General features: G+C 34.0%; 2 protein-coding genes and 1 long non-coding RNA gene across 4 annotated transcripts; all 3 read left to right on the top strand.

Annotated features, from left to right (window-relative positions):
- The first annotated feature begins 38481 nt into the window (after positions 1-38481).
- On the top strand, positions 38482-38882 carry LOC114580252. The gene is made up of 2 exons (XR_003701596.1): positions 38482-38550; positions 38643-38882. It is a non-coding gene; the product is annotated as an uncharacterized LOC114580252 (long non-coding RNA).
- A 6793-nt stretch (positions 38883-45675) lies between these two features.
- On the top strand, positions 45676-66173 carry LOC110099560 (hydroxymethylglutaryl-CoA lyase, mitochondrial). Of its 2 annotated transcripts, none has more exons than XM_020826752.2 (9): positions 45676-45872; positions 49877-50048; positions 50237-50417; positions 51006-51185; positions 58797-58877; positions 58961-59124; positions 59738-59874; positions 64792-64907; positions 65658-65906. In XM_020826752.2, exons 2-9 carry the CDS (start codon positions 49882-49884, stop codon positions 65904-65906), a joined length of 1275 nt encoding a protein of 424 aa, XP_020682411.1. In that variant the 5' UTR covers positions 45676-45872; positions 49877-49881. The 2 variants fall into 2 exon arrangements, with proteins under 2 accessions (XP_020682411.1, XP_020682412.1); XM_020826753.2 differs by having other exon boundaries at positions 45678-45872; positions 49874-50048; positions 65658-66173.
- A 2521-nt stretch (positions 66174-68694) lies between these two features.
- LOC110099561 lies at positions 68695-70826 on the top strand. Its single transcript, XM_020826754.1, has 5 exons — positions 68695-69286; positions 69373-69391; positions 69482-69971; positions 70062-70286; positions 70467-70826. Exons 1-5 carry the CDS (start codon positions 68695-68697, stop codon positions 70824-70826), a joined length of 1686 nt encoding a protein of 561 aa, XP_020682413.1.
- The last annotated feature ends 1263 nt before the right edge of the window (positions 70827-72089 follow it).

Here is a 72089-nt window from a genome sequence, read left to right as displayed (position 1 = left end):
ATTAAACTCCCCCTCCACCTGAGAGGTGACAAATTATGAATCAGTGTGGACCACAAAGTTCTGTACCTCATCGTTAATTTTCAGCCTCAATCCAACAATAAAGGCCTCATACTCTACTGTATTTTTTGTTACAAGAAATTTAAGTCAGAGCCCATACTCCAGGATAACTTACTATGGAGGGATCAATAGAATTCCAAACTTGGTACCACAACTTCTAGTAGCTCCATCAACATACAATGCCCAACACGGGAGAGAAGAAGAAGCACTCAGTGACTTGTTAGATATAGGGATAGTGCATTCAACAACAAAATATTCAAGTGCTTGCGATTTTATATCGAGTCTAGGCAGGTAGTGGATGTCAAACTCTCCAAGTTCTACAGACCACTTGATGAGCCTGTTAGACTCTTTTAGATTTTACAAGATACTTCTCAATGTCAAAATTTATGTAAACTCTAATTATATGGGATTGAAAGTAAAGGAGTAGTATCCTATCGGAGTAAATTAATACTAAAGTTATTTTACATGCTAATAGATAATATCCCTCTATTTTAGATAAGATCTTACTTATATAATAAATGGGATGTTATATAATATTCTTTTCTCGGAGCAAGACCAGATTGATTGCTTGGGCAGAAATAACCATGTATAAATACAACTTTTTCTAGGTGTTAGTTTAAAAAGTAGTGACAGAGATGTCAAATACTTTCATATATGTTCAAAGGCTTCTTGGAATTCATTAGTTTATTAAAATCTTGATCTAAAAACACCTATATGTATCTTACATAATGGTATATATTTATCTCTTGAACGGGTCAAAAAAAGAGACAGTTCTATAATCCTTCCATTTAATCTCTAGACTTCCTTGATATTCTTTGGATGCACCATTTCCCTTAGAGCATTAATTTTCTCTGGATTGGTGTCAATTCCCAATGGGTTACCTAAGAACTTTTTAGAGGTAGCTCCAAAAGCACACTTGACAGGGTTGAGTTACATGTTATAGTGTTGTAGAAGGTGGTAGCACCATTCCTAGTCAGATATATATTGAGATATTTTAAAACTTTTCACCATCATATTATCAACATATATCTCTATAGTACACCCAATAAGGTCTTTAAAAACCTTATTCATAAGGAGTTAATATGTTGCCCTACCATTTTTTAGCCCGAATGGCATGACTACATAATAGTATAACCCCTTTATATGTCCAAAAAATTGTTGCCTCCTCATCTGCAGGATCCATCTTTATTTGATTGTAGCCGAAGTAGACATCCATAAAGCTCAACATTTGATGTCAGTAGATGATATCGACAACCTGGTGAATATGATGAAGTGAAAAACTATCCCTTAGGCAGGCTTTATTGAGATTTGTATAGTCTACACAGTTTCCTTATCTTTCATACCATAACAACATTCGCCAACCAAGTGGGGTACTACACTTCCCGTATAAATTCAGCTTCCAAATGCTTATTAACTTCCTACTCGATTGCTTGCTAATAATTTAACACAAAATTATATTTCTTCTAGATTACTGGCTTACATGTTTGGTTAACTTTGAGGGAGTGTCTGATCACTTTTGGGTTGATTTCAGGCATATCTGTCAGACTCCATGAAAAAAATTCCTGATTTATATGTAGAAAATTTATGAATTTTTTATTCTCTTCATCTTAGAGATGAGACATAATTTACATAGTCCTTGAAGGGTGTTCTTCTAATATGGATAAAATAGTGAGGTCTGCAATAAAAGAAGCCCCCTGAGGGATATCCTCACTATGGAAATCAAAATCCTTGATGCTTAGGGTAATTATTCAATGTGGTTGAACCTACCTAAGATAGCAGGTTTGTGCTATTTATTGATCTTTGTGTACTACACTAACTCCCACTGTGGTAAGGAACTTCAATTTAAGATGAAGGATAGAGGCGATAATTCTAAAGATTGATTGAAGTGTCCTTCCAAATATAAAATTATAAGTTAATTTTGACTTTACTATAATGATCTGGATGGAGTGTGTAGTCTGTCGGGAAAATTCTCCAAGTACAACTAGGAGACTAATTTGCCCCTTCTTCTCATACAGGTCAATTATCAAACCCATATAGTGGATGTTGCGGATCTGTTTTCATGATTTATGATTTTGATGATAGCAAACACTCTTATTTCTCTACGACTGCCTTATCTACTGACATTTCAAGTCCACAAGATCAGACTGCAATTTGGAACCAGCTCAAGATTGGGTAGACTAGGTCTGAGTCAGTTTGTACCATTTTTTCCTTTCTTGAGTCTATTATATTTGGTGTGACTCTTGATGTTATGTAACTTTGTACACTTATACCTTGGAAGAATTTCTGACTGCTCCCTAGAGTTTATTATTTTTGGTAACATCATCCGATATGATATTTATATCGGCCTGGACGATCGGCTCAAAAATAGATACCCTGATTAGGGCATCACCTTATTAACATAGTCATAATTAAACACATCGTCCTGGACGATTTTGTATCGGCCAGGATAATAGGTTCAATTCAGAAAGAATTTGCTGCCATATCTATTTAGGAATTACTTATTTTTGGATATCGTTCCGGTGGACTGGCCTGGCCTATCAGGATCCCTGGCCGATCCAGCACAATTTTTCTTAAATAAATCTGGCAATCAAGGAAAGCAATTAATGGTGATTTGCATGATCACATCGTCCGGGCTGATCACAGGATCGTTCAGGCCAATTTGACATCAGCCAGCTTCTTTTCAGGGCGATGTTCAGGATGATTTTCCTCATATTTGAACTAATCGTCCAGGACGATATCCTACCGGCCTGGACGATATAACCAAAAATTGTCTAATATTCCCTAATTGACCAGGCTGATTGAGCATAATTTACACTAATCGGCCAGGCCGATATTTATATCGGCCTGGATGATAAAGTCGGCAAGTTGCATTAATGAGCTCATTTTGAGATCTTCTATTTAAGCTTTTGACTAGGCACTTTTGTAAGTATCTTTGGCAATCATTGTAGCTTTGTTCTTTTGGGGGAACTTGAAGAGAGAGCTTGAAAGGGAGTAAGGAGCAGGTGAAGTCTGAGAGAGGGATAAGATCCTGTGAGGCGGGACTCAAGGGAGTGTGGAGGGGGGTTCCATACAGTTGCTCCGGCAGGCTTGCACCTTAATACCATCAGATTCAAGGCTTATCTTGAGGGAAGTTCACCAAAGAAGAAGATCTCTTTGGTGTCAAGGACCCGGCTACTCCGCCGCACCCAGAAAGGTGGAAGTGATTTTGTAAGGACTTCTCCGTCTAGCTGTGGGGGCTAAAGGAGAGACACTTAGTATAGTGCAATACTTAGAGGGTGCCTCCAAGGAGTGGATGTAGGTCAAGGTTTGACCAAACCACTATAAATCTGGCCGGTGTGTTCTTTTCTTTATTACTTCCACATTTAATTTATGCACTTTGGTTTTCATTGTGGTGAATCTAGGTTTTAGTTTTAAGTTTGTGTTTTTAATCAAATTTATTTTAAATACTGATTCACCTATCTCTTTTAATTAGCCTTGGGCCGGTTCATAGGGCTTAACATCCCTAACGAACTTTCAGTGGACCTACAATAGGCTAAAGTTTTTCTTTGGTGAGACTCATATTAAGAAAAGTAGAGTATAACATGACATCCATGGAACATCCATTATCCACAAAAATTATTTTAACATTGTAACATAGGTCACCTATCCCCACATTAATCACAAGTAGATCTTGATGAGATATTTTTATTCCCTTTAAATCAGAATCATCAAAAATAATAAAATGATTGATATAAGCCTTCTTTGGTGTTAGATTTTCATCTACAACAAATAAAACCTGATCAAATAATAAGAGTCTCCTACAATAGTCTCAATCTCCCTAATTGTTAGACGATTATTCAATGGTTATCTCTATTATTATTGATTTTGTACCCAGTGGAATGAGCTTCTTCTTGAGTAGGTGGATCTCAAATAAAATATTAAAAATAATCTTGGTGGATAAGCCTTTTAATTTCATCCTTGAGCTGCTTATAGGATTCGGTAGTGTGGCCACGACTACGATGAAAATGGTATTATTGATCTTAATTTTCTATATTTAGCTTCAAAGGATTAGGCCACTTCACATTCTCCTAATCTAGGATGGCCATCAAGACATTTATGCGAGATACGTTCAGTGGTGTATACTCCTACTACTGAGGTTCCCATCAAGGAATTGAGGACCTAGGAGGTATATTATTCTTCCCTTATTTCTTTTGTTATGTGAACGAATTATCAATCAAATGTGCGCTTTTATGCTTTCTTTTTGTTTGCTTAAACTACTTTCTATGAGCATTTATGGCTTCATCTATAGAGATTTATGCCTTGACGTGATGGATCTAGTTGGCGTGTAAATCAACCGTGTCTCACATGAGTGCTAAATAAAAGGTGCCATGATAGAGGCCTCCAAGAAAGACTCCTCTCAATAATTTAGGATGTACTCCTGGAATTTGCTGAGCCTCGGTAAAAAATCATTGAAAATACTCATTCAATGATTCTCGTTCATTTTGGTGAATCCCAGAGAGGTGAGAAGAATCCTTAGCAATTCTTCAATTGATAATGAATTATTCGATTTGATGAATGTAGGGATCATTCCGGCTGAAAGTAAATATAACCACATTCGAGCTTGTCCTTTAATGGTAGCATAAAAAACTTGAAAGAGGATCATGTCTGAGGCTCTCTAGATATACATGATAGTTCTATAGTGATCGATATAGTCGTATAGGTCAGATGTCTCATAATAGGAATTGATGCTCTATATTTTAAATCATGCCAGAATGGGGCGTTGAAGAATGACTTTAGTTAGTGGTGATAATTCCTAGAAGTCACATTGACAAAGAGGTTTTCTTACACCTCCCATGGGGAACTCTTCTTCGGCTAATATTAGAAGTTCATGTTGTAGGGCATTGCGAGGGAGTTCAGTAACATGTGGTCGGACTAAGTCTTAGGGATGTCCAAAGGAATGTTAGGTTACCAACCTATACGTGAAGGATAGGTAGAACTTGCATTGTCAGTAAGTTCATTATCATGATGTGCTTGTATATGCCTCCTTGGTAGAGGAAGAGGAATCTCTACGAGAAGATGTTTGAGTTGAAAATATTTGGCTAGCGATAAATCTCGAGGGAGAAGAACCTCACCCTGTGGTGTTAGCACCGGTTGTCGAGTCTCACATAGAATTTGAAGGACCTCATTTTGAGATTCTTCTATCTTTCTAATACGTTCTTCTAGGGAAGGTTCTAAAGATTCTTCTCCAGCAATGTTTTACCTCTATGATAAAAAGAGGTAGATACTTGGAATCCATGATTCATAAATAGATTCATGGATTAGTGGGTGTTGGAGTGGGAGGTTCCCAAGATGCGATTGCTACGCATGTTGGTCATTGAAGAAATACTTAGAATTGTGAGATTATTTCTCATAGACGACGCCAAATTATTGCGGGCTAGATTATACATAGTAATAGAGTTAGAAAATTTTTATCTCAGTGTTGTACGTATATCTATCACACAAACAAAAGAAAAGTATAACACCATAATTTTTATGTGGAAACCATGGAAAAGGGAGAAACAATGGGGCCACGCCTAGTTGAAAGGATTTCATTAGTGTTTGCTTAGATTACAAGTAGCTAACTTGTCCCTGAAATTATGGACGATCAGATTACAATAATCAACTCCTAGGTTGAGATTTAGTTATAAACAAAGATCAAAATTCAGACGATATTTGGTGGTCGAGCGAAAATTTGACTTTAATTGACGGTCGGGCAAAAATCAGGCGTTAGTTAGTTGTTAGGCAGAACTCTGGTATCAGACAGCAGTCGGACAGAACTGCGACATCGATCGGTAATCAGGCAAACTCCGGCGTCTGTCAGCTACCGGGTGGAACTGTTGTGGTGGTCAAGGAGGGTTGTGGTGGAAAGAAAGCTCTCTTCCATTTCTTCTCTTCCTTCTCTTCTCTTCTTCATTCTTTTATATTCTTGCTTGGCTCCCTCTCATGAAAAATGAGGAATCTATTTATAGTTTTCTTATAGTGGCATGGCCAGTAAATAGGAGGAAGATCAATGCTAAATTGGGAGTAATTTGAATGGATGATCAATGTTAAATCCCTTGATCGTTGACCATTTATTGGGCATTTGAAGGCCCTAATGATATCAAAATTTGACAATATTGGGCTCATTAGATTTGTGTCGTCGAGCCAGTCAATTTGACTATAAGAATGTCACATTTGAAAACCATTTGGTAATCCAAATTATAGTTTGAACCCTCCAAATGAGCTTCAGGTCTTTGATTTGGACTCATTTGGGCTCGGATTGAGTTGAATTTGGTGTCGTTGGATTTGTATTTCTGAGATGTTCAGTTCAACTATATGTTTGCTGAAATTGGAGTTCAGATGGTCTCCGATTTAATGTTTGAAGTTTTCAACTTGATTTTTCCTCGAGATTTATGTTGATCAAGATTTTTTTTATGATATATTAATTATATTTCAAATGGTTGATTTGGGGTCAGGCCAGATCAATTTTGACGTCTATGGGGCATTCATCAATTTCACTATAAATTTACTAAAATGGGATTAAGATGGACCTGAATTTAATTTTAAAAAATTTTAATCTAAGAATGTATCAATATTTGTGATAGTTCAAGTTTACATTTAATGAAGTATCAATATTATATATTTTCTCTCCCTCTTTATAAATAAATACATACTAATCTATAATTTAACTTTGAAAAATAATTATATCAAAATATTTTAATGAATTTCAAATTAGAGTAAGTTTCATAGTTTCTAAATTTACACTAAGATCAATATAGCCAGCCATAGGATATCATAGCTTTCTTCTGATCACAACAAAATTCGTGGCCTAAGATGCTCGTTGGATCCCATAATGGTCATTATTCCGAGTGCCCGATAGAAACAGTTTTCTAATAATTTTATTTTTCAGAATATAGTTATACTGATTTCTTAATAACATTTATTTTGTCATGTATTATATTTTTTTGGGAAAAAATCATACTTGTTTTTTGAAAAAATATATTTAATCTGAGCTTTTCTTTTTTATATTATTGATATATATTAAAAATTTATATTGTATTAATTTTAAAATAGTTTTAATACTTTTTAAAGAAAAAATAAATTAAAAAAAGATTCATCGTGATCTAATATGAATATGATGGATGAAGAGAATTTCAAAATTATTGAGGTACTTGTAAGTTGTAAGAAATTGAAAATAATGGGACTTTTCTTTTTTAATGATGTCTAACCTACTTTGATAACATTCGCTGCCAATCAAAAAATTAAAATAGAGTGGTTCATCTTCAAATAATTGGTCGGACTTCAAGACGAGATTGCCAAAGATGATTAGAAAGGGCCAATAAAAGATCTGATACACCATAAAAAATTGCCTTGATTAAGCGTGAATCTTGATGCATATCAGAATTGAAAACTTTCAAAATTAAATTTATGACCATCCGAATTCCAATTTCACCAAACTTATAGACAAATTGAACATCTCAACGAAATGAACCTGGCGATACAAAAATCGTTCAATCTGATCCAAATGGGCCCAAATCAAGGGGCTGAAGCATATTTAAAAGTTTCAAAACATTAATTGGATGACCAAATGATGCTCAAATATGACATGCTTATAATTAAATAGAGCATCTCGAAAAAACAATTCCAAAGAGCCCAAGATTGTTTAATTCTAACATCATTAAAGCACTTAAATGCTAAGCGAATGCTCCATGATTGAGGGAATCACTATGGATATTCCGAAGAAGCATTCCAATATTGCTAATGATCTTTTCCATATTTACGGAGCATTCTAATTCTATAAATAGATCCCTTCTCCCTATATGAAGGGGACCTTGGAGAAGGCTTATACCTTAAACTAGAGACTCAAGAGAGCTCTTAGGCTTGAAGAATCCTGGAGCTCCACTCAGGTGCAACCATCGGTGAAGCCTTGCCAACCGGTTGCCTCTAGTAGACCTCTGCCCAACCATTATTGTCATTCCTCCATCGGGCCAGAACTGTGGGCCTCTACTTGACCTTCATCGCCCTCGACTATGGTTTTTTCAACATCTATCTCCCATCATCTATTATCCTCAAACCATTATTATCCGATTAAGTCCCTTTGGCCTCCATCGCTCACCAATTACTATCCCTTTAATCTATGTTGCCTATTGATTATAGTTCCTCCGACCTCCAAATTCTGACAACAATTCCTATGACTTGCATCACATACCTACGGCCCCGTTGACCTCTATGGCTCATCAACTATAATAACTCTGACATCTATCACCCAACTACAGTCCCTCAGACCTTTTATAATGTCCAAGAATCTAGTTTGAAAGAATTATTCTTTTAATTTTTAGTAAATAATAATCAGAGTTACGTAATTTATTTTATCAATATAAATACCAATAGCAATAAAATTATCGATAAAAATATCAACATATACATATGTATTCCTTTCTAAAAATCATGTATACGACTCAAGATTTATACAAATAACATATCTATTATGCTATGAGTAAAAAAGTACAACTAAAAAATATGAACCTAAAACTGAAGGATCCTATTCATTTTCACACTCCTACTATGTTGCCCTGAATTAAAATTATTTAACCACATATAATGAGCTCAATAGCCTAATAAGTAATCAAATACTATAACTAGACTCAATACAAGATAAAGGAATAATATGCATGTCAACATTCAAATCATAATAGTAGCATTCAAATAATCATTGAACCAGTACAAAAATAATACAAATCAAATGTAGTAGTAGTAAAGACTGAAAGAAGTAAAATAATATGGTATATAAGCCAATAAACCATTATGAGTGTCGAATCACTAAAGTAGTCATCATATGAGTACTATCAATCAGCAAATAAATTATATAAAGTAATAAAACCAAAGTATGGGTAAAGACTATTGAAATCATATCAATATCGGAGTGTATATGTATTATCCAGGTATTCTATATTAGTATCAAATTACTATCTTACATGCTCAGTATTTCACATGTTTAGTATCAGTATAGTGAATTAGTAGTATTAAACAGTATTAATGTCTATATTAGTAGCAGTAATAGTCCAATGGAAAGAGCAATAAAATAATACATAAATAGTAAATATGTGCAGTAATAACAAATTTGTATAATAATAGGAACCATGCCTAATAACATATATTCAGTAGTCACACAAAATAAGTTAGAAGTTCTTTCTATCACGATATTTTTCATTAATCAGTAATTAGTAGTTTATAACCTTGGCTCAATATGTAGAGTTGTCACTCTTTACCTGTCAGCACAATAATAATTCTTTATAACTCTCATTCAATTCCATATGAATCAGTATAGGATAACACTAAACTAGAATATTTAAAAGAAAGCCCATCGGCACACCATTATTTACTGGTCAATCAATTTCTAGCAAACGGGTCAACTAGTCTTTACTTGTCTTTTATAAAGACACAATATTATCACAATATTATAATAGTAATAGCGACATATCCATATTAATTATTAATGTATTGCAGTATATATAATACAATTAAGCTTAATTCAAAAAATGCAAAAAAAAATCATAACAATAGGCAATATAAAATCCTACTAAGCAAAATTTCATATTTTTAGAAATTAATGAAATTACTAAAGATCATATAAACTAATATTATGAAATTTTAATTGAGCTAAATCACTTTATTTATATGTTAAAATAAATTTTGAATATGCAAAAATTTACTATTTTTTCAAAATTACTCGACAAAAAATCTTAAATAAATATTGAAAATATTCATATTCTTAATCTCTATAACATATAAAAAGTTACACCGTGATAATTTTACTAATACAAAATCTCTTTATAACTCTCTATTTGCCAAAATAAATGAGCAAAATAGTCTTATTTAATAAACATTAAGTGGCTATAGATATTTTAATTAAATAATAATAAAATTATAAAATTATATAATTTAATATATTTTTTAGTATAATTTATATAAATTCTTTTGGGGCTTTAAAAATTATAGAAAGATATCTATAAATCACCCATTTTATTTATAATTTTTTGTTTAAATCTATTTGTAAAATAGATTCCTAGCGCTACCAAAAACCTCACTTATATCCATAGGTATTAATTTCTTAAGGATTTTCACTTGTCCCAAAAATTATGAAAAAAAAATTATTTTAATTAAAACACAATAATATCTATCTTTTGGCTAAGACGACTTTCAAATTTGACTTAATTTTTTTTTTTTTTTGTAAATAGAATTTTAGATAAATAAATAGTAAAATATATTGATGTATATTATTTTAGTTACTTTGTCTAGTTATTAATTATATTGATGATTTATAGATGCTCTGGCATATTCTTAAAATGATAAATAGACAATACTTCCAAATTTAATTCTAGGATATTATAAATTGGTATAAGAGTGGTTGTTAAAAGAATTGGATTGTGACTAGAGATATAAAAATTTATTTATGAGTGGGGTAGTATAGATTTTTCATTTATGTATTTAATTGTTTGAGTTAGGCAAGTTTTGATTCTTGATTTATTTTGATTCAATATGAGTTTTGATTTTACAAATTTTTTTTTGTATTCATTTTTTGCACAAATCCTTAAGGGATATAATGAGGATAATATTTTTCTAAACTGGGTAGATTATAATTATCCATTTTTTTTTAAATAATTTTTTTTAAATAAAAAATATGAATTTCAATGTCATGCCAAACTGAAGAGGAGAGAGGAAAGAGAGAGAATGTTGTTCGATGCTTTTTCATCGATCAATTTTATATGAAGATTTGTTTTATTTATTGTAAGTAACTCAAATATCATTTTTATTTTCAATAAGTTTGATTATTGTATATATTTTCCTATATTGAATAGAATTAATTATTTCCTATTATATTTGATTATGTCATATGTATAAGTAAGAAAGACTAGTTGTTAATACTATAAAATGGGTTGATTATTAAACATATAGCGTGTGCAGGAGGGTGGGCTGACGGGCTTTCCATTAAAGATGGTTTGTGGTGTTATCTCGGTTGAAGCATGTAATAGACGACCGATTACACCGACGGTCATAGAGTAATGACTCTTTATTGATTTAATGAAGCTACTATTAATATTAATTAATTAAATGAATATGATAATTGATTTATTGGATAAGTGATAATTGATAAGGCTGATTACTAATTTAAAATCTGTGGGGTAAAAGATGTTGAAAATACCACATTAAAGATACTCTTATATTGATGCATGCATATCATCATCTGTTTGAAAGATATATTAATATTATTGATAATATTGCATGCATTGATAATACACAAATAGATTATGCAAATAAATATATAAGATAGATTCATTTAAACATTTATAAATGATTTTTACATTGTTATTTTACCAATTTATTGAATTTATACAAATTATTGATTTTTAGATTCATTGTAATGATTTCACTACAGGAAAACCCGGTATTACCGGCGGACAAAATCCTTGCTTTTATTATTAATTATTTTGAGCTTTTTTTGATAAAATTTGATCCTTAATTATATTTACTATTATTAATTATATTAGATTGAGCATATTATATAATTCTTTGTTCCTTATATCGGAAGTTTTAGTGAGATTTGAATTTTTGCTATGTTTTTAAGCTCATTATATGAATTTTTAATAATTTCAAGTTAGGAATGGGTCAGGATATTTGGACTGAGGTTGGTAGAGATCTTTAGATTTGTTTTAGATATTGTTTTACATTTTCTTTTATTCTTTTATTGCTAAGAGCTTGTGATATATTAGTGATTATAGTGATCTTCTAGCTAGTATAAATGGTGTTTTAGGAAAATAAATAGTAAAATATATTGAATTATTTTATTTTCTTTCCCTTATTATTATTTATTTTAATGATTTATAGAAGCTCTAGTAAATTCTTAAAATGATAAATAGTTAATTCTTCTAAATTTGATTATATAACACTATAAATTTGTATCAAAGCAATTATTGGAAGAATTGGATTGTATATTGAGTTAAAAAAAAATATTTATGAGCGGGATAGAAGTTGGGAAGTACAGATTTTTCATTTTTGCATTTAATTGATTGAGTTAAATGGGTTTTGATTCTTGATTTATTTTGATTCAATTTGAGTTTTTATTTTTTGGATATTTTTTGTTTTGATTTATACCCAAATCCTTAGGGAAATGTTGGGGACAATATTTTTTTAAGCTAGGTCCCCAAAATTTCTCTAAGATGTGTAGATTGTAATAATCTTATTTTTTTAAAATGAAAAATCTAAATTTCAGTGTCGTGCCTTCTTGAAGAGGAGAAAGGGAAGAGAGACAGATTGTTGTTCAGTGCTTTTTCATCCTTCAATTTTATTTAGAAATTTGTTTTATTTGTTATAAATAACTCAGATCTCATTTTAATTTTGAATAATTTTGATTGTTATATTTATTTTCTTATATTGAACATAATTGATTAATTCCTACTACATCTTGATTGTGGCATTTACGTAAGCAAGAAAGATTGGATGTTAACACTATAAAATGGGCTGACTTTTAAAAAATATACTATGTATAGGAGTTTGGGCTGATGGGTTAAGCATTAAAGATTGCTTGTGGTGTTATCTTGGTTATAGCCAGTAATAGATGATCGATTACACCAATGGGTAGAGAGTGACAACTCTTTATTGATTTAATGAAACTACATGTAATGTTAATTTTTTAATAGAATATGATAATTGATTAATTTAAAAAATGATACTTTATATGACTAATAACCAACTAGGAATTAGTTAGGATAAAAGATGTTGAAAATACCATATTAAAGATGGATGTCTTGCATTGCTAAATCACATTTTGATGCATGTATATCATCATCTATTTTGAAGATATATTAATATCATTGATAGTATTATATGCATTGATAATACATAAAAAGATGATGCATATGAATAGATAAGATAAATTTCTTTAGTGATTTAAATATGATTTTAGCTTTATTGTTTTACCAATTTTTAAAATTTATATCAATTATTAATTTTTTATATTCATTGTAATGATTCATAGTTTTAATTATTTATCATTTTGAGTTTTATTAATAATATTTAATCATTAACTATATTGACTACTATTGATTATATTAGATAAAGAATATCAAATTCATTTTTAGTCCTTGCATTGAAAGCTTTAGTGAGTTTTGGATTATTGTTGGGTTTTTAAGCTTATTATGTGGATTTTTAATGATTTCAGGTTTGGGAATGGGTTAGGAATAGTTGAACGATGGTTCGTAGAGATCCTCACGGTTGTTTAGATTTTATTTTGAATTTTATTTTATTCTTTTATTGTCAGGTGCTTGTGAGAGAATAGTAATTTTAATGATCTTCTAGCTAGTGTAAATAACATTTGGGTGAATAAATAATAAAATATCTTGATGTATAAGGCTTTAGTTGCTTTCATTGGTAATTATTTATATTGATTATTTGTAAAAGCTCTAGTATATTCTTATAATGATAAATAAATATTTATTCCAAATTTGATTCAATGGTGCTACAAATTGGTATCAGAGCAGTTGTTGGAAGAATTGGATTGTAAATTTAGATATAAAAATTTATTTATGAGTGGGGAAGAAACTGGGTAGAATATATTTGTTATTTTTTTTATTTAATTTATTAAGTTTGATTAGTTTAGATTCTAGATTTACTTTGATTTGAGTTTTGATTTTATAGATTTTTTTATATTGATTTTGTGCCCTAATCCTTAAGGGAAATATCAGGGATAATATTTTTCTAAAATGGCTAAATTATAATAATCCAATTTTTTTAAATAACTTTTTTAAATGAAAAATCAAAATTTCAATGTTGTGTCTTACTAAAGAGTAGAGAGGAAAGAGAGGGAGAGAGGGAGAGAGAGAGAGAGAGAGAGAGAGAGAGAGAGAGAGAGAGAGAGAGAGAGAATGTTGTTCGGTGCTTTTTCTCCATCAATTTTATTCAAAAATTTATTTTTTTTTGTTGCAAGTAACTCAAATCTCATTGCTGGATAGTAGAGAAGAAAGAGAGAGAGAATGTTATTTGGTGCTTTTTCATTGATCAATTTTATTCAGAGATTTATTTTATTTATTGTAAGTAACATATATCTCATTTTAGTTTTCAATCACTTTGATTATTATATAGATTTTCTTATATTGAATTGAATTTATTATTTCCTAGTACATTTTGATTGTGGCATTTATATAAGCAAAAAAGGCTAGTGGTTAACACAATAAAATGGGTTGACTATTAAAACATATACCCTACATAAAAGGGTGGGCCGACGGGCATTCCATTAAAGATAGTTTATGGAGTTATCTCAATTGTAGCCTGTAACAAATGACAGATTACACCAACTAGCAGAGAGTGGTGACTTTATCGATTTAATAATGCCATGTGAAATATCAATTGATTAATTAAATATGATAGCTTATTAATTGGATAAGTAATAATTGATATGATTGATGACTAATTAAAAAGTATTTGGGGTAATAGATGTTGAAAAGACCACATTAAAGTTGGATGTCCTGCCTTGCTAAATCATATATTGATGCATGCATATCATCATTTGTTTTGAAGATATATTAATATCATTGATAGTATTGGATGCATTTAAAATATATAAATAGATGATGCATATGAATAGAAGAGATAAATTCTTTTGGCGATTTATGAATAATTTTTGCATCGTTGTTTTACCAATTTATTGAATTCTATACCAATTATTGATTTTTAGAATTTTAATGATTCTTTTTATTAATAATTTTTAGTATTATTGATAATGTTTGAACTTTAACTATATTGACTACTATTTATTATATTAGAATGAGCATATCATAATGATTCTTTAGTCCTTGCATTTAAAGCTTTAGTGAGTTTTGGATTATTACTAAGCTTTTATACTCATTGTGTGGATTTTTAATGATTTCAAGTTAAGGAATGGGTTAGGACTAGTTGGAGTGAGGTTGGCAGAGATCCTCAGGTTTTTTTTTTTCTTCATTTTCTTTTATTCTTTTATTATCAAGAGCTTGTGAAAGATTAGTGATTGTAGTGATCTCCTAACTAGTGTAAATAACATTTTGGGTGAATAAATGATAAAATATATTGATGTATATATTTTAGTTGCTTTCATTGATTATTATTTATATTGATGATTTATAGAAGCTCTGGTATATTCTTAAAATGATAAATAGCCACTTCTTCCAAATTTGATTTTGGGCGTTAGAAGAACTCTCTCTTGTTCTTCCCTCTAGCTCAGATTTGAAGGTACCTTGATGTCTTTAATATATATTTTATTTTTAGAATCAGATATTCATTTCCATAGAAGTGACACATGGAATACATTATGAATTATAAATATGTAATCTGGCAACTAGAATCTGTAGGCAGATTTCCTACTCCTTTTAATTAGCTCAAGTAGTCCAATGTATATTGGACTCAATTTTCCTTCCTTCTCAAATCTGCTAATGCCTTTCATCGAGTTGATCTTCACATATGTAAAACTTTTACTTGAAATTCTATAACCCCATGCATAGCAAAAAAAATACCATCGCTAATTGTCATGTACAACCTTCAATCTATCTCTAATCAAATAGTTATTTTTAGTAGTATCATCAACTAAGATTGGACCAATTAGATGTCTCCCTCCCACCTCTATCAAAAGACAACGATGTATGACACTTTCTACTGTATATAACTTCATGCACAGCCATACTTTAAATTATCAAATTCAATTTAAAGAATAAGGTCTTCTCAACTTCCACGAAAATAAAAAATACATAGTCGCGGAAGATCTTCCAGTATCTATATAGTCCCTTCAAACTACTCATCAGTTTGAGGATGAAAAGACATATTGAAATGAATTTTTATACACAGTCCTTGCTGAATGTCCCTCCACATTCTAGAGTTAAACCTACCATCCCTATCAGAAATCACAACTTTTAGTATCCCGTGTAATCTAATAATTTTATATACATATACCTGTGACTATATATCTATAGAATCAAACTATCAAATCATAAAGAAATAATTTTTTTTTATTAGATGATCAATTATAAATCAAATAACATCATATCCCTATCTCAACTTAGGAAAACCCATAGTGAAATAAATAGTCAACTCTTTCCATTTCTACTATAGAATGGATAATGACTACAAAAAAGCTCTTGGTTATTGATGCTCTATCTTCTCTAACTAACACACTTCACATTTTGTAACAGAATCTATAACATCCTTCTTTAATCTAGGCCATCAAATTAGACCTTTCAAATCATTGTACACTTTACTGCTTTCTAGATGAACAATGTAGCTAAATAGTGAGCCTCGTGTAAAATCTCCCATCTCAGATATCCAAAAATAGGAACCCATAATCTATGCTTATAGAAGATAATACCATAATCAGATGCTTATAGTAGTTTAGATTGCTTACAAGATCTAATTAGATCAATCAGCTTTTAATACTATGTATTTAACTTCTAAGATTTTTGAATCCTTTATTACAACAAATGTTGAATAATTTTCTTAACTAATATATTAGAATCCCAATTAGTAGAAAAATCACCTTCAACTATAATATCTTCATATTTTATTCAAGGACTCGTTAGAAGTAAGCTCAAGAAACAAAACTCTAGAATTTTTCCTATTCAAAGCGTCTGCCACTACATTAGCCTAACTATGATGATACTAAATAGTCAGGTTATAGTCTTTAATCAACTCAATCCATCTCTTTTTCCTCAAATTCAAACTATTCTAAGTTAATATGTATTTTAGACTCTGATGATTAGTTAAATCTCACACCTGACATGTATAAATAGTGTCTCCAGATCTTCAAAGAAAAAACTATTATAGTAAGTTCCAAATCATATGATGGATAGTTCTTTTCATGTGGCTTCAACTATCTAGAAGCATAAGTTATCACTATATTGTGTTGCATTAATGCACATCTCAAACCTCTCTATAAAGCATCAGTAAATACCTAAAATTCTTTTATATCAAATAGAATAGCTAAAATTGGAGCAAAAGTCAAATAATCCTTCCATCTCTAAAAACTAGCCTCACACTCCAGTGTTAAGATAAAAGCTATTGACTTATGAGTTAGTCTCATATGAGGTGCAAAACTCAAATTTGGAGAGCTTTGAATATAACTGATGCTAACTAAAAGTTTCCAAAATAATCCTTAAATGCCTAACATGATCTTCCTTAGAAGCAAAATATACATGAATATCATCTATAAAAATATTCACAAATTGATCCAAAAAATCTCTGAACACTCGGTTCATTAGATCCTTAAAGATATCTTACGTGTTTGTTACCCCAAATGTCATAACTAACAACTCATAATGTCCGTATTGAGTACCGAAAGCTACCTTCATTACATATGGCTCTCTAATCTTCACATAATAATACCCAGATCACAGATCAATCTTCAAAAACATAAGAAATCCGATAAGCTGATTAAATAAATCATCAATCCATGGTAGATGATACTTATTATTAATAGTGATTTTATTTAAATCCATGTAATTAATGCACTTATACATTGTATCATACTTTATAAATATAAAATGTACTTCCCATGGAGATATACTAGGATGAATAACCCCCCTGTCAACCAACTTCAGAAGGTGAACCTTTAACTTCTGAAGCTCATTAGGTTTCATTCTATATGGAGATTTATATTGGGATTGTACTTAAAAATACGTCATTGCAAAACTCTATATCTCTATTCAAACGTAAATTGATTAATGCAAAACTCTATATTTATTAAAACCACCATTCCATTGCTATTTGATTGAGCAATCAATCGAACACGAGAGAGAAAAAAGAGGTTATGAGAGGGAAAAGTGCATTTTTTGCCACTTCAGACCATTTTTATCCATTGGCTCAGTTGAAGAAGTTGTCCGGATCGAGATATAACAAATTACACCTATCTCAATGCTTTTAAAAATATGAAATTTTTATGTTATTTTTTTATTAAATTTATATTTTTGTTACTAAAAAATGTTAATAACCTTGCATTGGCTACTTAGACAAATTAAACTACTAGCACTCCAACCCTTATCACTTCAACCCTTAGGCCTGCAACTGGATACGCTGTCCTTTCAAATTTCACTGGAATGGCAATAGCAGAAATTGAACTAGATGCCCCTAGGACTAACACTGTATGGTTGGCAGAAGAACTTAGAAAAGAAAAATTAAGTGTTTCACTGGCGTAAGTGAAAGCGATAGTTTTTCTTTCTCCCATTGGAAAAAATATTTACCTCATAACTTTTTATATGTTATAAAGGATGAGATTTTGAACATTATGAATATTTTATATTAAAAAATTTATTAGGTATTTTGAAATTATGCAATTTTTATTAAATAAAAAATCTGACACTGAAAAATTATACTGTAGTATAATTAATGTCTTAATTGATAATTTGGTTATATTTTGAAACTGTAAATTTTACTCAGAAAATATTTATGTACCTACAATAATAGGAAACCATGTAATTCTGAAATGTGCTCAATTATGATTTAACTGCTATAATGTGATAAAATATATGCTTATGTAATTGAATTTTGATTGATGGGAGATATAAGAGGCTATAATACATTGAAATTTTATATGTGCCAAGGAGTTTGGTGACTATAAGGCATGTTTTGGTGTCTATAAGTCATGTTATAGTGCCTACGGGCATGTTCTAGTGCCTATGGGCATGTTCTAGTTCTATAAGAATATAATGAAAATTGATATGTATATATATATATATCATTTTGACCACCTCAATTACTCAATAATGGCCCTTGCAACCTCCGTCATCCTTTAATTACAGTCTTCCAACTTTTGTTGCCCACCAATAAAGATCCTTCTGTCCTTTGTCGCTTGATCATGGTCCCTCCAACCTCCATCGCTAGCCAACTACAATACCTTTGACCTCCGTCGCACAACAACTATAGTCTCTTTGATCTCAGTCACTCGACTATGATCCTACCAACTAAATGAACATGCCAACGTTCTCTTGAGAATTGTTGTCTTGTCATTGGATTCTTCCAACTCTAACCATGTAATGTGCTCTATATAATATATATTTATTATATTAAATCAATACCTTCTCCCCAAGAAAGGGAATCATTGATAATCAATGAAAAACACTAGTGGAATCATTTTAGAGTTTTCATTTGTGCTTCGAGAACTTGATTTTGGCTTATTTGGTCTCATATTGCATCATTTTTGTTTGTGTTCTACATTTGATTGTATATTTATTGGAACGAAACTAGACTATGTATGCTCTTCTATTGAATTTATAAAAGCATTGACGAGATAAAATATTCCTCTCTCCAATCTTTTGATATCATCTACAGAATGTTACTCAACTTTAGATATAATATCCAGTATCAACTACTTCATTTGTTATATATTCACTATTAGATATAATAGTATTTTCTGAGATAGTTCCATCATTTTCTCCATATCGATTTCATACAATTTATTTTAGAAATTTTCTTTTGAGATTAAGGCTTCATTTGGGACGACTTCCCTATTGCTTTGTAAAGCTTCTTTTATTACAAAAATCTCTTGAAACGGAGAAAAAGCAGTAGTCTAAAGTTATCCCAAACAAAACCTAAGTGATCATCAACATCTTTTAATGAATAAATATGATTTATATCGGCACGACTTTTTTTATTATTAATTTTATGCTCTAAGCCACAAACTAAAAAAAAAATCAACTCTTTTTATATGTTCTTGACTTGGTATTGTCTATCCTAGATCAATATTCAAATGCTTTTAACGCAATTGATGTACCTATTTATTAAGTGTCCAAAACCAATTTATTTTTTATTTTTCACTCTTAAACCAAACAATTGTGTGAAGAGCTATAGTTGGTCAATATTAATATTATCATTTCATGCGCCTCTTTAGTAAATAAGTGTATGAGTAATTATTATTCAAATTTAACTTAATTATTCATATTCATGAAAATTATCTCTAAAATAAAATATTAATTATTCTCTTGGAGTTGAGATCTTGTTTAATTAAAACAACTAATCATATTATCTTCTAAAAATATATATATATGAGCATGTGCCTCCATAGTTTCAAATAATTAAATAATCTTATTTTGGCTTAGTTTGGAACAATTTTTTTACTGTTCATGAAGTAACTTTTAGTACAAAAATTTTTTAAATTTGTTTTTTTATACTAAAAAGTTACTTTATAAAGCAATAAAAAAGTTGTCCCATATGAAGCCTTAGTTAATTAAGAGCAAATGTTTTGTTTAAGAATAATGGTAAGAGTAATAAAAGAAAAAGATTACTAAGTGTATATAAAATAAATATCAAAATGAGAATTTTTTTAATCATAAGGAGGCTACGACATAAACTATTGAATTACCTTTCTGAATCACTAAAGCATTTAGAAGAAGAAAAAGAGAATGCCTTGGTACATGTGATTAAAATTACTTTATCTTTATTTTTAATGGATTCTCATTTTAAAAGCATGCAATATCATAGCCGGAAAAATCATTTCTGTACGAGTATCTGTGAGCTTATATAGCATGGAAGATTTACAGAGCATGATAGATATGATTTTTTTTTTTCAACTATTTTTTATAATTGGTTATAATGATGCACTTTCTTATGATTGACAAAGATGTTGATGTAATATAATAGATATAAGCTTTATAGAATAAATTTTATGGTGGAAGTTAGAGAAGCACTATGGCATGAGAGTTTTCTTCAAATGATTGATAGCTATATTTTTATCATTTTACTTTGAGGAAGGAAGGTTGAGGACTAAGAAATCCAACAAGAATATTGGTGTTAATGTTGGGATTCAGAGTTATTATCAATGGTATCGATTGGCCTTATAGGCGATGGAATGCATTGATGCTATTAATGATAGTGGACAACCAAGTAAACATGCAATGGTGTGGATACAGGTGAAAATGGTAAGCAAATTTTAGTGGGATGACTGTGGTCAGGAGTCATATTTAAGCAACAATGGTGAAGAGTTAAAAGTTGGACAATAATGGTAAAAATATAATAGTTGGGAGATGGTGGTTGAGTGATTGTAGTCGAAGGCACTGTTTGGAGGATCATAGTCATGCGATCTTGTTGAAGGATTGTAGTCTGGTTATAGCAGCCAGAGGACCATTGTTAGGAGATAATAATATAAGGATAGTAAAAAGGTGATTGTGCATAAAGGATAAAAGTTGAATCATGATAGTTAGAGGGATGTGTTAAAATAACTATCATTAATTATCCAAATAATGTCTAATAAATTGAACATTTTTCATTTTTATTAAGCTTTGAAAATTGACTATTTTCATGTTTGATTTAGGAATAAAAACCAAGTTTTCTTAGTTTTAATTCAGCTTTTAAAATTGGAATATCAATTTTGTTGTGATAGGTAGCAATTAATTTTGAATTTCTATATATTTTGGGTCCCTAAGCCTTTCTCTCTACCACTTCTAAGAAGAAGAAACATACATCATCATTTTGGAAGAGAATGTTTAGAAGAATTCAAAATTAGTGAAGAATGAGATCAAATTTCAATAGCTAGAGGTATATAAAACTTGTTTATGAATTAGCTTCCGCATCTTTTATTTTATCGATTATATATTTTAGAAATTTATGTCAAATCAAATAAAAGTTGTTGAAATTGAAAAACTTTTCTACCATCGACATTAAGTTTTCCTTCAGGTTGTAGTTGGGTGAAGGTGGTTAGAGGACCGTAGTTAGGCAACAGTGATTGAGAGACCGTAGTCAAATGATGATATATAGGAGAATCAATTCAGAGAGATGTTTAGAGTATTATAGTTTGTTGATGATGATTGGAGGATCATGTTCAACTGACGGTGGTTAGTGGACTATAGACGAGCAATGACAACTGGAGGACAAAAATGGGGTGATGATGTTAGAAGAATGTAGTCGGGCGACGATGGTCCTAGGGTCGTATTCATGCGACAGTAATTGGAGGCTACATTCATTAGTTTTGGTGGTTAGAGGACTGTATCTAGCAATAATGGTCAAACAATTAATGATGTTTCAATGGTGAATAATTGGTGGTATGGTCTAACTACAACTAGCAAAAAGGTCCATCTTGCAACTCAGGCTCCCGAGTTTATGAATTTGATGATAACAAATATTATTTATTATATCTTTATTTATCCTACTATTTTTAGTGCATATATGTTTATGCGTTAACTAACATTTTAGGTATAATTTTTTTTACATGAACATTTATTTGAAGATTTAGGGCTCCAAGATGGGGTAGAATAGGTTATGTAAAAAGATTCCAAGTTTTTCATTTATTTATTTTTTTTATTTCTTGAGTCAAGTATTGTTAGAGTGTATGCTAGCCTGGTGATCCTACACACACACACACAAGGGAAAAAATAATTTTAAATATTTTAATTTTTTTATACATCGATTGTACGATATAGATTAAAGAGAGGGAGAAGATCCTTGTGATCTTCAAAGGAGTGTGAGAGGGGTTTTCACATGGTTACCCCAATGAACTTACACATGAGTTCCTCCAAGAATTAAGGTTTCTTGAGGGAAGGTTTAGGGAAAATATCTCTTTGGTGTCAAAAGACCCGACTACTCTACCGCACCGAGAAAGATGAAAGTGATTCCAGGTTTTCTTCCTCACTAGGAGGGTGAAAAGGAGTCAAAGTTCTCTACCTTACCAAGAGGGTGTAGAGGAGTCCATGTTCTTTGCCTCACTAGGAGGGTGAAAATGAGTCAAAATTCTTTGCTTGTGAAAGGATTACGGTCCTCTGCCACACCGTATTAATGGAAGAGAGTTTGTAAGTGGTTCTTCACCTAGCTATAGGGGATAAAAAAGAGTCACTAAAGAGTTTAGTGCAATACCTGGAGAGGACTCTGATCAGTGAATGCAGGTCATGATTTTACCAAACCACTACAAATCTTGTGTGCTCATTCTAATTTTTACTTTCTGCACTTTATATTTCATGCATTTTATTTCCATTATAACTGCTTGGGAAAAGTAACGATTATTGCTTAGTTTCATAAATTAAGATATCATCATAGTTAAATCAAAATTTTTTATAAGCTCTTTTGCTTCCACAAGTAATTAAAATTAGGTATTTTCAATTTCTAAAAATGTTTCAAAAAAATTATAATTATTAGCTTAAGTTAAGAAAAATATTTAAAATACCAATTTATCCCACCCCCTCTTGGTGGGCCTTAGGATAGTTCCTTTAGGTCTAACAACCTTGATGAACTTTCAGTCTATAATCGATCAACAATAATTTGATCATATGATGGAAGTTGTCTGACAACAATGATCAGATGATGATTAGTCAGTTGCTTAGTGATGATGATCTGGTTGCCACATAATGATGAAGATTGGGTTATAATAATTTGAATTTTTTAAAATAATTGAAAATGAAAAAAAATCTAAATTCTTATTTGAATTGTAATTTAACGAAGAGAAAGGAAGAAAGCTAATTTTTAACAGCCAAATTGCTTTGCCACTTTTTTAGAAAATTTTCAGATCATTGTAAATGATTATAATCTAATCTTTGTTTTTAAATATTTTTATTTTAATTATTTGATTATCCCTAGAACTGATTTTGTTACATTTTCCTCATATTTATAAAACTTTTACAGCACAACCTTTTGCATTTTATCGAATTGATTATCAAGAGCATTTTAATAATAATATTTATTAAATTTCATCAAGAAAAATAGAAGTTATCATTTTTTTGTTGATTCTACTATTGAATAATTGATATTTTTATTGTAAGTAAACTGTTAATATAAGTATTAAAAAAGAAAGTGAGTATGTGATTAAGTGATAGCTGATCACTGTTATTATTATAGTACTATAATAATAATATATGTGAGTGTAAGTAAAAGTGAGTTTCATTAATGTTGGTTAGAGACTGACTTACATGTACAAGATGGTGGGCCTATGAGCTCTTCTTTAGATATTATAATTTGGTGTTATCCTTTATTGATTCATATAATAATAATTAGCAGTTGTAAGGAGTTATTACTGTACTAAGGATAAAGCGTGATTAATTTATTTACTGAGCCAAGAAGATATTGATACGGAATGTTTCTTATTAGAAAAATTTAGCTTAAACAAGGACTTTTTACTTATTTAGTATATCTACTAAAATGCATATTGTTAATTCATTATTATTATTATTATTATTATTATTATTTTATGATTTTAATACTTTATAGTTATTATTTATAGATTTATTATCATTATGCAGATTTACTGTTATTACATTACTTTATTGTTACTACCATCAATTTTATTGATGACACTATACTGATAATGCTACCAATACGAACATGAATATTATTCAACACTACTATTTATTCATTGTATTGATTATTAATATTGATTCACTATACTCATATTGTGCATGTGATATAATTAGTGCATGATTAAGACATAGATTTTATATTGATATGAAATAGCTTGATAGTATGTGTACATCATTAATTATAGGTTTTTACTACATTGATATAATTTTAACTATATTTACACTTGCTTTGGTTTTAGTGCTTTATATAATTTCTCCACTGGTTAATAATACTAATACGACAACTGCCTCGGTGATTTGATACCCATACTAATTTACTTAATTTTTCACCATATTATTTGATCAGCTTTTGTATTGTACTATTTAATTGGCTACAAACTTTACTGCTACTATATGTGCATTTTACTATTTTTTTCATAAATTCATGATCATAATAATTCTGCTGTAATTATTTGATTATTGAGATACATATTGCTTCTTTATCGTACTATAGATTTAGTTATAGGATTGGGTTACTTATTTGGCTCTTAAGCTTATTATACATGTTTAAATGATTTTAGGTCGTGGCAAGGGAGCATGAATGCGAGATTAACAAGAGTCTTTTAGGTTCATGTTCTTGTTATTTAAGTTACTTTTGTACTCATAACTAGAATGTGTGTGTGTGTGTGTGTGTGTGTTTTTAATGGATAGTTTTATTTTTTTAAGTATTTTTATTAATAAAAGAAATTAGACAACTTTGGTTGTTATATACTAAAAGATAAAAGAATAATTCTTCCAAGATATATTATGGGACATCACAAACATGGTATCATAGCATAATTATTGGAAGAATGGATTTTTTTACCAGAGCTATAGGAATTAATTATGTGTTAGGTAGAATGGGTAGTTTATTTTGGGTGTATAGTTGATTGCATATGTGTATTATTTAGGTCATATTTAACCATGCAGGTGAACAGTCAAAATGAATATGTTAGTGCATGATATACCTAATTGGAAATATAGTGTAGCACTAATACCATTAAATAGTGTTAATACACTTGGCCATTATTATAACATAGGTGATGGGTGATACATAGAGTAAGTTAGCTAGGTGCAAATAAGAAGAGAGAGATAAGCATTTATAGATATTTCATAAGCAAAAGCCTTTGTTGTTCAAAGGGGTTGTAGGACCCCAAGCTGTTGAGGATTAGTTATTGAGGATAAAAAAAAATCTTCGATAGCATACAGTGTCCAAAGAATAGAAATGTATCTTTAGTTGTGTTCCTCTTTAAAGGAGAGACTGGGAGATAGTGGTTTGGATAGCATAAAGAGAAATTCCAAGGGAAGATCAATGCTGAGATCACTTGAAATTAGTTCACTACAGTATTTAAGATGTGGTTTGTACCTCTTTCAGCTCGATGATAAATACCATAAGCTTTTATTAAGATGTAGCGGAGACATACGATAATGATACAATATGAGGTTGAGTTTACTGCTCTTGCTAGGTATGCTCCTCATTTGATCCCAACAACTGAAAAAGAGTGCTACATGTTTCTGCAAGGGTTAAACAGGGAGGTGAAACATTCAATAGTGCCTTTATGAATCAAGGAGTTTTTGGGTTAGTGGACTGATAGAGATTGATTTGGTTGCATTAGTATCTAGGTATGAGGTAAGCTCTATGTATGATGTTAGTTGGAGTAGAGATGAGATAAGTAGGTATAAAGATAGAGATAGTGATAACAAAAGAAAATATAGTGATTTGAAGGGATTTGAATTGATTGTATCTATCGATGGCTAAGACAGGAGTATTCATTATGGTTGATAACATTTAGGTCATTGCTACTTATTGACAGGATAATGTTTTCACTATGGATAACAATAACATAAAGTTGCATATTATCCTTAGAGGGGATTTAGAGGAAGGACTAATTCTAGTGTAGGATAGTCTAGATAGACTGAAGGACAAAGGACTGTATGGTTAAGAGTATATAGTGAAAGATCAACTAACTGGGTGGATGACAGAGATGTTAGTGGTAGTGAGAGGGAGACTATTACACATACTTTAGTAATATCTCAAGTGTATAATGTGTGGTATATACAAGACCGACAACAACCTGAAATTTCTATTGGTAAGAAATTTATTTGAATAATTGAATGACTAAGCATATCATATATAATTTATTGACATGTGATAGAATGAACAAAATGATTGTATATTTTTTTGATGAGTTTTGATTTGAAATTTGATCATACGGATTTGGTTTAAATCAATTTTATGCCCAAATCCTTAAGGAAAATATTAAAGATGACAATTTTTTCTAAGATGGGTAAATTGTAACAATCTGAATTTTTAAAAATAATAAATAATGAAAAAAATCTAAAATCCTATTTAAATTGTAATGCTGCGGAGTGAAAGGGCAAAAACCATTTTTTATCAACTGGATCGCTTTGCCACTTTTATAGAAATTACTTAGATCTCTAAAGGTGATTATAATCCTTTCTCTATTTTCAAATATTTGATTTTAACTATTTGATTCTCCCCAAAATTGATTTTATTACAATTTTTCCAAATTTATTAAACTTTTACCATACAACTTTTTATATTTGATCATCATGATTATCAAGGGCATTTTGACTATAATAATTATTGAATTTCATTGGATAAAACAAAAGTTATTATATATTTTTTACTATTTTTACTGATTGAATAACTAATATTTTTATTGTAAGCATATTGTTAATATAAGCATTGGAAATGAATGTGGGTTAGTGGTTGAATAATAGCTAATTGCTATTATTATTATAGTACTATAATAATAATATGTGTGTTGGCAAATAAAAGCTTGTTCACTAATGTTGATTGGAGTTTGACTGACTTGCACCAGATGATGGGTCAATAAGCTTTCCTTTAAATACTATAGTTTAGTGTTATCCATTACTGATTCACATGATATTGATTGTGAGTTATAAGAGTTATTATTATTCCAACATGCAAAAAGTGATGGCTCTACTTACCGAGGAAACAAGATATTGATATAGATTATTGCTTACTAAAAAAATATTTCTTAAACTAAGACTTCTTAATTATTTAGTCTGACTATCAAAATATATGTTATTAATTCATTATTATTATTACTATGTGATTTAACTGCTTTATTGTTCATGTTTACTAATTTATTGTCACTATATAGATTTACTATTATTGCTTTGCTTTATTGTTACTATCGATGATTTTACTAATGACATTATACTAATACTACTACTATGTGTGTGTGTGTGTTTTGAACGATAGTTTTATTTTTGCTGGTATTTTTATTGATAAAAAATAGATATCTTTGGTTGTTGTATATTAAAATATAAAAGAATATTGATTTCAAATTAGATTCTCAGGCATCACATGGGTGAAGGCCTGACATCTGCAGTGAGTGCTGGTTTGGTAGACCTCTAACATTCCTTAAATCTCTAAGCTCTCTTAATTATCAAGCTAAGAGACTTCTTCGTTAGAGAGTAAGAGCGTCTTCATAAATTTTTAGAGTGATTTGCTCTATAAATATGACCAACACATGGAGCCCTCTTTCATATGACTCATATTAATTTCTATGAGTATATATCATTCTTTCAACATTTATGTGCCTTTATGTTATCAATGTAAAAATTTGGTGATTTTGCACTCGTTAGATTTGTCTCGGTGGGACATTCGATTTAACTATAAGCATGCAAGATTTGAAGATCGCTTGGTCATCCAATTAAATATTCTAAAAAATTTTATTATACTTCAAATGATTGATTTGGGCTCATTTGGGGTCAGATCAGATCAATTTTGACATTGATGGATTCATCTTCTCAAAACATTAAGTTTAACTATAAATTTACTAAATTTTGAGTTTAGATGGACCTGTATTTAATTTTAAATTTTTTTAATCTAAGTATTGATTGATGTTCATGATAGTTCAAGTTGATTTTTAATGAAGTATCAATATTTGATGTTTTCTTTCCCTCTTAATAAATGAATACATACTAATCAATAATTTAAATTTAAAAAATATTTATATCAAAATATTTTAATGAATTTCATATTAGAGTAAGTTTCATAATTTTTAAATTTACACTAAGATCAAGGTACTCGCAAGGGTGTAAATAAGTTGAGTCAAGTATCTGCCTAATCGAGTTAAGTTTGTTTAGTTCTTACTGAACTAGAGCCACTAAACTTGTGCTCAAGTTTGTTTACTATGCTTGAGATAGGCTCATTAAAAATTTTACAAGCTAAAGCTCGGCTTGATTGCTCAAGCTTGTTTGGATAGCTCGATCTTGACTCTATTATTGAGCTCGATTTTCTAGTTTTAAATTAAAAAAATTAGATTTTGTTTTTAGATTTTTATTTCTAACCTAGAATTAATTTAAAAATATTAAAATATATTTTATATATAATGCTAATTTAAATTAATTATTAAATATATTTTAATTTAATCGAGCAGAAGTCTAACCCGTCTGAGCTTGAGCTCAAGCTCAAACTCGTTCCTCAATAAACTCGACTCGCTTACACTCCTACTAGTAAGTTATAATAATTGAAAATAATGGGAGAATATTTTTTTTTCTTATGCTATCTAACATATTTGAATAACTTTCGCCACCTATTGAAAATTAAAATTAGAATGGTTCATCTTCAAATAATTGGAGGGGCATCAAGACAACATCTCCGAATCTCCCTAGATAGTTAGAAATGACGAACAAAAGAGCCAAAAGAGAAATCTTCATCCACCATATTTTCAAAAAATAATACATTTCAAATAGGAGGCCAAAGGTGAATAGATATAAATATATCCTTCAAGAACAAACTAAGATCATATTCTATTTAATCTCCCAGAGGAGTTGATATCATAGATTTTGCTCACCAAAATGGTGGGAGAACCATTCGGATTCTATGAGGGTACATAGCAAATACATAATTTTATTTTTTGTTGTGTATTTATGTGTACCCTCACAGAATCACTACGGTTCTCTCATCCAGACACTACACGTAATAATTTCTCCGAAAGTGGTGTGTCATGTCTAGTTTCAAGCTAAATTGGTTTTTATTAGTTTCTATGTATTTGTATATAACATCTTCTAAGAAACTATTTCGTTGAACTATCAATTCTTTGCGGCATTTTGTCGTAAATATTCAATAACTTGATTGAGCTTTTCCTATTATCCTCCATATAGCATAAGAAAATTGATATGATTCATCTTTAGAAAATATTGCTAAAAAATATAAGCATAAGGAAGGCCACTATTTGGATTGAACAAGATTCAACCAGCAAGAAAAATACATTCAAACATGTTATAAACATTATTTGAACCGTGTTTGGACATGGTTTGAACCTTAGTCGAGCCTTAGTCAAAATATACCTGATAATGATTCAAATATATGTTCAAACCTTACCCAAATATCATTCAAAACTACACTATTCAGACATACATTCAAAAAATATTCAAACATTTGATACAACAAACCATTCAAATATTATACGATTCGCAAAAGTGCTATGCCTCCAACAAACCCTAATTCAGTATGAAGAATATCGTTCAAACTTTACACAATTATTAGGACCATAGACTATAATATCATATAATACAAATATTAAATGAAAAATGAATTTATGATTGTCAAAATTCTTAATCTATTTTTTTCTATTCAACTCCATTGGCACAATTTTATGGCACTGCTAAATGAAAATATCCGGAAAAAAAGTTGATGAAATTAACAATGAAGAATGACTAAAATGATGGAGCATCACCACACATTATATTTTGATTGGAAATTCTTGAAGATGGTACATAGGCATAGAAAGGCATTTAATTTCAAATAAATAAAAAAAATGCATATATTTCGCTAAATAAAGAAATAATAAGAATATTTTTCAATACCACAAGCACGTGGAACATAAAATCAAATTTCCTCTAAAATTGTCTTTTTGGGGGAAAATTTTAGCGTAGAGCCAATTAAATTACTATGAGAATAAAAACAACAAAATAAAATAAGCTACAATGAGCAAAATACGTGAGAAAGGGTTGGTACAAAGACTTTCAATGCCTAAAGGAATTGCAAATAGAAAAAAATGAAAAGCTAAACAAAAATCAAATGCCTAAAACAGGACTCAGGGAATACAACAGCTTCAGAAGTATACTCAAGGAGAACATGAAATAAGGAGAGCTCTATGGGTGGCCACATATGACCATCAAGTTGTGGTTGCCAAAAATAAAAAAAAAATGAAGAATAGACATACTAGTAGCTATTACAAAATAAAAAAATGAAAAATTAAACAAAAATAAAATGCCCAAAATAGGACGCAGTGATTACAACAGCTTCAAAAACATACTCGAGGGGATCACAAAATAAGTACAGCTTTCTGGGTGGCCACATATAACCATCAAGAGTGGTTACCAAACATCAAAACACGAAGAATAGACAGACCAACATCTTAAATGTGAATGACCATCCAACAGAATTTCCAAGAATGTGTGTGTGTGTGTGTGTGTGTGTGAGAGAGAGAGAGAGAGAGAGAGAGAGAGAGAGAGAGAGAGAGAAGAGTTGGGTGAGGCGCTCTACTAGGGTTTCTTCCCCCTTCCCCTCCCCTACTCCCCGTGACACTTAACATAAAAGATGACTTCTCACTCCTTCGTCGCTCCGCTTTGTTGGGCCCTCCCACCATCCCTGTTGCCCAAAACTAGAAGTCTCACCTAACCTCTCAAGATCCCTATGTGAATGATTTTCCCATCTCATTTTTTCCTCCTTAGGCCAAAATTCTCTTTTCGACAGATGATCTTTCCAAAGGCTCGTTGAAATGGGGATTGATGCTTGTCAGCTACTCTATAGGCTGAAGTCCTTTCTATGAAAACTTCCTCTCAACAATTAATAAGTTTTTGAAGCTTAAAGGTTCATTGTCTCTCCTTGCTTTGAGTGTTGGTTTTTTCTTCTAAAGTTTACTTCCCCAAAAAACTTTGACATGGCCTTGTTCGGCGGACCTTAGTTTTTCTTAGAGAACCCCTTTATTCTCCAAAAATGGTCTCACATGTCAAGCCAAAACATGATGAATTTTCCTCAATTCCCTTGTGGATAAAAATCCTTGATCTCTCCCTTTCTATTTGGTCCCTGACTGGTATCTCCAAAATTGCCAATTACATTAGTTGTCCCTTGGTTGTAGACTCTCTTACAAACAAGAAAAGTCAGCTAACATTCACTAAGGTTTGTGTTCAAATCACCAACACCTCCCCTTTAATTGTTGAAATTCCTATTTTGATAGATGGAAAAGATCGAATTGGCCCTAAAAGTTGTTTACAATTGGAAACTAAGTCTTTACGATGGTTGTAACTATAACGCACTAGAATCTAATTTGAAAGGATTATTCTTTTATTTATAATTTATACAATCAAATCTACCTTATTATATATATATATATATATATATATATAACATATATAAAGCTATCGATAAGGATATAAATATATACATTTGTATCAATATCCCCCAAAGTACTTAGCATAGGAGATAACTTCGCCCTCATTCCTCGCTCCTCTTTGTTGGGCCCTCCCCTCATCCCTGTTGCCCGAAATTGGAAGTCTCACCTAACCTCTCGAAATCCCTCTGTGAATGATTTTCCCATCTCATTTGATCCTCCTTAGGCATAAATTCCCTTATCAGTTAATGATCTTTGCAAAGGCTTGTTGAAATGGGGATTGAAATTTGTTGGCTACTTCTCATATGAAAACCTCCTCTCTGCAATTAACAAAGTTTGGAAGCTTAATGGTTTACCCTCCTTGCTCCGAGTGATGGTTTTTTTCTTCTAAAGTTTACTTCCCCGAAAAACTTTGACATTACTTGGTCCGGGGGACCTTAGTTTTTCTTAGGGAAACCTTTCATTCTCCAAAAAATGGTCTTCTAAGTTCTAGCCAAAACTTGATGACTTTTCCTCCATTCCCTTATGGATAAAAAACCTTGATCTCCCCCTTTCGATTTAGACCATGACTAGTATCTCCAAAATAGTCAGTTATATTGGTTATCCCCTGGCTGTAGACTCTCTTACAGCCAAGAAAAGTCAGTTTACCTTCGCTAAGGTTTACGTTCAAATCACCAGCATGTCTCCTTTACTTGATGAAATTCCTATTTTGATAGATGGAGAAGAATTGGCTCTAAAAGTAGTTTACGACTGGAACCTAAGTCCTTATGAGGGTTGAAACTATAACGCCCTAAAATCTAATTTTGAATAATTATTCTTTAATCTTTAATTTATACAATCAGAGCTAACTAATTTTTTTATCAGTATAAATACCAGCGGACATAAAACTATCGATATATATATATTCATTTCTCAAAAAATCAAATACACTACTCAAGATCTATACAATCATAATATATCTACTATTCGCTGAGTACAAAAGAATAACTAAATAATAAGAACATGAACCTAAAAGACCCTAGTCAATCTTACACTCATGCTCCATTACCCTAATCTAAAATTAATTAACCATATATAACAAGCTCAAGAGCCTAGAAAGAAATCAAATCCTACAGCTGAACTCAAAGCACGATAAATGAGCAATATGCATGTCAGTAGTCAAATCATAACAGTAAATATATAATTATGAATCTTTGTATAAATAGTAAAGCTCATAAGCAATAGTAGTAAAATCTATAAATAGTATAATTGTATGGTGTACAGTGAAGAAATCTATAACCATTACAAGTGTCGAATTGATAAAATAATTATCGTATCAATACTATCAATTAGTAAGGAAATCATATGGAGTAAAAAAATTAAAGCATCAATGAAGACTATCATAATCTATTAATACAGTAAAACTCTATAATGATGTACACATGTTATCCAATTATTCTATATCAGTATCAAATTAGTATCTTAATCACATGCTTAATATATCACATACTTAGTGTATCACATGCTAAATATTATTATGGTGAATTAATAACAGTAACAATAATAGTAACCATGAATCAATAATAGTATAAAACATTATCAATATTCATATCAATAATAATATCAGTAAAGTGTCATTTATAAAATGGGTGGCAGCAAAAATAAAATAATGCAGTAACATTAAAATATGTATAGTGACTATAAATCAATATAGTATCAATAACGTCGTAGAATAATAATAAATCTGAAACATACATTTCAGTGGCCACACTTCAATAACACTATACAATAATAATATTAATCCAATCTTTTTTGGTAGTCAGTAATCAATAATTAGTAATAATTGGCTCAGTAAACAATCTTTCCTCTATGCACATCGCCATAGTAATAACTCCTTATAACTCTTAATTGTTGTATCATTGTATCACATGAATCAGTAGAGGATAACACTTAATCATAATATTTAAAGGAAAACTTATCGGCCCACCATTCTATATAGGTGAATCAATCTTAAATTAATGAATCAACAAGTCTTTATTTCTTTTACACATATTATAATAAAAGCAATAGCGGTTAGCTATTACCCAATCATATATACATTTTCATTCTCAATGGTTATATTAATACTATGCTTAATTTAAAATATCCAATTTCTATACACTACAAATCATACAAAATTCAATAACTTCTATTTTACTTGGTGAAATTTAAAAATATTACAGTTAAAATCTTTAAAATAAGCAATATGATCATATAAAAAGTTGTCCAAAAAGTTTAATAAAGCTAAAAAAACATAGTAAAATCAATTTTGAGGAGAAGTCATGGGTCAAAATCAAAATATTTAAAATATATATAGGATTAAAATCACCTACTTTGAACTGAATAACTTTTTAAAACACCGTAAAGCAATCCAAAGACCAAAAATCAATAATGCGCTTTAGGCCTAATGTCGTAGCACTCTAATTAAAATAGATATTCATTTTTTTTCAATTTTAATTATTTTCAGAAATTTGAATTATTACAACGACACTCTCGTGCATCCCTCAAACTTATGTCCCATTAATCCTATATTTAAAGAACAAACCACTTCTCTTTTTAGAGGGAGAACTGTTAATTAGCCATAACTTTTGAACCAAAACCTCTATTCTAAACCCCAAAATTAATCCTCCTCCCCCAACCAAATCTAACCCCTTCCCCTTTTAGCCAGTGATTCTGCTTAAAGATGATGTTAGGTCCACCACTTTCTTACCTCCTCCTCCCCCTCCTAGTCTGGGTAAAGCTATTATCCTTAACCTCAATTTCCTAACTAAGGAAGTATTTTCCTTAAAATAAGCTATATCTTCCTCCCACTTCTCATTTCCAATATTCCTTTAGACAACAAATTTGCAGCATGTGGACCTCCAAACCAAGCACCGCGCAGATGGGCCAATTGGGAGGGACAAATTGGATCGTGCATACGACTAACCATTGAGGATAGCGGCTCTCGCCAGCGCACCCCGATGGGTAGTAATATACAAGACCTGATCACAATCATGGTTTCCCCCATCCGATACAACAGTTTGAATGTGGTTTAGTAGATGTGGGGTCAAGTTTGCCACGGGCGCAAGCCTCCGTGGTTAATTACATCTCAGGTTGGAACTTGGGAAAACTCTTTATTAAAGATCATACATTATCCTTCCTGAAAATGGGATTGGCACGAGGGTATAGACTAAGAAGTCCTACTCAAAGGGAAGAAATGGACGAAGGGCTGAATCAACATACATGGTTCATACCAGCATTCGGAGGCTCTAGGGTACTAAAGAGAAACTAGATAAAAGAAAGTCAGACAATCAATCACATGTATGAGAGAAGGATGGAGGTGTTGTCATCCTGTGACATAGATAAGTAGAATTTACAGTCCTCAAAAGGAAGGGACCTACCTATTATTTAAGGCATACTATAAGACCGTATGTAGTAGCCTCAAATCCTATATCTGGATTGGGTATAGTGTTCTACGCAATACTAAGACCCGTGTCCTAGCTAATGCAGTGCAAAATTTGGGCTTACCCCAGCCTGGATTGGGGAGCCAGCTAACCACCTAATCACTTTAAAATCATGCTATCACGTCAATTATGAAATATGGGTGGGTGATACATTTATTGGAAATAGGACCGACATCTAGAGAGTTTTCTAATTGGTCATGGACTTATGTATGGTGAATGCCCCTAACTAATATAATTAAATTTTAATTAAATCAATTTTTAATGCAATATATGCTGGTTGAAAGGTCTAAATCAAATATGCATTGGATTTTAAAAAAAAATAGATTTATATAAAAATAATTTTTAGAAATGATTGGGTCTCCCTAGGTCCGGCACTTCATCCTCATAGGTCAGATTATCCAGACTCTACCCACTGGCAGGGAGATGTCTTATAAGAAGGAGAAGAAGAAATGCAATAATATGCATGCGACCCCGGACGATTCTGATAGTTCCCTAGATTCGTTAAGTTTTTATATTATTTAAACCTTAAAATTTTGTAAATTAGTTATGAGTAGAAAACATTTTATAATCCTTAAAAGAGCCTAACGCAATCCAGGCTAAAATAAAACCGGCATGTAAGAAAGAAACCTAAAAAAAGTAGGTAATTTTTACTGCGCAAACAGGTAAGCACATCAATATAAATTCAACAAATCAAATAAATGTCCATAGGCAAACTGCCCTTATTACAACCCAAATATGCAAAAAGTAAAGTGGCTAGGCACCACTGCCAATAACCCGAATTTCTAAACCTATGACAGACGCAAGACTTTGAGTGGGATATTGGTCTTCGATTCTTCAATCTTCTGGGTGTCCTCTTCTTCCTGGACACCTTAGAACTCTCCTCCTTGGACTCCTTGGATTTCTCTTCCTTGGACTACTTGGATTTCTTCTCCTTGGACTCCTTCGATTCGTCGTGACTTGAATATCCAAACAAAGAGATAATTCCCCCTGGTAGGGGGTATTGCCTTTTCTCTTTGGATATCTAAAGCCATCCAACTCGATCTACCAAATGGAATAAGACTCTCTCCTATGAGGATGCCTTCCTCTTTTGGAATTCGAGTTGGATAAGTATATCCCAACTCAAAGTTGCATTTTCACAACTCTTAACAAATGTTACAAATATTACATCAATTTAAAAATAGAAAATTCTAGACTCCCTACAAGGTTATCCTAATAAACATCCCAAGCAATTATAATATCTCAAGCAGTTATATAAAATAAAAATAACCCATTGAAGCTGTGCCAAGCCATGCTCTTAATTATGAGGACTAAGCAGTCCATCTGTAGCACCTGTAGTAGTTATAATTATTTTTATTTAGCCCTCATTTATTTAGGGGGGGCCCCCCCCTTTTAGCGTAGCATGAGCATGGTCACGTGCAAGAAGAATAATATATATATATATCATTCCTAACCTAGGGGTAGATCTAGCGCTCATTACATCATATCCAGAGCGCAGGAAAAATAAACAAACACACCAATCATTTTCAAACAGCATGCAATGAAATCATCGAAAAGCTCCGATACACAGCAGAAAAAGTAAACACTGGCCTAGCCTAGGTCTAGAAGTGGTGCCCTAGCAAACAATTCTATTTTTGTGTATGGTTTGTGTGGCTTGGATAGATCCTAATTTGGGTAGTTAATTAAAATTGCCTATAATTCAAGTTTGTTATAAGCTAGAAAAGAAAATTTTTATTAAAGTCAAAGTTTTAATGGATTGGGGTCCATTTCAATTAATTTAGTTTGTTGATCAGTTTCAAAAGCTTAGGATAATGATATTTGAAGTTAAAATTGCATTAGCCAATTTTGAAAAGTCCCTCGTCCTTCTAGGTGCTAGGCTAAGGGTTCCAAAAAGTTATTATGAAAAATAAGGTAGGTTTGGGACTCCTAACATTTTAGGAAAATATTAGACCTTAAGATGAGTAGTTATCCATATAGTACACTAAATTTGGAGTTTTCTAGGCAAAGTTATGAATTTTCTAAGTTTCGGGCCCTAGACTATAGGCTGGGGTTGACCATAAAGTTGACTTTCTAATTTAAGTGAGTTTCTAGAATCTTAATATTTTAAATAAATACTAGACCCTAATAGAAGTCTAATTCAAGTGAGTTTGCCTAATTTGGAATTTTCTATAATTCTTTATGAATTTTCTAAGTTCAGGGTATTTATGAAATTATCTAAAATATCTAATAAAGGGCTCATTTTATAGTTTTGATTAAAATCAGCTCCACATAGATTGGAATCACCCCCACAGATCAGAAATGACATAAAGAGATGTTCCCAAGTGTTTGGGGATAATTTAGGATTTTTAATAAATTTTAATGATTTATTAGGGGCAAAAAGGTAATTTCTACCTAAAGCCAAATTAATGGTGAACCTAAAGTCAAACTAAGGAGCCCTATTTATCTAAGGTTAAGGATCATATTTTGAACAATTCAAACTATGGTAGGTAATTTTCTGACTTGAAATGGATTTATTGTAATTTTCAGAAGGTCTCAGGGCCCTATTTAACAGATAAATTAGGGTTTGTTAATTAAGGGGTATAAAAGCTCCTAAAAATTCCTAGAAAATTTTGGAATATTTAAGATGTATCTAAGTTTAAGTGTTGTAGTTTTCTTGTCAATCTAGGATCTATCCTAACTTCTAAAACTTTTCTAAATTTGCTAGACGGGTCTTTAATTATTGTCCTTAGGGTGTCACTATGTTGCATAGGTTTAAAGTTAGGTTTGGAGCTAACCCTTGAAGGTAACAAATGCATGGAACACATAAAAATAGTAAACACACCATGTCCTTAGATCTAGGAGAGCATAAACTAAGTGCTCGTGGTGCATCCTACACATGCAAGCTACGACAAAGGAAAAGTAAGTACAACTAATGAAGGAATTAGTGGATGATTGGGACTCAATCATCCACTAATTCATTCCCCCATGATTGCTCTTCATGTGCAAAACCTATGCTTAAAATTTCATGGATAGTAGATCTCCCAAAAAAAATTAGTATTTAGTATATAAGTAATTTGAAAATAATTTAAAATACTTATGTAAATATATAGATTATGGAAAATAAAATAATTTTAAAATAAATCAGTTTATAGTAGATAAACATATGGGAGACACACTGACCACCAAATCGAGGTTTTGAAAAGGGTTTGAAAATAGTTTTTAATTTCAAAATAATTATGATAATAGAAGATTCAAATAATAGAAAAATATTCCAATAATAGTATTAGAAATAAGAGAGCTACCTCTTGCTTTCATTGAGAAGACAAAACAGACGTCTGACTGCATTATTTTCTACAGGTTTGTTATGTACTTATGTGATAATTTTTTAAGCTTCATACTATGTTTAAGGATGCACCATTAATAAATCAAGTTGCGATTATTAAATGCAGGGATGGTGTTAGCGAAGGCCAACTCAATGATGTTGTTTTGACAGAAATTGATGCTATTTGAAAGGTTATTTTCTCATTATGTAGTTCTCTGTGACGAAAATAAGTTTAGTGCACAGATTCACCAATACTTATGTTACACGTAGGTGTTTTCTATCTGCTATTGAGTTATTTTTTCGTCTAAACTTATTGCAATATTTTAGTTTTTTGAATAAATATGCTCGATGCACGCGCTCGGTATCATTAGGTAATTGTCGAAAGTTTATCTATATATATATATATATATATAATTTTTTATTTAAAATAATTTTAAATTAATGGGGCCGCGAATACGAGTTAAACGAGGTATTGTGCGTCAAAAATGGGTCTAAATGGATTTATGGATATTTTTTGGGTGAAAATCCACTTAAAATCTATTTAAAACAAATTTAAATTCCAAATTATGACCGGGTGACACGTGGCGGCCCGGGATTGGATCCCGGGACCGCGGCCAATGATTGCGCATCACCGCAATCATTGGTGCGTGATTACAGCGACAGTCACTCCTTAACCACGTCGGCATCCGCTGTCCACCGTCGGATCCGCGCGGTTCTGGATGGACGGACCAGATCGGATTCGGTGGCTGCCTTGACCGCGCGGTCAGACTCAAGTTGAGCGGTCCCCGTGGAACGAAGGATCAGGATCGCTGATCGTAGATCCAACGGCCCAGATTCGTTCTAGGCTTGCAGGGGCTCCATCCGATACCTAAAATGATGAATCGTCTCGTTCACAAGATTTACCCAACCAAATCGAATGAAACTTTAGGCATATGATCTACACATGAAGAGCATCATTGGGGGACAAATCTTGCTTCCTAAAACACGATATATGGGAAGTTATTTAGATCTAAGTGTGCTAAATTAGGGTTTAAGTTTTATCCTAATCCACACGGTGGATTCGGGAGATCTTGGGCTGGTTGCACTTGTAGACTGTCCATGAATCCTTCTCTAGTTGAGCTCGAGCTCCGATTTGTCCTGGATCTACCGGAATTTGCTCTAGAAGGGAGGTGGGGCTTGGTCTCACCGGGATCTCGTCGCCGGCGGCTCGAGGAGGTCGAGATTGAGTAGGAAAACGTGAAGGGAGGCTGTGGGAGTCTTCTCATAAAATCTCAGAGGATGGGGAAGTCTATCTAGAAAGCAAGAGCAAAAAAAGCCCTTTTTGAAACCTAATTTCACCTATTTAAATGTCTAAGCTCAAGATCAACGGTCTAGATCTAATCTAGGTTGAATTGGGAGGGAAATTAGAGGGAATTAGCCGTGGTTTTGATTTGAAATTCAAAGAGAATCAATAGGCATTGATTGGAGCAATGAATGGGCTCTAATTGGGCTTTAAATAGGTTAAATTAACCTATTAAAGGCTAGATTTGACCAAGTCAAAGTTTGACTTGGTCAAACCAGTCAATTAGGTCAGAGGAGTCAAGGGATTGGGCCATGAATGGGCTTGGATTTGATTTAGATTTAACCAGATTGACCCAAAGCCTAGTCCTGGGCTCAACCGACTCAGATTGACTCAATGAACCCATTGGAGAGGGTCTTGGGGTCTGACTTGGTCAATTTGACCAAGTCAACCTCTTTGACCAGGAGTCTGGGCAAAATCAAGGTCAGCACAGCATTCTAAATTGAGGATTAGCCCCTTGATTTTGCTCTTTAGGGCTTCCCTGCCACCTCCAAAGACCCTCCTCCAAAATAAGACCAACACCCCCTCCCCCTAAGAACATCAGAGCCATATTTGTTGAGAAGGCAACTCCCTCCATCTCAAAAACCCAATGACCCTCCCTCCCATTGCCAATTGGAATGTTAATAGCCCTAAGAAAGTCACCACTTGTGAAGATCTTATCAAGTTGCAATAAATCAAAATGTTATACATCCTTAAGGCCAAAATTCTAAATTCTTTGGTGTTGGATCCTTAGTTTTGTGAGTCTCACAAAGTTTTTGAGAATTAATCTAGTTATCATAATTTTTCCTCTTCTTCCCCTGGAAGAATATTGCTAAAATGGGATCCCTCCAACATCTCTTTTCCCCCTCCCTCTGCTCTCCTTAAATCATCCATAGGACCCCCTCTTCTGGTGTTTCTCCTCTTATTTTTCTATATATGATTTATGCTGCTAGATCTCCCAACGAGAGGAGAACTCTTTGGTAGCAGATTCAAACTCTAACTTTCACCTTTTCCTATCTCTGGCTAATTATTAGATACTTCAATTATTATAGATATGCTTCTAAGAAACCTAGTGGATATGTTTTACATTTTAGCAGGTTTGGTGAGCTTAACAACCTTATTTTCAATATTGGCATCCATGATGTTGCCTCTATTGGTCAATTTTACACATGGTTCAACCAAAGGGTCGACAACCCTACGCACATCAAGCTGGATAGAATTATGGTTAACTCTACCTAGCTTTACTATGTCTCAACTTTGTATTATATAATTGAACACCTCATTACTCTGACCACTCCCGTCTGTACTCTTTTCTTATACCAACATAACTAAAAGTTGCAAGTTTATGTATAAGAACTATTGGGTTTACATGAATGGTTTTTGTGAGACTATTATTTTAACTTTTTCTTCCTCTATTTACGGTATCCCGATTGCCACCTTATTTGCTAGGCTTCACAAGTTAAAATATTTGCTAAAAGGTCCTTATTGAATTATATCGATGAGTTAAGAAACAATCAACTTGGCTGCTTATTGGAGTTATAGAATAATCACCTTGAACACACCCTTAATTCCAACTTAAAGAATTGAATTGCCTTCTAGTCTCCTATCAATCTTCCTGGAACTCTTGGATGACCACATGTGCTGAGTCTAAATGGTTGTCAAATAGTGAAGATGATCTTGGCTTTTTGTATGCTAAATCAATTCCAGGCATAATGTCCACTCCATTAATAGGCTTACTACCTCTCTCAGGCACTTCACTACCCCTTAAGGGATTCCATTCAACACTTTAAGACCCTCTTTAATTCACCCAAACTATTTCACTCTAGCACTTTCAACATATATGATGGGAAAACTATTCCTCCTCAACTCTTAAACTCCTTGATCTCCCCTGTGAACAATAATGAAATTAAAGCAGTGGTATTTTTTCCCCTTCTTCCTTTGCTCCGAGTCTGGATGGCTTTAATTTTAAATTTTACAAAAGCACCAAGGATATTATTGGTTTTCAAGTTTATATTGTTGTTAAGAACTTTTTTCAGTCTAGACATCTTTCAAAAGGTGTCAAACAACCATCACTTTAATTTTTAAGTGTGTACATGCTACCAATATTATAGAGTACAAACCTATATCTCTATGTAATGTGTTCTACAATATCCTGGCTAAGCTTCTTGCTAACAGAATGAAACCCACTTTATCTTTGATTGTCCATGAAAGCCAAGATAGGTTCATTTATAAGAGATGTTCCTTTAATAATATTATGTTAGCTTTAAAACTTTTGGGAGAATTCAAGGCTGCTAACATAGATTATTTCTATGCAAAACTAGATATTAAAAAGGCATTTGATTTTATTTCTTAGGAATTCTTACTATCTATAATGGTGCATAAGGGCATCCCCGCCTAATTTATTAAATGGATTAAAGGTTGTATCAATAGGGTTCGCTTCTCTATTTGTAAAAATAGGGCTCTTGAGGGATACTTTAACACCTCCTCTGGGTTAAGACAAGGTTGTCCCCTCTCCCCCTACTCTTCAGTATTATTATGGATGCTTTTTCCTGCTTGATTGAAGCTCCCAAACCTTCCCTTCACTTTAATGGTATTGTGTCTTACATCCAAAATTATAACTACCTTCTCTACGCAGACGATTTACTTATTTTTGGCTCTACAACTACACAAAATGCTCATTCCTTTAACAGTACCAAGCTTTCTTTTGTCGCTACTTCTAAGATTTATATCAATCAAGCTAAACACTCTATTTTCTTCTCCCCTCACTGCTCTTCTACTTTTGATATATGCTCTAATCTTGGCTTTGCCCTTTCTAGTTTGACTTTAAGGTATTTGGGATTGCCTATTTCTTATACAAGGCTTTCCTCTACTAACGTTTAACCACAACTGAGTAAAATTTACACCCTACTTGATGGTTGAAAAGTTAATTTTTTGTCATTTGTGGGTAGAGTTCAGTTTTTAAAATTCACTATTTTCAATACTTTGTCTTATTTAATAAGAGGTGCTATCATTCCTAAGAATTGCTACAAAATTATTGATAGGATGTGCTATGTATTTATATTTCATGGTAATGTCAATTAAAGAAAGTTCACCTAATTGCTTGGATTAATACTTACCATCCCATGAAGTTTTGTGGTCCCTACTATTCAATCTTTATATCACAATTTTGGTTGTTCTCTTATTTAGAGGCTATTCTTTTATGAGTGGTTTAGAACAAAATATAATTCCCTATGAAAACATCCTCGATCCCATGCATAAAAAATTTGGAAATTTATCTCTAGTATTGCCTTGAAGATTAAAGATTTGATTTCCCTTATTGTTTCTTCTACTGATTGTAATATGCCCATGTTTTGAAACCCTTGGTGCAATCACAAAGCTCTAGCTGAGCTATTTGAGCCACCTAGAAGTTCACATTCCCATGTATAACCTTCATATTTAATGATTGTTGGGTCCTTTCAGACCTTTTCCCTGATACAGTCAAGCAACATATTTTATCTATCCCAATCCTAGATTATCCCTCCTACCCCATTTCTTGGGCAAGCTCTGAATCCCCCAAATTCACAAAAAAAAAAAAATGCATATGATTTTTCTAATTTGCAACATGTTTCTTGGGCTTACTACATCTAACATAAAACTATATTCTTAGATACTCCTCTTATGCTTGGATGGTTTCTCTTAATGGGTTAAAAACTATGGATGTGCTTATTAAAAGATCTATTGATATCTCTTCCACATGCTAACATTGCTTCAAATCAAATGAGTACATCTCCATCTATTTTTTGAATGTAACTTTTCTTTCTCTGTGATTTCTACCTTGCTGTTGTTTTTGGATAGTAGTTTACTTGGACCTTCTATGCATCAATTGTTTTATCATTATGCTAGCTTGCCTCAATTTAATAGGAAGGATAAGAATTTCTACTACTTCACTATTTGTTGTTCTTTCTATTTATTATGGAGAGAAAGGAACAATAGGCGCCTTGCTAGTAATTGGAGCTACTCTTCTTATGTTTGCAACAATATTAGAAAAGCCATCTCTTTTAAAGTGGCTAATTGGAAGTATTTTGCAAGACTAAAAGATGCTTTTCCCAATTACTTCTAAGTTCAACTTATGGGTTACTATTTTGGTTTTCTATGCTTCTTCCGGTCTAGTTTATTTCCCATGGATGATGATGAGTGGCGACCTACTCCAGGTAGTTGTCCCTTTGGAAGACCCTTGTGTTAAACCTCTTCCTGGAAGGCCCATGTGGCATCCTGGGGTGTTGCGTTTGCACTATTCTGATGGTTGGATGATCTGAATTTTCCTATTTTATGTTTGCTTACATGATTGATGGTAGTTGGCTTTTCACTCCCCTGAGTCCATGGTTCCTCTTTATGGTCTTCCTCTCTGATTTTATATCATTTTTATTATCTTTTGGTTTCCCTTACTATAGGTTTTTCTTATTAGTTTAGGCTTTTTTGGCTCTTGGTTGAGCTTTCATTTTGGCACAGCTCAGTTCACAGATGTTTCATCCTATAAGTTGTTTTTTTTTTAATTTTCATGGCATTGTAATTTTTTTTTTCATTAATAATATGAGCAATGACCTAAAGTTCCCCACATGCCAAAATTATAACCATAGAGAATGGCCCAAGAGAAGCATTCATCATAGTGTTGTAATTAGGGAAAAGATTGAATGGAAATCAGTATAAGAGAAAAGTAGCAGCTACATATTTCCAAAATTAAAAAAAAATGTTTGCTGAAATGGTGAAAGTTCTCAAAATAGCAAAAAGAAGATCTTGCAAATGCGAAAATTCCAAAAGGAACCAAAATGTGTGCATGAAAATTTAGCCACAGAACTAATCAATTAGCACAAGAGAGGTAGAGTATCTTCCATATGTTTTCAATTTTTAATCTTACAGTGGATAACATTTCTATTTTTAAAGCAGATAGAAGCATAACTAAGATCATCTCCAACCCAAACTCATTTTCCACTCCAAAATACACTAACAATTCAAAATACAGTAATTCAACTCTAATTGAGCTCTACTTTTTAATATCAAAAAATAATATTATGTATATATTATTTCTCAATCGAACTTCACGCGCTAGCCTTTCTCCACTTCCACTTCCATTGTTTCAGCAAAATAATGCGTGCGTGAACAGTTTGACGCTATATTGACATCCCACTGTTCACAAACGCAAAGAAGGGAAAGTGTTTTGCCATTGGATTGGGAGCTTTTATTTGGTCCAGGAACATACGTAGAGCTACGTTCGGTCAACACTAAGATCGCAGGCACAAAACGAGAAATATCGAGCAAATACCGAGCAATACCAACAATAACGAGAAATGCCATTATGTGAAGACAAAATACCGAGTAATACCTAGCAATACCAAGTAATCCCAGAAAATACCGAGTTTTTTCTATTTTTTTGGATTACTCGGTATTGCTCGATATTACTCGGTATTGATCTTCACAGAGCGGTATTCCTCATTATTACCAAACAATACATAGCAATACCGACCAAATACCGAGCAAAAACCGAGTAACAATCCTCTGATCGAACGTAGAGCTACGTCCGGTCAGAGGAGGTAATAAAAGTTCTTGGATTGGAGCATTTCGCAGACTCCAAATATGAATATGAAGCTCGGTTAAACATGACCTAAGCAAGGAATTGTCTACCAAATTAAACGTTGGAAGGCAGCCATCACGTGCATGCTAGGCGACCGACCAATCCATCATTCTATGCAGATCGGCTGATCGGACGGTGCAGGGGCTGCAGCTATTTGGCGCGAGCGCCACCAACGGATGCTCTCTCTCTCTCTCTCTCTCGCTCTCTCTCTCTCTCTCTCTCGCGCGCTCTCTCTCTCTTTAAATTTGACGTTCTTAGAAAGGCACCGCTGAGCTACTTCGCTTCACCCGTCACCTTCCTTTCTCCCACCTAATTCTATCGGTGAATAATATCCTCAAAAGAGGCGAACGGTTCCTCTCCTATTTCGCGGTCCAGATCTCACAGTTATTGGGCAAAAGGGGGACGAAAAAACCCTAACCGGGCTTCTTTTGGTATCCAATCGATAGCTTTTTTTTTTTTTTTCAGCTGATCGAACCTCTCTGGTCTGTTCGTTTCTATTTCTCAGCTATTACGGTTTCATCTTTCACTTTTATGCTTGTTGGCTTCCGTTTGGAGCTTGATATTTGCTGATTACGTTTGAGCGGATTTTTTATGTGAATCTTGGGTTTATGATTTGCTTTTTGAACTGACTGTTGTCCGTGGAGTTCTTTCTGTGAGGGGTAATATAGTCGGTTTTGTGACAGCTTGATGCTTTATGCTTGGCTTTTGCTGATGCTGCTTTTTGTTCATCTCATAGAGGGGCTTTGTGATTCTTGGTGTTTAATGTAGTTTTCCTCCTGATAGTTCAATGGGGCTTTAGCTGAATGGACTTGAATCGTGGCTTGCCTTAATTTTTCTTAAAATTGTTTAGGTGAATCTGAGGTTTTCTTAGCTTATGGAAGAAGGATATATAAGTAAGTTCGATTTGTTGGGTGTTCAAGCATTGAGCTAAATCATGATTTAAGGGAAGTAAAGAGTTCTGATCGCCATTCTCATCTTAAATTAGGTAGTGGTGATGGCGGATCAAAGGAGTAGTTCAGCCCCTAAATGTTGACACATGTTTATCCATTTTCAGTTAAGGGTATTATACATTGTTTATGATTGGTGTCATGATGATATTTTTCAAATTATGATTTTGTTCTTTCATCATCAACTTGTGATAAAAAGCTATTAGGCTATTTCATACAAAAAAACTTTAAAGCACTATGATTGAGAAGCATGTAGAAGTTAGGAGCAGAGAGCTACTCCTTCGACAGAATTATGTGAGAAGTTCATTTTTCTGGTTTAATTCAGGGAAAGCATACACTTAATACAAAGTGGTGCGAGAAGAAAGATCATTTCCATTATAAGAAAATGAGACTTATACACTAATTTCACTTGTTCTGTGCAGTGCCAGGTTTTGAATTTATAACTTCATTTTTTTTCCTTGGCTCAGAAGAAAATGGAAAAGGAGTTTACCTCAAATCGCTTTCAATCTTAAAAGTTTATGCAATATGTTGGAAAGCTGTACTGTGCTCCTGAAATCCAAGCAATATAATGACAATCTTTACAAATAGATGATTTTAAGAGGAGCGCGTAATTTTTGGAGCTGTAGTTTAAGTATCATTTGGCTGCTAGATCTCTGGAGCTGGATACATTATTATTGTCATTTTGTATCAGTTTACTTTAGTTGTTTTTAGGCTTGTTATTTGAACTACATTTAGTTTGAGCCCTATGGCTGAGATATGTAGGCAGGTGGATGGCCTTTTGATTATGCAAGGTTCAACCTTTTGTAATTTTTATTTTAATACGCAATGGAAATTACTTTTGAGGGAAAAAACAAAATTGAAACATATTAATGAGATATCTGAGTGCTGTTATGATAGATATGGTTAGCTATGTTGTACTTTTATGGGGATCTTGTTCAGTTAATTCTTACAAATTACAATCTGAATTCAAGCATTTCTCTATCATATAGAGATCCCTTAGCCATGTCTTTAACTGGGACAAAGTGATGTAAACCCATTTCTGAATCATATATTTGGCATGAAGATGAATAAAATGGGACAGTCCTCTGAAAGCCAAGATGGCTAACCTTGATATGCTTACAATCTATTACTAACTCTTTTGAAATTGCTCATCTTAGCTGTCTATAAGCAGTGGCGCTCTCAAAAGGGCTGCCTTATTGTGTTAAACACTGTTTTGGGTACTAGGACTTATTTTTGTGGACATTGCTTTTATATTTCTCGAGCACAGAGATGTCTAGGCACAAACTGGCGAAACATTATTAAAGCATTCCATCTGTCTTTGACACTTTCAATATTTAGGTCATGACCATCTGCATTGGCTGATCTTCCATGAAAAAGAATTAATTCATCTATGATTTCATTATTTCTGAGAAGACATTTATTAGAAAAAGCATGAGCCTTCAATTTTATAAGCTTATTTTTCTAATTAACACGCATCGAACTTAGAATCCATGCCCATTGATCTTTGTTGTTTGAGTACTCTGACTTCTTTGTGGAATCTGATTGTGTCAATCAATCAGGTTGTACTGTTGACTCATACCACAAATCTATAGGTCAAATTTTCTAAGGGGTTGCTTGGGGGCCTCCCCATGAACCCCCAAAAAAAAATTTCAATATTATCACCAATGTTTAAAATTGCATATTCGGGTATTGAGGCGTTTTTTATTCGTGAGGCGAGGCGTAAGCCTCAAGGCGTTTTAAGGCATAAGCCTCAAAATCAAAAGATTGCGTAAATATAAAATTATAAATTTTTTATATACTAATGAGTGAATAATAAAAAATATGAAAAAGCATAAGATATGAAGTGAAATCAAAATATCTCAATAATAAGACAACATGAAATATAGTTCAACTCAAAATTCTATCTTTCCCAAATCTCAGTATTCTTTTCATTAACATATAATTCCAATTTTCAAAAATAAATAACAATGACATGTCACATAAGAACTCATAATTCATCAGTACTATCATCACTAAGGGGTTCTTCATTTGAATCATCATTATGGTGAACTGCTCTCTCCCCTTCCTTCTCTCCTATAGAGTCCAATGTCGGACATTTACTTCAAGATTTTTAAGTTTTAATATATATAGCGTGAGGCGAGGCGGGCCTCAACCAAGTTGAGGCGCAAGCCTCATAAAAAAAACTCGAGGCGTTTTTTACTGGAATTGCGCAAAGGCGGGCCTCAAGGCGAGCCTCATATTGCGCAATTTTAAACCATGATTATCACACTACACTATGGCATTATATGGCATTGTATACTCTAGCGTTGCGACACTGTACACTCATGCTGATTGTCGAAGAGAGTGGAGTGTTGCAGTGCTCCAAACTCTGGTGCTGCAATGCTACCATCAGGCTGGAGACAGAGAGTGGAGCACTGCGGCACTCCAAATAATAACGCAATGGCACTGCGAGTAGGGTTGAACAGTTTTCTTTCTTGTTTTTCTTGTTTAACTTGCTGAGTTGCATTTTTGTGGTGGTTTATGAGAGTCTCTTTGTCAGTTTTGTGTACAACATGTGTATGAAGAGTGAAGAGAGACAAGGAGGGGGTGAAAGAGAAGGAAATCTGAATAATTTCTCCTAATTTCATAGTGAATTTCTTGGTGTGGTGTGGCTCTATGATTTTTTTCCAGTTTCGGATTTTTCCACGTTAAGTGCTGATGTTCTTTCTTTTCTACTGCATTTTCTCTTTCTTATAGATGTTCGCTGCATAATTTTATTCTGACTATGCATGTGTTCTATAATGGGATAATTGTCTTCCACGTCCATTTTCTTAACCTAACTATGCATGTGTTATCTTTTTTTCAGTAGCTTTTATTTTCAGTAACATTACCCCCTGAAAATTGCTTTTTAAGAATGTTTCTTGAACCATTATTTTTATTGAACAAAAATCTTGAAACATCTTGAAACTACAATTTATAACTTCCAATTCGAAGAACCAGTTCTTGTGTAAACTAGATAGTATTATAGACACATAAGCTTAAATCTATTGCCTCATATGCCATAAATAATTTTCTAGAACAGTGCTTCACCAATTGGTTCTTTGTGAGGGTGAATATCGCTATTATCCTGTTTACAAAAGCCTCGTAGACTATTCTTGAGCTTTCTAACTATAAAACAGGAGCAATTATTATGTGATCCCGGAAGAGCTTAGTCCTTTATAATAGTTTCATCTCAAATAATTTGATGTACTTTAAACATCTTAGTAAAGCTTTGGTCTGATAAAATTCTAATATGTTCTATGGTGATCTTGTTTCCATTCCTTTGTATTGGGTTGATCTAAGTTCTCTGGAATCTCAAAGACTATTCTGATGCTTTCAATTACTTACATGCATATAATTTACAATATGGTAGTCTAAACCATTAAATTTCTGTATGGAAAGTCTGTAATGTTTTCTTCGTACACTTTAGCTTGGAGTGTATTAATATATCCTTACCTTGACATCAGCAGCCATCATGTCAAGTTTGGAGGAGCCAATCGGTCTAGACAATTACTCAACATGCAATGGTGCTGGCTGGCTTCGAAGATTCACTTCCAATGCTTGCAGGCCCAGATCAGATCACACTGAAATGGATAACTGTTTGATTGAATCCAGAGAGTGCAGTTCTTTAAACAGCTGCAGGTATGTTTTGGTTATGAGATATATAAGGGGTTTGTTTCTTAAATTACTTGTATATTTTCAGCTGATGGGTTAAACAATCATGAAGATAGATCTCCACATTTTCCTTAACTTGCTCTCCTTAGTCTATCAGCAACTTATAATGTTGTCTTTTTTTTTTTTTTTCTTATATTCCTCTTTAATCCTTACAGTGAAGAATATGTTCGTCAAAGGAAATTAAATGAAAGGTTTTCCCGAAACTCCTTAATGTCAAAGACCTCAAGTCTTGGTAGGAGAAGGGCCCTAGAAGATGCTTGTGATGCACGGTGTTTGCAAGATCATTGCTGTAGCTTGCCCAGGAATGGCATCGAAATAAGAGATCTAGTAGATAAGGTACCCAAAAGCCTTCCATTTACCATGCTAATATGCAATACCCAAAAGATTTTCAATGCTTCAGTGCATCATACTAATATTCGACATTGATAACACAAACAGTGGAATCTTTTTTGTGCTATAAAAAGTAATGGCTAATGCCATCAAAATTATTATTTCAGGTTAGTAAGAGTTATTCTTTAATAATTGGACCAACTTTTGTATTACATCGAAGCAACCACACACTTTTATCCTATTAAAATATATAGCATTGGAATGCGGTTTTGTCATACTATTATTTATTTTTCCTCAATATATGGCTAATTACAACCTCTGATGAGCATTTTTAACCATCAGCTTTATGTGTCTCTCACTCTCTCCATAGGGTTTGATGGCATATGTTATCTGGTAAACTTATGAAACTAGTTTAGTCTTAACAGAATTTTCAACTTAATTCAGTGTAAAGATATGCTATATTAAACGTTGTTCTTAATCAACAATATTAATTATGTTCTTTTAATCAGAACAAGAGAAAGAATGAAAATTTTCCATGTATAAGGGGTATTGTACAACCAACAAAATCATAATTCTCATATGAATCCAACGCAGATTTTTAGAAGCATGCCAAGTTATGTAAAGATTGTTGAGGTTGGGCCTAGAGATGGTTTGCAGAATGAGAAGAGTGTCATACCCACAAAAGTGAAAATTGACCTGATACAGAGATTGGCAACAACCGGATTATCAGTTGTTGAGGCTACAAGTTTTGTCTCTCCGAAGTGGGTACCCCAGGTAAAAACATCTTTTAGGTATGCCAACTCTTTGTTTAGTTAGTTATAAATTACATATAATTCTTGTTATCATACCTGTATCTAATGTTTATTAAATGAGAGGATACTTAATTATGAAATTGCAATCTGCCATTTGGCATTCCAATTATTTTGTCAAAAGACAGGTAATACTTTATCAGATAAGCCTATTATTGGCATTTCTGATTTATGCTTCTAAGGAATTTACAAAAGATGCATTCATAACCTGTAAAACTAGCTTCCACATGACTCATCCTGCAAACTGTAAAGCATTAATGGTTTAGAGGGTCAAATGTCATGATCTAGGATGCCAAAGTTTTGTAATACTTTGGTAAGATGCAGCTAAAACTGAAGCTTGATGACTTCTTCTTTAATCCCTATACAGAGCTTTTCATATCATTTCTTCTCTCTAGATTACCGTCGCCAAGTTACCATAAAGGTTTGATTGTTCTCCCTGCAAGAACTCATTCTTTCGGTGAATGCTTTGGCATTTCTTATAGTTAATTTTTGCTAGAAGTAAGAATTTTCTAGATATGATTTCAAGAGAAACCAGCTATTAATTGCAGAGGATTGTGTATTGGTCGATTGTGGCAATTGTCAAATTAAAAACTTAGCATATGACTGCCACGTACCAGTAGCTTAAATATCCTGCAATAAATGCTATGTATAGAATCTTTTGATGGGTTTGCGGAATTTCTGAGGCAGATAATATCAGGGACAGACACAACAGAAGCTTGTGCTATTTGGCTTGTTCTGGCTGTAATGCTCTCTAATGACCCGGGAGATCTTGAGAAAAATATCTGAGAAAACTGATGTGGGACTTCATTTGAGAAAAAACATGGTGTGAAAAATCTGTTTGAAGTTTTGTTTTGCTAGTCTATACCCGTTGCGGAAAAACGGATCACTGTTGCCACTTGAAGCCTTAGTATCTGTTACACTGGAGTATCATTTTGTCAGATAATTCATCTATTACTGTGGAAAAAATGTAGAAAGGGCATATACATTATGTGGCATTTACCTTTAACATATCAAGACTGCACTGTTGCTGATGCAGGACTACGAATGAATGCAATGTTTGTAAGGAATTTGCACAACTCTTGGTTAGAATAGTAATGAAGAAGCCTTTAGCATTTAAAACAACGAATAAAGCAAGAGAGGGATCACACCCACTTAGACTAAATCGCAAGACAAGAGATTCAGAAAATCTTTCAAAATAGATTAGTAAATCACTCGATGCTAAATTAGTAGTTTCAACACAATCCCTAATCTAACAATGAAAATTAATAAGCAACAAGGTGCGCTCAAAACCCTACGTTTACTAAGTTTAGCATGAGCAAGAAGAGCCGTCCTTCGTGACTACAATCAAACGCAGGAGAGAGTTAGACTAAAGAAATATAATGAAAAGGGGGAGAAGAGAACCTCTCGTCAAGGAGTGGTGGAGATCCTCCACTCGACGCCTTCGAAGTGCTCGTCAATTGCTTCCACTAAGGTGTCCAAAATACGCTCTTAGTAGTCCTCGACGATATGATCCATCCTTGGATTCACGTCGAAGAAGGTCGATCGAAGAATATAGGTGAAGCCATCCTCGTCCCAAGTTAAGCCGTATTTAGTCTCCGGATCCGCCATTCATGGGTGATTGAAGATAAAATCTCCTTAGTACGTGAGAGTGTTCTTGAGTATTAACCAAGAGAAAGAAGTTTCTCTTGCAAGTGGGGAGGGAAGAAAGCAGGGTGAAAATCTGAAATAAATTTCAGGTTTTTGCAAGGTGGAAAGTTATGGAGGGAGAGAGCAATAAATCTAAAATAAGTTCAAATTTTGGTGAAGGGATTTGCTTTCGTCCCACCTTTAATTAATTACCTTTGATTGGGAATAATTAAAGAAGAGGAAGAAAAGAGGAGATCATTTGGAAAGAACTTAGTTGAAAAGGGGGCAAGATGGAATTTCGGCCAAGGTGGGATGAGAGGCTTTGAATTGTTTCTAATAGATGAGGTGGGGGAAATTCAGAAACAATTCCTAATTGAAACCCATAATGGGGCCGGCGGCTATAGACGGAGGGGAAGGATTTAATGATGCATTCAATGCCTACTTAAAATAATAAATTAAGTTTGGAAAGTAGTAATTACTCCTCTCTTAATTTAAATTTCAAATAGGAATCAAATTAGGAAGTTTCCTAAAATAGAACTTTGTAATTTAGGTAACCCTTCTAAATTCAAATTAATTTGAATTTGGCATGAAGGAAGTTACCACAATTATGAGACCTATTTTTTGAAAGATTGAGGGATGGTGGAGGTGGGGCGAGGTCACATGAGGCCGGCGGTGAGGGGAGGGCCGTGGGTGGTGAAGGAGAAATTGGGGCTCGGTGGTGGGTTAGGGTGGGGGTCTAGTGGCCGGCGGCTAAGGAGAAGAGTATGGGGGAAAACTAGGGGCCGGCGGCTAGACAAGAAGGGAAGAGGGTGACAAGACAATGATGAAGAACCACGAACCTGGCCGTCTCCAAGGCTGGTGGGTGATGCGCTTCCTTCTCCAAGGGATCTCTCTCCAAACACCTCTTGCTCTCACAAGAACTCAAACGAAGGGAAAATTTTCATAATTCATTCATTCATTACTTCAAACATAAGACATGAGGCTATAAATAGCCAAGTACAAAAGATTCAAGAAAATAAAAGACAAACTTGCCCTCCGGGCTTACATACGATGATTCCCACTAAAAGGGTACAACTGAAAAATAATAAAAACAAATGCACGACACTGAAAAAAATACAAAATACATGAATAAGAAAATAACATAAATAACTCTAAAGTATAAAGACTCGATCGTGGCCGTAGATCGGTGGCCACGCCTCTGATAAACCTTCCACGAGCTGATATCCCGATCAGTTGCACGGGTGGAATGCCCACATTAGATGACCAAGAGTTTGTATGGAGTGGTAGCAAGGGTGTGCCTCAACTCAACGATGCATTGCTTCCTATACCCATCAGATAGTAGCCCTGGAAGGAGCATGTCCACTGATTTAAACTTACGATTCAGGGGGTTAATCGGTTCACTCGATACGGGTGCTTTGTTCAGTGTAGCTTCACTACACATGTTGTGTACCATGATGCATGAAGCCACACCAACAAAGCCCAAATCAGGCAAATGATATATGATAAATGTAGCTTAAATCATAGATTAAAAGCTTAAAATGGTTCTTTGACTATTGATAAATGTCCAATTTAGTACCATAGTTTTGCATTGCCATATTTTAGTCCCTCAACTATTAAAAATTGATCCAATTAAGTCCTAGAGGCTAAAATAAGTGTTAAAGCTAACTCCAAAGTTAAATATGAGGATAGTTTATGTGAGATTATATGTTAGACCGGTCCAACCGGTCTGACTGGACTGGTTCACGTGTAAGAAGGCGGAATCATCCGCCTCTTGTATGCGATTTCGAACGTCGAATTCACGCCCGAATCAACTGCATCCTTTTAGGAAGGATTTTTGAGGGTTTTGAGAGGGAAATTTGAATGTAGGGACTGTTTAGGGATTTCTTTTTGATTTGTATGCATTAAATACTTTATTTTCCTAGGGTTAGGGCATCTTGAATTTGGCTGAAATTTGAGATCTCCTAGATTTAGGTTTTATTTGGGCTCTAGCGGCATCTAGAGATTTGGGGAGAGATCGATCCTCTCGAATTGAGGATCAAGTGAATCTTGCTATTTTTTGTTTTCCTTTCATCAAATAATACAAATTATTTACTGTTTTCATAGTTTTGTGTGGACTTTTGTGAAGATTTATCGCTGTTTTCCGAAGATTGATAGGAAATACTTGAGATTTACAAGTGTTTCCTATCAAATTGGTATCAAAGCAAGCCTTGAGACCGTTCATGGGTTGATTTTGGTGAATTTCAGCGGCCAATTTTTGGTCGGGAAGGGATGAAGTGCTGTTTTTGTAATCCAAATCTGAAATTCTTGGATTTACAAAATTTCGGATCGAGATGGCGGCCAAGAAAGTTGATGCGCTAGAAGAAAGGCTTGAAGGGGAGATGAACCAAATCAAGACAACGGTGGAGGAAAGAATTTCCTCCATGGAAGGACAAGTAGCCGATCTCCGGGACATGATGAAGAAAATATTGGAAATCCACAACCAAACGGCGGCCTTTGTGGCAAAAGAGGAGGAAAGAAAAAACACAAATTTCAGGGGAGGAAGATGAGGTGGAAATCTTGGAGGGAGAAAGAAGGAAACCATATCTGGAGCCTTTCCAGAGGGAGGATAGAGGAGGTAGGTATGGGAAAAAACATGGGTATGAAGGGACGGAGCAAAGGGGTGCGGATTGGGAACACCGGGAGGGACATTAAGGTCACCAAGGTGCTGATTTTGAAGGAAGAAGAGGGGAATTCGAAGGGGGTTTGGGCTATATGGCAGGGCAAGGGAAAACCGGGAGACGTGGGGTGGGCCGAGCACTTGGGAGAGGGGAAGTTGTGGAGGAATACGAGGGAATGGTGGAGATCAGAAGGTGAGGAAGTTGAAGATGCCTATCGTCGAGGAGGAGGATGCGTATGGGTGGATCTATAAGGTGGAGAGGTACTTTGTCGTTAATGGGCTAACGAAGGAGGAGAAGCTGACCGAAGCGAGCCTATGTTTGGAGGCGAAGGCACTGTCATGGTACTAGTGGAGAGACCAGAGGAAACCTATCAAGGAACTGAAGGGAATTCAAGGACTACATAATAGAATGTTTCCAAACTGACCAGGGAGGAGATTTCTATGAGCAGTTCTTTCCTCTAGCACAGGAGGGATCAGTAGCAGACTGCTGGGAGCAGTTTGAGCACCTAGCCAGTAGGGTGGAGCGATTATCATATACAGTATTGGAGGGGAACTTCATGAAGGGGTTGAAAGCAGAGATCCGAGCGGCAATGAAAGTTCTGATGCCTAGTGACTTGGGAGAGGCCATGAAGTTGGCATAGCTTGTGAAAAATCAGAAGAATATGGAGAAGGGGATCAGGAACAGCGGCTCAGGAGGCTTTTACAGCACGACGATCACTCTTCTAGCACCCAAGGGGCCTGCATCAGGCAACATTAATGAGACCACTAGGGAGAAGCCAGTAGGAGGAGGGAGTGGGCAAAATTTCAAGAGGCTGATAGAGAAGGAGATGCAGGAGAAGAGGGCAAAGCGGTTGTGTTTCAGGTGCGAGGAGAAGTATATGCCAGGACATCGGTGCAAGGACCGAACTCTTCAGGTTCTCACCATCTGTGATGACGAGGAAACTGATGAGGGTGGTGAGGGGGAGTTGGAGGAAAAGATGGAGGAGAAGTTGCATTTGGATCTGGTCGAGGTTTCCCTGAACTCAGTAGTAGGATTCACTACGAATCATACCATGAAGGTGAAGGAGGAGATAGAGGGTGGGATGGTGGTGGTGCTAATTGATAGTGGGGCTACCCACAATTTCATTTTCACTTAGGTCGTCGACCAATTGAGAGTGAAATTGGTGGACACCAGTTGTTATGGGATGATGATGGGTACAAGGAAGGTGGAGAAAGGCCAGGGGATCTGTAGAGGAGTAGTGTTGACCATCCAGGGGATTCAGGTAAGGGAGGACTTTCTTCCACGAGTTAGGAAGTACTGATATCATCCTGGGAATGAAGTGGTTGTAAACCTTGGGGGAAACCAAGGATAATTGGGGAGCACTCACGATGGAATTAATGTTGGATGGGAGAAAGGTGGTTATAAGGGGAGATGCAGGGCTATCCAAAGCCATGGTATCACTTAAGACCATAGTTAGGGACCTACAAGAGGTGGATGAAGATTATCTAGTGAGACTACACAGGCTGGAGATGATCAGACTGGAGGAGGGAGGGGATGTTTCTCTTTTAGTGCAGCCCTTGATTCAGCAATTCAACAAGGTTCTTTAATCACCTCAAGGATGGCCACCTCCACGGGAATACGAGCATATTTTCACCTTGGGGACAAGGTGGATCTTTGGGAGGGGAGTATTGTTAGACCGGTCCATTGGATCGGTTCAACCAGTCTGACTGGACCGGTTCACACGTAAGAAGGCGGAACCATTCACCTCCTGTACTCAATTTCGGATGTCGAATGCACGCCCGAATCAGCTGGAGCCTTTTAGGAAGGATTTTTAGGATTTTTTAGAGGGAAATTTGAATATATGGATTGTATGCATTAAATACTTTGTTTTCCTAGGGTTAAGGCATCTTGAATTTGGCTGAAAATTTAGATCTCCTAGATTTAGGTTTTCTTTGGGCTCTAGCGGCGTCTAGAGATTTTTGGAGAGATCCGATCCTCCTCTCGAATTGAGGATCAAGTGTATCTTGCTATTTTATGTTTTCCTTTCGTCAAATAATACAAATTATCTACTATTTTCATGGTTTTGTGTAGACTTTTGTGAAGATTTCTCATTTTTTTCCGAAGATTGATAGGAAATACTTGAGATCTACAAGTGTTTCCTATCAATATATTGCTCTATTTTATTATTTAATAAATTATATTACATATTTAATCTACTAACTAATAAAGGTAAATAATTAGTGAAAAAAAATTATTTTTTTAAGCAAAATCTAAGTTTTTTTATAAGTATATGATAAGCAAATCTATCTCCGTCTCTTTGTGAATGTTGCTCTTCATCCTTAGATATCAAAGTGCATCGTGATCGCTCAGCCTCTCGTGTCACGATCGCTCGGAGTAGCACAGTCTCTCGCATCACTTGTAGTCGCTCATAGTAGCAAACGTCTTGCGTCTCGCTCGCAACGAATCACTCGCAGTCGCTCTCAGCAGCACGACTTTTTGCTTCTCTATCGCAGAAAGTCAAAGCATGACGCCTTGCTCACAAATCGGTCTCCAGTTCCGTCTCCAGGAAATGTAGCGGGAAGATGAACGATTAAATAAGAAGTATTTTTAATAAAATACCCGCAAAGAAGTGAATGCTTGTGGCTTCTTCCGTTAATTTAAATGGAAATCTTATTGGAGGGACAAATTTGACAATTTTTAATAGTTAAGGGAATAAATTGGGGCAATACACTGGGACTAAATTGGACATTTATTAACATTCGGGGAGCTATTTTGAGCTTTTACTCATAATTCACATAACACCAAGTGCAAAGTTGTATATTTGACAAAAGCAAAGATGAAGAGTCCCCATGAGGATAAATGGGAGCCACTAAGACCTCAATGCTTATGCCCATCCTAATCAACTGAATAATTACGTGTGATTAAATAGAGCTAGTATCTAAAATGTGTTAGAGGAAATGGTGGTACTAGGTCCTTTGATGACTTGCAGTATAGAATTTAGACAATTTCATTGGAGATGTTACCAAGGTGAATATGATTTGAATGTTAACCATGGAAAACATAAAACCTGAAGATGGGAGAGAGCATCAAAAGTGACCTATTCAATATTTTCATATAACATTCAATTACATTCCAATTTAATAATTCCCATTTATTTGAATGGTGCATATAAAGATAATGTGAGCACTGTACACAAAGATAAAAGCTTTAGTTAATTCAGCCAGCAGTAGATTCGAATGAAGAAAGATATTATTATTCACACACTTGCGTCTATCTTTTCGACCTTGACAAGTATCACTTACCTAAAATTGCAGCTAGCAGATGCAAAGGATGTCATGGAAGAAGTTCGTAATATTGAGGGCGTTCACTTTCCAGTGCTGACTCCTAATCTCAAAGTAAGTTGTGCTTATTGATATTTGGTTTCTTGTTTTATGTATTATTCGTGGAGAAGAATTCATCACAGATGATGTTCCTTCAGGGTTTCAAGGCAGCTATTGCAGCGGGTGCAAAAGAAGTTGCAGTCTTTGCATCAGCGTCAGAAGCTTTTTCTTTGTCCAATATCAATTGTAGCATTAAGGATAGCCTTGCCCGTTATCAGGATGTTACTCTTGCTGCAAAAGCGCTTGGAGTGCCAGTTCGTGGGTATGTCAGCATTCTCTGATTCCTTCAACATACTTACAATAGCTGATGTTTCTAGTTTGTTATTTCTAGAAATTTCATCTTCTAGACACACCAAAAGAATTAAAAAAAAATCAACAACACTTCAATCAATCCGTTCATTAAATACTATTAACTTAGAAGTTCTCAACTGACTATTTATGGTGTTGGAAGTCTCCATGCAAAATATGTAGGCTTCTTAATTATATCTTGATGAAACCATCATCAACATCATTGGTCTTATCCCAACGATTTGAGATTAGATTTTTTTTTTTTTTTTCATTACTCATTTTGTTGTGTTGTTTGTGATGTCAGCAAGTTCTTTTGTACAATTGTTTGGGCATGTTATTTGTCTTACCTTTTTTCTTTCATATTCATTTTGCATGACTTCTATCTCCTTACAGTATTGGCTCATTTTTATGCACCCCGAGTTGTACATGTCCAAATCACCTTATCCTATTTTCTATAACCTCATCTTCAATTGATTTTACCAAAAATCTCTCTTAAATAATCAGTTTACACCATCCCTCGTTTTACTACATATCTTGAGTAACATTCACCCTGCTAATACTGTGCTGTTTATATCAAACTATGACAGGTATGTTTCCTGTGTTGTGGGTTGTCCTGTAGAAGGAGCAGTTTGTCCAACAAAGGTGGCATATGTAGCAAAAGAACTTTATGAAATGGGCTGCTTTGAGATCTCTCTAGGTGATACGATTGGGGTTGGTACTCCAGGTAAACTTTTTAAGGCAATATTGTTTCCTCTCTATGGATATTGTATGCTAAGTGAGCATGATTCAAATTACAGTCATAATGTGTTGCGTGAATATATTCATTGAGGAAAAAGAAAAGCTACAAAAGCATTTGCTGAATATAATATGTATTGATTCGAGAGTATCTTTGTACTTTGTAGAGTATAATGCAACATATAGTTATTCTCATCATCATTAACTTCATCATTAAATCATTATTCTTGTCCCGACTATTTAGTGTTGGCTTCAAGATATGATAATTGATGCATAATATAGTTATAGTACATCATTTTGTTTGAGTTCAGATATCATGCATCATAGTGATCAACTATTCTTCTGCATGTGTAATGGTCTACGATGCAGTATGTTACAAGAAAATATGTGCAAACAATTTGAAAAATGTGCAGACCTACATTTATGATACATTATAACGTGCATTGGATGTATAACTTCTTTTGTTACCATAAGCTTGGTTTTCCCAAAGGCCGCATACTGCTATAGTGCATTGGATGTATTTGAAAGTGTAGTTGAGGCTGCTATAGTGATTATTTTTTTCCACAAGTATTATATATATATATATATATATATATATATTTTTTTTTTCAAGATGTGTCTCACATATTGAGGTAAAGGCTTGATGTTGTTGTATATCTTTTCAACTGGACTTAGTGAAAATAAATAGAATTAACCATTATTTGTACATCTAATAATAAATGGAATATGCTTTAAAAAAAATTGTGCATAGGTAAAATAAATTGTTGTGTCTAAAAAATTGAAGATTAATACTAGTCAAAGACAAAATGATAAAGCACTTAATGTGTTACAATATGAATGTCAGAATTGTGTCTTGGCCTGGAGCCTGTTTTCTTTCTTTCAAGGTTAAATGAATCAAGGCAAGTTTTGATTGGAAGGAAAACCGTTGGAGAGGACACATTTGTTGTATATCATTGATGAAAGATAAGTGCATGCATATCGATAAGTAGAAAGAACAAAACAGGAAGATGATAAGGAGGAGGATACCCTTAATTATGAAATTATAATATACTAGTAAAATCACATAACATCTGACTTCTGACTATAGATGCAATGTTTGGTTCAAGACTATTTAGCATTCATATAAGAACAATGGTCAGATGTTTATCATTAGATATATTTTCCTATGTTTATCCATTTGAGAGGCGAAGAGTCAAAATGTTGGGTTTTTCCTGAGATCTTGTGAGGAAACAATAAGCATAATATGAGAATATAATTGCTACCACTCAGTTTGATTTAAGTATCTATAATGAATGAGATATTTGTTTGCAGGAGATAGTAAAGTAGCCATAGCCAGACTTCACCATGGGTAAAGAAAAGAGAAGGTAATGAACCAGTCAATCATGGATATTGGCTCAGAGATTGTGTGCAGACTGATTGCGGGTTTAAGGCGGTAGTGAGTGCTAGTGTGTGAGGCTTTTTGCAATGTGCAAAGCAGGGTCAAAGATTGAGGACTTCAAGAGCTTTCTCTATTTGCATGTGGGTCTAAGCTCGCAACAGTGAGTGCATAGGGGGTTATAACGGGAGCAAGGGCTATAGGAGCGCAGCTTGTGGCAAGTGTGCTGTGTGTGGGTTGAGGGAAATAAGAGCAAGAATTTGATGGAGCGGAGGTGGGAAGCAAGAGAAAGGAAGTAGTTTTGCATTGCTTGAATAGTTTTAATATTAGTAAACATATGGGTGTTTGGTATCATATTTTAGGCAAGATTTTGAGAAATCATCTTAAATTTTGCCAAACTGAATTTTGAGTACTTCAAATTTTATTATTTTAGTAAATCTCATTCAATTGTATTATTTATGGTAAATCTAAAATCTCAAAACAAGTGGTCAATCATAAATGTTGCTAAATCAGTTAAATCCTACATGTGCTTAAACAGCTAACCGCTGCCTTTAGATATTGAAAAAGTTTTAATAGATAAGCATGTGAATATTTTACTTGATTCATTTCGAGAGTTACTTTTGTTAACCTAGATTACTAAAGAGCATCCAGATAATTATATTGTATCGTAAGCATAACTTCATCTACTTTTCCTTATATATACTTAGCTTGTATCTACTAATGAGAGACAGCAATACAATTTGTTTCTGTTTATTCTTGTTCGTGTGCGATCGTGAGTCTCTAGCTATGCGTGGTTTCGTGTTATCATAGCACAGATAAGTGTTTTTTTTTTTTTCTTTTCTCCTCTCCTTTTTCATTCATTCACATCCTCCCTCTTTCTTCTTGTTCTCAGTTTTTTTTCTTTCTCTGTTTCCGTATGGACAACTCATCCACTTCTGCACCTGCCTTAGCCTCGCCAACTTCTCGTCATCCCATCAGTATCCCACCACAACTGAAGTTTGTTCTTAGTAGTATCAAAAATCTTATTTCTACTTCCCTAGCTTCCGATAACTATCCGTTATGGCAATTGCAAGTTGAGAAAATATTTGTTGCAAATGGTTTTAAAGGATTTCTTGATGGCTCATCCAAAATTCCAACACAAACTAATTCCACTGACTCCTCTCATGATGCCTGGAACCTTCTTGATCAAAATCTTGTTGCTGCCCTATTGTCTATCCTTACACCATATATTTTACCCTATGTTCTTTCTTTGACTATTGTGCGGACATATGGGCTACTTTAGCTCATCGACTGCAAGTGCCTACCAGATTTTGCATCATTCAATTAAAGAATGAACTTCACCGTCTCTCCAACGGTGAACAATCTATGTCACAATATATCCTTACTGTGAAATCCAAAGTAAATGCAATCTCTGCTGTCGGAAGCACCATCAATTGGAAGACGTCGTTCTATACACGTTAAATGGCTTACCCGTGACATACCAAGCCTTTAAAACTGTTATTCGCACGAATTTACAACCAATAAATCTTGATAATCTTTACACACTTCTGTATAGTGAAGAACCTTGCTCAAGAAACATTCAAAGAACTTCAATCGCTTCACATATCTGAAAATCCGGTTGCTTTTGCGGCTACCCATGGCTGTGGATGTAGTCGAAATTCCTCTACTCGTGGTCGCCAAAAAACCCATAATGCGCGCTCCTCTACTACATCTAGCCAAAATGAAAGAGTCAAATCGAAGTATTATATGCCAAATATGTACAAAGCAAGGTCATTCTGCTCTAAAATGTTTACATCTTCATGATCCCACATATCAAGAAAATCCATCCAAGCAAGTTTTATTCAGCCTGACAGAACCTTCTCGTCAAACAGATTGGTTTTTAGACAGTGGAGCTTCTACGCATCTAACGTCGAATCCCTCTCAATTCTCATCCACCAAACCTTACAATAGCAATTCCCAAGTCACTTTAGAAAATGGCCATCATCTACCAATACATCATACGGGTAAAGGATTTCTTCCTACACCCTAAGGTAGTCTTCAACTTAACAATCTTCATCACATTCCTAACTTATCATTTAACCTGTTATCGGTCCATCAACTAACTCATGACAACTCTTGCATTGTTTCCTTTTCCTCGCTGAGGTTATCAAATTCAGGATTCGAAGACAAAACGGGTTCTACTTCAGGGACCATGTCATAACGGACTCTACCCCATTTCTTAATCTACTTAGCCTTCCACACTAGCTTTAATGTTAGTTCAAACCTTTCTGAATCTTTGGCCGTCTCGATCATTCAGACGCACGCAAGTTGAAGTGTCTTGCTCGGTTACATTCAGATGTCTTACTAAAAAGTTTTGTAACACTTGTAATCTTGCAAAAATTCATAGGTTGTCTTTTCCAAATTCTATCTCTACATCTTCTGTTCCTTTTGAAATTGTTCACTCTTATGTTTGGGATCCATCCCCTACTATGTCATTACAAGGATTTCGTTACTATGTCTCATTCATAGATGATTACACAAAATACTGATGGGTTTATTTCCTCTCTCAGAAATCTGAAGTTTTTTCTAAATTTATGGTAAACTTTAATATGATTATATGAAGTTTACATTGGTTGCACATTCTGAATATTGAATCATTAAATGGAAGTTTCTTGCATGCAGTATTACAATTTGTAATCCCCTCGTTACGTATTTTGACTGTTGGTTCTTTTTATCATTGGATATCTTGTACTTACTAAAGAAAATGTGGCATAGTAGGCGAAGGGAATTCGAAGTCCACCTTTAATCAAACAAGTTTAACGTCGAAATACTAGTAAAAAAAAAACTAAATTGTGTGATCATAAAAAGACCCAAGAAATAGCATTGGATCTAAAAGTCATATGAGTACATAATTGCTAGAATTAAGGCTAGATGGTTAAAATAAAGAAATGTCTTAAGGGTTTAGTCTAATTAGTTAATATCATCAAGACTAAAGATAAATTTTATAAAAATTCAATTAGGCAGATAATCTTGCATATGTACGAGTGCTGAATAATAAAAAAATCATTGATATCAATTGAGCTTGAAAAAAATGAAAATATTAATATGAATGTTTGAAAAAATTATGAGCGATAAATTAAGAAATTAGCATATTACATAAATGATTTGAGTTAGCATCTATTAAATATAATGTAATGGAAGATAAATTTATGTTGTTTGGACATCGACAATAAAGAGATGATAATTTTCCCATCAAGTAAAATTAGAATTAGAGGATTAGAAAGTAAAAATGGTAGACCAAAGGTTATATGGATTTCAATTATTTAAAATAATTTACAAATAACAGATTTAGCTACTCTAACAACACTCACCAAGAACAAATGAAAAATAAAATTCATAGAACTAATCCAAATTCACGGAGTTATACCTTTATGAAATTGTGCTTGCAAACGTATAGTTTCTTCTTAGCTTGTCCAGTATTTGAACATCTTCCTTACCCCTTTCTTTATTTCTCAAACTTGCCTTAGTGTTCGTGTTACTGCTGCATTACAGGTTCCGTTATCCCAATGCTCAAAGCTGTCATGTCTGTTGTTCCTGTGGAGAAACTTGCTGTCCATTTCCATGATACCTACGGCCAGTCCCTTTCCAACATTCTGCTATCCTTGCAGGTAAACAAAAAAGCACCTTAAACCTCCAACTTGCACTGCCAGTTTTTTATACCCAATTTATACCTGCTGTCTTGCCAATCTGTCTCCTGGGCCAAACTGTTCAAGGAAGCACAACCAGGAAATGCTGTATCGAGCCTTTGCATATGTGGAACAGTTTCTCTTTGCTTTCCTTTCTTTATAGTTGCCACATTTCTATTTGGCTATAACATTTTTTGTTACTTTTTAAAAATTTCTATTATGAGAAATAGTTTTTTATAACAAGATTTGCTAAAATATAGTAGCACAGTTTCTTAGAATTTTTTATGATTAGAAGCAACATTTTACAACTAGATATATTGGTAGCTTTGTTTTTTTAGAAATTTTTATGATGAGAAACACTTTTTTTGCAATCAGGTTTTTTAAAAAATATGATAATTATATATAAAAAAAAAGTTATTATTCGACTTTCTCAAATGAAAATAATTTAAAATTTTCATAATAGCTTTAAAAAAAAAATTCTTATTATAATTCTACAAATATTTTTACAGTTAATTGTAACTACCCCAAATGGACCCTTGATGAACTCTACTATCGTACACGGCTCACCATAAGCTTGTTGGTTGGGGAGCTTAGGCTTCCAACTAAAAGATCTTGGGTTTGAGTCTTTGTGTATGCGTTGTGTGTGTGAGTTTGTCTTAAATGACCTATACGTCAAAAAAAAAAAAAAAAAACTCTAATACCGTAACATCCCCTCTCGTGCCACTTTCACAGATGGGCATTGCCGTTGTAGACACGTCGGTTGCAGGCTTGGGAGGATGCCCATATGCGAAGGGAGCTTCAGGAAATGTTGCCACAGAGGATGTTGTCTACATGCTTAACGGTCTTGGAATAGAAACTAATGTAGATCTCGGCAAGCTCATGGCTGCTGGAGACTTCATCTGCAATCATCTGGGCCGCGAATCTGGCTCCAAAACTGCTGTTGCTTTGAGCAAAATCTCTGCAAATGCCAACAAAATGTAATTCTCAATTTCTTATTGATCAAAACTCAGAAATTATCCCCATTTATATCTGCGGAAGTGATGAAATTCTTACCATCATAGTATAATATTAAGTGATGAAGCAATGTATCTGTAATATGCGTCTGTCTCTCATTAATAAGGATATGTGGGCATCATGAAATGCTCACTTGTTTCAGAATATGGATTCTTTTCTGTATGTTGCTGCTTCAATAATTGGATATGGGTGATCTTTGACTGTAGTTCAAGGCCATAATAAAGGAATTTCAACCATAATAAAGGAATTTCAACAAGTGTGGGCGATTTTCATGAATGTTTGAAGGAATGCTTCTTTTCATGTCAGGGAGTGTTCATCTACACTTATTGTTGCTTGAATGGAGGGCTAAAGATTTAAAGACTTGTGGGTCTGATCTTCATCATAAGCATGAGCCTTGTACCAATTAATTATTTGGGGTTGATCTTTTAAAAATCTCATTTTACATTGACCCCTATTGATTGCAATGGAACCACCTTGTGGTCAGGGGGGCAATTGCCAAACATATATGCCTTATAAATTCCCCTCCTCCCCCCCCCACAACTTTGAAAATTAAGACTAGTTCCACCCCTGATTGATTGCTAGTTCAATGTTGTCTTGAATCTATTTTTTATTCTAGGGTTTGAGGGGTTTGAATGAGTATTAGTAAAGTTGGAGAGGACTTCAATTTGAAGAAAATAAATTCGAAATCACTCAATTTGAATAAAAGAAAAAAGAGGCATCATCCTTGTTATGAAATGATTGAAAATGAAAGATGGAATTTAGGAGAAGAAACTTAAGGAGATCAAATACTTTAAAAACCCACATCAAACTTAATGAAATTTTAACTAATGTTTGGATGTAATGTTGAGAAATGCATCCAAATTTATGAATTTTTTTTGAAGTATGGTAAGAAAATCAATCCAAATAGCAAATGAAGAAAAATAAAATTTGAGGTTGAAAATAAGAAGAATTCAATGTCTAATGATCTAAACTTTCTTGGATATCAAATAATGGAAAATGAAGGCGGAGAAGATTATGAAAAAAAAAAATCCTAGAGAGTAGGAGATAAGATAAACTCCAGCACAAACTAGAAGGATCTTATTATTGACATGGAAAAAAAACATACGTAGTAACCAAGGGAAGCACTTATCAGGGTGGAGGCTACATCAATATAATAAGGTGAGTTTCTTTATTTATTATGATTAACTATGATAAAAAAAAATATCCTAACTTCTATTTTAGGAGCCAAGGGGATGCACTGTCTAAACTACCTTAATTTTAATTTAACCATGAAAAAAAAAATCTAAAACTATGTAATAATACAAAATTTTTGAATATCTCAATTAGAGATATGTGCATGATTATTCATTAATAATTTAATATAACTGAATACAACAAAAGACCAACATTATTATATAAATATGACAAGAAATATCTAGATGATTTGACCTTATGAAAATTTTTAACTTTTTTTTCTTAAATTTTTGTGTGATTATTAAAATTATCTATGAAACGTAGAAAATAGCACGAAAAAAATATTAAAAAGATCGACTGATTCAAAGCCGAAGATAATAAAAAAAAACCGAAGATAATTAATTGCTCATACAATCAAAATCCATTCGAGTTGAAGCCTACAAAATACTAAAGATATTTTTGGAAAGGAAGAACGTAAGCTATAAATTATTAAATCCAAAGATAACGTTGACCCTTATACGCAAAAGACACACAGGAGAGGTGAAACTGACGCTCAATGTTTCACTTGAAGGGTCAAACGACCTCTGATCGCAGAATGGACTGCATCATTGCGATCAGAGCTTCAAATTCGCCTAAGAGGGAACCTTTCGCAATCAACTCGAATAAGATAGGTCAAAACAGACTGCCGACACTCGAAATTGATGCGCGACGTTGTCAAACAGTGTCCATTCGCAAAAAAGGACTTCATCGTCGCAATCAGAGCGTCGTCAATACCAAAAAATGACTATCAATTTATTCAATCAAAGTCGCGTAAGGAATCGGCGCAAATCCTGAGGCAACAACACACCAATCAAGGGAATTAATGCGTTAAGTCACCTAAATGGTCTCCAATCACAAAATAGATTGCACCGTTGCAATCGGAATGCTAACCATAACTAAAATAACTATAATTTTACACAATAAAATTCTCGCGGGTAAATTGACACGAGTTTTTGGGGCAATTACACGCAAATTGAGGGAATTGCGGGCAAATTGAGGCTTTCAGGAGATCAACTCATGGTTGCCATTGCAAGATATAATAATAATAATAATAATAATAATAATAAATTGAAAAAAAAAGTCAATCAATCAAAACTACAATTGAATCACCGGATTTTTGCTGAAATTTCACTAGAATCCCACTGAGGCACTGCAAATTGACTGCTCTCTGAATTTCTTGCCTCGAGCAAATACTCAGCATTGACGTTAAAACAGGGCAGAACACGGCTGATACGGCGCATCTATGCTACAGTGATCATGAGGAGCATCTTATCTCATTATCACTTATTTCGTTTTGCCGTTTAGCACATGGCCACTATCTTAGTTACTTTAGTTAGTTAAACCGTACTGTTTTTACCTTTTTACTTTTAGTCCTGTTTGGGGAATTTCTGGAGAGGAAGGAGAGGGGTATATGAGTGAAGAGTAGAGAAGGGTATAGGAGTTTTTTATTTGTAAATACAGAATTTACTGTTCTATCTCTTATGTTTTGTAATCCTTTCATTGCAGGTTTTTGATCTACATCATATTGGTATCAGAGCTCAGCATGGGGTATGCAAACAACCGGGTGGCTGTCGGAGAAGATCACGGCCTTGAAGCTTTGTGGACAGAGCACCGTCATTTGGCGAGAAGAACGGAGGACATCGCCAATAATATAGATCGCTTATTTGGAGAAATGCGCCGAGAATTGAGGTTGATTAACGCTCGTCTCGATCGGAATGTTCATGCTCGAACGGTAACTCCGGTGGTTATGCCGGCAGTGAGACGGGAGCCCGTGACGGATAGAGAGCGGCAACAAGATATTCAGCGGCCAATAGAATCAGATTCGGATGTGGAACTGAGACAATTTAATTTGGGGGAATTGACTGATTCAGAAGAGCCGGATTTGATTCGAAGACCTCGCCGGAATGCCAGAGATCGCTATCCAGGTGAATTTCGAGTTAAATTAGATATACCTTTTTTTGAGGGAAAACTACACATAGAAGACTTCTTGGATTGGGAGAGGGCCGTTGAAACCTTCTTCGAATACATGGAGATTGAACCAGAGAAGCAGGTGAAGTATGTGGCTTGCAGATTGAAAGGCGGCGCTAGCACGTGGTGGCAACAAATTATTCAATCCAGGAGGCGAGAAGGGAAGGGTAATGTGCGAAGCTGGCACCGTATGAAATAATTGTTGAGAGGCCACTTCCTTCCAACAGATTTTGAACAAATGTTATATATGCAGTATCAACACTGTGCGCAAGGTTCTAGATTGGTAAATGATTATACGGAAGAATTTTATCGATTGAGTTCGGAAATAATCTCAATGAATCCGATAATCAATTGGTTGCAAGATACATTGGAGGACTGAAGGAGTCAATTCAGGATCGTCTTGAGCTAAACTCGATTTGGTCGTTATCGCAAGCCGTGAACTATGCTCTCAAGGTAGAGACACAGTTGCAGAGACAGATGCATCATAGGCCGCTCAGGAGAAATTTTGAATTTCAGCTGAGGCATGTAAAATGGGTTCTCAGAACATACCGGGTAGTAACAGACCAACGTCAAGCCACAGCGACCAACAATTCATTTTCTGGTAATGGCATGAAAATTGTGGAAACCAAGGAAAATCAAAAGGGAAAGGGTCCTGTACGGGAGAACCCGTATGCTAAACTTTCGGGTATTAAGTGTTTTCGATGTTTCCAAGTGGGCCACAAATCCAACGAATGTCCGACCCGGACACAAATTCAATTGATGGATGGTGAGGAAGAAGAAAATTTTGAAGACAGCAATGTGACCGTTGATACCGACGCAGAAGATACGGCAGGAGATGAAGGCGATCCTCTGGTTTGTGTATTATAAAAGCTGCTCATAGCTCCTCGGAAACCCAGCAAGACACAACGTAATGCTTTATTTAAAACTAAATGCACTATCAAGGGTAAAGTCTGTGATTTACTCATCGACAGCGGCTGTACTGAGAATGTTATTTCTCGAGCGGTTGTTCAAGCATTACAACTTAAAACCTCCCCTAATCCAAATCTGTATAAGATAAGCTGGGTACGAAAGGGAATCGAAATTACAGTCTCGGACATGTGCAAAGTTTCGATATTTATTGGCCGACACTATGTGAGTGAAATTCTGTGCGATGTTGTAGACATGGATGTATGCCATCTGATTCTTGGAAGACCTTGACAGTTCGATATGGGAGCCATTTATGACTGTCTGGCAAATACTTACGCCTTTGATTGGAAGGGTAAGAAGTTATGATTGTTACCACATTCACTAGAGCAAGAAAGCAGTTCTTCACATAGCAAAACGACCTTGTTTGTTGTTACTCGAAAGGCCTTGCTCAGCGCTTGGAGGGAGTCTGATTGCATCCTGGCATTAATCATTTCAGAACAGAACTCCTCTGCAGAACCTTGTGCAGTCCCAAAGTGTATCAGCCAGTTATTACATCGTTTTATGGACATTGCTCCTCCTGAATTACCGTCCGAGTTACCTCCGGTTAGAACAATTCAACATCAAATTGAATTAACTCCAGGATCGACGTTGCCCAATTTGCCACATTACCGCATGAGCCCGAACGAAAACAAGGTCTTACAACAAATTGTTGATGAATTGCTTGAGAAACAATTAATCCAACACAGCATCAACCCATGCGCAGTGCCGGCTCTACTAGTGCCCAAGAAGGATGGTAGTTAGAGGATGTGTATCGACAGTCACTCCATAAACAAGATTACAGTTAAATTTTGTTTTCCAATGCCACATATGGAAGACATGTTAGACAAATTGGTGGGGGCTCAAATATTCTCCAAACTAGATCTGAGGAGTGGTTATCACCAAATTTGGATAAAACCGGGCGACGAGTGGAAGACAGCATTTAAAACTCGCCAAGGTTTGTACGAATGGAGAGTCATGCCATTTGGCTTATGTAATGCTCCGGCAACTTTTATGAGACTAATGAATGAAGTTTTAAAGCCCTTTCTCAATAAATGTTGTGTGGTGTACTTCAACGACATTCTTGTTTTCAGCACAACCTTGGAAGACCATGTGAAACACTTGACGTCAATTTTTGAAGCTCTGCGGCACCACAAGTTATATTTGAATATCGTAAAATGTGAGTTTGCAACTCCTCAAGTAGCTTTCCTTGGATTCTTGATTTCGGCTGCAGGAATACAAGTTGATCCAAGGAAGATTAGTGCCATCCAAGATTGGCCAACACCTCACACTTTTTTTGATATTCGTAGTTTCCATGGATTGGCAAATTTTTATAGACGGTTCATCAAGGGATTCAGTTTGATCATGGCTCCGATCACTGACATCCTCAAACAACCACAATTTTCATGGGCAGCAGAACAACAACAAAGTTTTGAATTAATCAAAACCGCCTTGACCAACTAACATGTTCTGGTTTTGCCGGATTTTGATAAGCCATTCACCGTCAATACTGATGCTTCAATGGTGGGGGTCTGTGCTGTGTTATCCCAAGATAACAAACCGGTTGAATTCTTCAGCGAATAATTAAGCCCGTCCTGACAAAAATGGATGGTATACGATCAGGAGCTATATGATGTCATCCGAACACTGAAACAATGGGAACACTACTTATTACATCAAGATTTTGTTCTTTGTAGTGATCATAATGCTCTTCAATATATTAACACTCAAAAGAACATCAACCGGATGCATGCTCGCTGGATTATATTTTTACAAAAATTCACCTTTGTGTTAAGACACAAGAGTGGAATCCAAAATTGGGTAGCTGATGCTTTAAGCCGGAGGGTTGTTCTCCTAACCCAATTACAGACAGACTTCTCGGGATTAGAAGGTATCAAAGATTTATACGTTGATGATAATTTTTTTAAAAACATATGGTCCAAGTGCAGGAACCGTGAACCAGTGGCAGACTATTTCTTAAAGGATGGATTCTTGTTCAAGGCTGGCTTGCTGTGTATACCGAATTCG

Source organism: Dendrobium catenatum, unplaced genomic scaffold (genome assembly GCF_001605985.2).
Source record: "Dendrobium catenatum unplaced genomic scaffold, ASM160598v2 fragScaff_scaffold_897, whole genome shotgun sequence".
NCBI classification, from domain to species: domain Eukaryota; kingdom Viridiplantae; phylum Streptophyta; class Magnoliopsida; order Asparagales; family Orchidaceae; genus Dendrobium; species Dendrobium catenatum.
This window is presented reverse-complemented; position numbering and strand designations above follow the sequence as displayed.

Excerpts from the sequence above, each read along its gene's own strand:
- LOC110099560 (XM_020826753.2), top strand. The coding sequence starts at position 49,882 with ATGTCAAGTTTGGAGGAGCCAATCGGTCTAGACAATTACTCAACATGC. Across the intron at positions 51,186-58,796 it reads CTCCGAAGTGGGTACCCCAG|CTAGCAGATGCAAAGGATGT; the intron begins GTAAAAACATCT and ends CTAAAATTGCAG. Across the intron at positions 64,908-65,657 it reads ACATTCTGCTATCCTTGCAG|ATGGGCATTGCCGTTGTAGA; the intron begins GTAAACAAAAAA and ends CCACTTTCACAG.
- LOC110099561 (XM_020826754.1), top strand. The coding sequence starts at position 68,695 with ATGGGGTATGCAAACAACCGGGTGGCTGTCGGAGAAGATCACGGCCTT. Across the intron at positions 69,972-70,061 it reads GAGATGAAGGCGATCCTCTG|GGTAAAGTCTGTGATTTACT; the intron begins GTTTGTGTATTA and ends TGCACTATCAAG. Across the intron at positions 70,287-70,466 it reads GCGATGTTGTAGACATGGAT|GCCTTGCTCAGCGCTTGGAG; the intron begins GTATGCCATCTG and ends GTTACTCGAAAG.